Source organism: Trichomycterus rosablanca, chromosome 4 (assembly GCF_030014385.1).
Source record: "Trichomycterus rosablanca isolate fTriRos1 chromosome 4, fTriRos1.hap1, whole genome shotgun sequence".
NCBI lineage: Eukaryota > Metazoa > Chordata > Actinopteri > Siluriformes > Trichomycteridae > Trichomycterus > Trichomycterus rosablanca.
The window spans coordinates 26,439,166-26,499,098 of NC_085991.1; the positions used below are offsets into that span (position 1 = coordinate 26,439,166).

General features: G+C 39.0%; 2 protein-coding genes and 1 non-coding gene across 3 annotated transcripts; all 3 read right to left on the reverse strand.

Moving 5' to 3' along the window:
• Nucleotides 1–2,414: 2,414 nt before the first annotated feature.
• On the reverse strand, nt 2,415–37,002 carry dtx4a (deltex 4, E3 ubiquitin ligase a). Its single transcript, XM_062994083.1, has 9 exons — nt 36,692–37,002; nt 35,957–36,208; nt 27,541–28,465; nt 7,448–7,509; nt 7,203–7,364; nt 6,113–6,174; nt 5,711–6,031; nt 4,668–4,757; nt 2,415–3,626 (listed from the first exon to the last, which is right to left on the reverse strand). Exons 2-9 carry the CDS (start codon nt 36,165–36,167, stop codon nt 3,399–3,401), a joined length of 2,061 nt encoding a protein of 686 aa, XP_062850153.1. The 5' UTR covers nt 36,168–36,208; nt 36,692–37,002; the 3' UTR covers nt 2,415–3,398.
• A 4,618-nt stretch (nt 37,003–41,620) lies between these two features.
• trnaa-cgc (transfer RNA alanine (anticodon CGC)) lies at nt 41,621–41,692 on the reverse strand. Its single transcript has one exon. It is a non-coding gene; the product is annotated as a tRNA-Ala (tRNA).
• Nucleotides 41,693–44,790: 3,098 nt separating this feature from the next.
• On the reverse strand, nt 44,791–52,448 carry si:ch211-119e14.1 (cilia- and flagella-associated protein 251). Its single transcript, XM_062993135.1, has 3 exons — nt 52,385–52,448; nt 51,770–51,826; nt 44,791–45,591 (listed from the first exon to the last, which is right to left on the reverse strand). Exon 3 carries the CDS (start codon nt 45,584–45,586, stop codon nt 44,981–44,983), a length of 606 nt encoding a protein of 201 aa, XP_062849205.1. The 5' UTR covers nt 45,587–45,591; nt 51,770–51,826; nt 52,385–52,448; the 3' UTR covers nt 44,791–44,980.
• Nucleotides 52,449–59,933: the final 7,485 nt, after the last annotated feature.

Below are 59,933 nucleotides of genomic sequence, written 5' to 3' on the forward strand. Positions count from 1 at the left end.
GCTGGTATAACCTGGAACCTTTAACATTAAATACAATACAGACACTGTACTACTGATACTGTAACATATGGGGGAGTTAAGAATATATAATATATTCGTCTGCTAATAAAAAAGTGTCAAACAGATGGTGTTGGAGATGCTGTATGTTTTTCTTACTGCAGTATAGGCAGATCAAAAAAGCTGTGCTGTAAACTGTCACAAACCCATGCAGTGATCAGTCATAATTATTTCTACTGAGAATGCAAGGCCAGTTACATTCAACCATTTTTCATCCAGTTTGACCTACTGCATTGCAGGCATTAAGAGGCTGGACAACACTTAAAAATTTTAAAGAATCAAAAGTTCTGAATGCCTGAATATACACAATATGGACTTCTCTTTTAATAACTGAATTTATGTGTTTCAGCCACAACAGTTGCTAACAGGTGTAATAAATCAGTTATATAAAGAAAATTATAGGCTTCCTACATTGCAGCAACAGTTTAGGAAGGGCCCCTTCCTGTCCCAGCATGACTGTGCCCCTGTGCACAAAGCAAGCTAAAGACATGAATAAAAGTTTAATTTCAAGAAGGCTTATTCCACATTCATGGTGCCATTCAAGTGCCCCACTTCCCAGATTACGTTATTTACCTGTGTCAACCTGGTCTAAGGTCATGGTCTTCACCCTCACCTGCATGGTTAGATATGAGTGAAAGTATAAATCATGTTTTTAACCTACGTTTTAAATAGATTATATCTAGTAGTCAGCATTAATTTAATTAATTTAAATGTACATTTTTTCTGATTACATTTTAACTAAAAAGAAATAGGTGTAGAGATCAGTGTTATGTGTCCATTAAACAATCAGGCTGGGCTAAACATGAATCATTTTCTCTGCATAAGAAGTCTAGTAAAGAAGTGGGTCAGCCACCACCGGAAAACACTATGCGCAAAATGTTTACTGATCAACTGTGCACCCTTAGGTTAAGGTTGCCACACTGATCCTTAAGTTGTTCCATAGCATGTTTCAGACACAGTAAAATCTATGATTCTATGTGTCTTGACGCATGCTTAATAATCCAGGTACACAAATCCACAAAGTTGAATCATTTCATCTGGACACAAAGTCTGGTGTGGAGATACGTTTCATCACCTCCTCAGTGGTGAATACCCCAAACTTATATGCCATCCATTTGCATAACGACCGATACCGATCCATTGCATAACAATAGAACTGGTGATCAGGTCCATATGCAAATCACAATTACCATTAATTACAGTAGCCATTTGTGCTATTCACATATGATTGGGGTATAGCTGCAGTCGACCATTTCCTCTTCACATAGATGGCCTCTCTGACTCCCTGTTCAAACCAGCGTTCCACCTTGTTAAGGACTATGGTTCTATGGTTAATAACTGCTTTCAACAGAAATTAATTATTAGATCAATTTTAGTTAAAATAAATAAGGTCCTTTTCAAGCTTTTAAAACAGCTGTAAAATGCTCAAATTGCATATTCTACATTGGGATACTTACATTTTTAAAAATATGCTTCTTTAAAATCAATTTACCAGTATCTTTGCTTGTGTTACCAGATTTTTATGTTTTTACACACGCAGGCCTTCAGGGCCAGAGTTTTGTTTTGGGTGTGGGGGGGTAGCAATGGTTTATATAACAAAAGTGCTGAATCATCCCTTAAATGCCCTGTCCTATGCACCTTAAGCGGCAAAACGAAACCATTATAGTTGTTCACAGTTATCACGGTTTGTTCTCAGTATTAGTGCTCTACTATTGTATTGCTTCTAAGTTAATACATCTACATAATTTGTAAAATTATGTAATAAAATGTGTAATATTAAAATAAGAACAATGACAAGTGCTTGAGTTACCAAAACCTACACATTGCTTTTTTAATGCTCATTCATTATTCCAACATCCCTTTAATATGCACATTATTCTGTACAGATTTATATAATACAACAACTTTTCTACCTTCATAGTTTTTTTTGTTCGCAGCTTAAACCTGGTAGAACTTTTTTTTACTGTTATAACCATAGCATCTATTATGAAAAAATACAAGTGCAACAGGTGAGTAAAACCCCATAGTAAATAAAATGAACAAATATAGCTTATAAGGCATTACTAAAAATAAAAATGTATAAGAAATACAATTTTAAATGAGTAACAAGTGCTGGCTTTAGTGACTTGCTGCCAGATGTGAACAGAAATGGTTTAGAGTAAAAATGTGTACATGAACCACAAATAGCACACATAATACTATCAATGTAAGCTTACATTTGCATGTACATACATGCATAAATGACTCAACAATACTTTATTTGTAAACTTGTGCATCATGGACCTACCCTGAACTGACTAGAAAAGTAACTGGAAAAAGCTCATCAGCAGGTATATACTTCAAAAATCAGGACCAGGTTTTCCAATGCAAGCAAACTTTATCCAGCTAGGTAGTGAAACACCAGTCCTTACTGACCAGTATGGAGTCACAGGTCACATAGGATTAGTTCAGATCTCTATACACGTCATATATCACATTATAGCCCAGGGGACTTATGATTTACTATACAGATTTGTTATATGTTGGCTAAATTAACAATGATGAATTGTTTGCATTGCATTCAAACTCATCATAGGAACTTAATTTGATTTACTCAATCTTTAACATTATAAAATAAAAATGTAAGAATAATATATTTACTCTTACCCCAATTAGTGCTGTCTGTGGCACCCAGCCATTCTACTGATAAATACTTTAAGTATTTGGAGTTTAATGTATAGGAATTAGATCATAAGTCCTAGACAAAAAAATAGAATAGCTTCAGTATCCACAATCATCCCAATCATGCGATTCTAAATTATTTACTCTATAACCTAAAATAAGAACTAAGAACATGTTGAAAATAATAAGTAATTAATGTGGTGTCATTATAAGAGACTGAAAAACAACCAGTATAAACAACAGTGCCATGACAATGGATGGAATGTGTCATTAAGTGCCAATAGAGGGCAGTAAACATTCACATTCAGTCTGAAACTGCCGCTGACGCTTCTTATCAAAACTTAAAGCCTCAATCGTACAAAAAGATTGAATTTTACTGAATGTTATAATTACATGCACAAAAGTACCTCAGTGAGGAGTACCCTTCACAGAACTACAATACAATACATTTTTAAACAGACACCAGCAATAGTAAATTCATTTGTACCCATTCCCTGTCCGGTCTATGTTTCTCGAGCTAGTCAAAAACTGGTCAGACATAACAGAAAACACTCAAAGTCAGAGACTTTCATTACTCCTTTTTGTTTATCCTACACTGGATTACAACGTCTGGAAAAAGTTCCAGTCGAATCCAGGCTTTAAGATGTGGATTCCGCTTGGCACTTAATTCTCTTATTTTCTCAGTCCCTCAGACAGTCTTCCTCAGTGATGCCTTGTGCCCTAAGCTCCTCCAGGACATTGTCAAGGTGGCCCGAGTCAGGGTAGCCATGACCCGTCAAGTTGGACCCGAACTCTGTCTTGTGATGGACTTCGTTCCAAATGACCGTGTCTGTCTCTCCAGTTGTGCTGGACGTTCCCACAGAAAAGATCAACCTTCGGTCCCAGGCTACCAGCAACAGCTTCAACACCTGACCAAACATTTAAATAGTAAGTCAAAAGACAATAGAAATGAAGAATTAATCTGGTTAAATTTGTATCCTGTGGGTGAGGTATAATCACTACACTATTTAGTTTACTTCCAGACACATAGATCACTACTTTCACGGTACTGCAAAATGAACACCTTCCAGGTTTAGGTGTCCAGTAGCATGCCAAGCTGAAGTTTAATTCTATGCTTAAAAGAACTCAACTGTTAAATATGACATAGCTTTTGGATATGTGTTCATGTTTCTAAAGAATCACAGCCATTGTATGCTCTATGACCAAAAGTATGTGAACACCTGACCATAGCATGTTAAAACATTCCATTCCAATGTTTGTTTCCATTCAGTCAAAAAAAGCATTTGTAAGGTCCAAAACTGATGTTTGGTGAGGTCTGGCTTTCAATAAGCGATTCAAATTGTTATGAAGCTGTTTAGTGGAGTTGAGGTCAGGGCTTTGTGCAGACTAGACATGGCAGGCATATTTTTTTGAGAATGGTCGTAATGTTTTGGCTTATCAAAACATTGTGTGCATAAAGTTATTGAATGGTATTTTCTAAACCAGGACAGCAATGTAGTAAAGCTGATAGAGCAGATTTCAATTGTAAACATGTGCCCATAAGACCTAGGTTAAATTCTCTGCCTTGGTCAATGTCTTTACATTCATTTACTTTTTTGGCAGTTAGTAGATGCTTTATTATCCAAAGCAACTTACAGTACTGTGACAGTTTATATAGTCTTAGCAATTGAGAGTTAAGGGCCTTGCTCAGGGACCTAACAGTGGCAACCTGGCAGTGGTGGGGCTTGAACCAGCAACCTTTGGAGTACTAGTCCACTAACCACTAAGCTACAACTGCCTCCTACTTCAACTGTCTAACTACTCTTAATTGCCCCTAGGTGTAAGTAGGTAAGTAAATAAATGAGTGTTGTACTTTGTTGTTTCAAAGGACACAGAATTTGATGTGTAGAAGATCAAACATGTGACTGTTGACAATAATTTTGGTATAGTGGATAATACTGCACACTTACTAGGCGGCCTTTCTCACTGTCAGGAAGATAGCAGTGCCGGGGAAATCCACGTGCCGTGAAGGGCTTGCCAGGGTTTGGGTGCTCTGGACCCTAAGAAAGAAACAGAAACATTCTGGCTGTGTTAATAACTCAGTATTTTTTAAATGAAGAAGCTTATGTCTTTCAGTAGGTCAGTACAGCTTTTTCTTTTTTTTTTACTGTGGACCGTGTTGTGTCACATGTGTTTGTGTATCTTCTAATCCATGGCAGACCTATTTTTATACGTTCTTGGATAACATCAAGCACAAGGTAACACTCTGGGTTTTCTTTCTAATCCTGGTCTGACTTATATATATGGCCATAGAGAAGTCACCAGTTGAAATCAATCCTAATCTCTAACAACAAATTATAAAGCTGTTTTTATACTGTTATAAGTTTTTTTAACTGTTATTAATCTAAGTTGCAATTTTTAACATTTTTACAACAGTTAAGATTCCTTACCCATTAAGAGTTTTGTTCCCTCTGCCAGCCAAACCAGGCAATGCAGGCCAGGCAATGCATAGGGACATTGAGCGGGCAATCAGGTAGCGCAGTGGTACAATACACACTAGCACATCGCCACATCTCGAACTTGTGTGTTTGAACCTCAGTCCTGCTACCGGCAGGCTGGGCAGCTACACAGACAACCCTGACCAATGATTGGCTTGTTTGTTAGGGTTGGATGCCAGAGGGGATTCTTCATAACTGATTAAATTATGACCACTGCTGGCTGATCGATAGCGCCTGCATCAGAGGCGAGGGATAATGAAGATCACTGCAAGACTGAGCCCCATATAAACTCGTCTCGTACAGGTGAAAAGATGCAGTCGGCTACTGCACACCTGTCGGAGGGGGCGTGTGTTAGTCAGTAGTAGAGGTCACCAGCAATAGAGAGGAAGTAAAATGCAATCAGACAATTGGATATTACTAGATTGCGAGAAAAATTGGGACCAAATGTGGAAGTTTGTTTGTTGATTTAGTCTAAAACAATGGTGGATGTATGTTACAGAATGATGAAATGGTACCTGAATGCCAGGAGGGATGTTGTAGATAATCCGAATGCTTTTGCAATCCGGGTGCCCGGGCAGCGAGTGGGGGATGACGTGATACTCCATCTTGCCAGGCGGTTGGTTGCCAGTCTTTACTCCATAAATGGTCTTGCAGGTGGGGCACTGCAGGCTACCATCTTTGTTGCCATTGTTATACATTGCCACCAGGCACTGCAGGTGGTACTGGTGCCCACACTGAGACAGACGGCCGACTGACTCTGTCCGGGAAATGCCACCCACACCAGGGCCTTTGTAGCCAGAAGGGCCAGAGAGGGCCTCCATACAAATGGTGCAGTCCTGCACAAGAATTAGAAAAAGCAATAAGAAAAGCTGCTAATGTTAATACTGTGGCTAAAGAAAGAAAAAATTCAGATTTACCTCCTCGGTAGGGTTGCGAACCTTCTGCAGGTACCTTCTCACCACTTCCTCCGGAGTTCTACCTGTAGGTGTCAATGAAATATGCAAATGTTTATAAATGTTTTACATTACTGAGGCACTAATGTTTGTTTACCATGCATGTTACCCTCCCCTTTTAACATATTGTTTTTTTTTTGCATTTTCTCCCCCTTTAGCATGTCCAATTGCCCAATTTGCATCGTGCTTCCTCCCTGCCTATGCCGAACCCTGCCCTGACCAAGGAGATCAAAGCTAACCCACATCCCCTCCGACATATGAGCAGCAAGCCGTATGCATCTTGCTACCTACACATTGATGAGTGTTTTGCCACCTAGCGTTGCATGCGGAGAGACACACCCTAAGAGCACTCCCTCCTCATCTCTGTGTAGGCGCCTCTAATCAGCCAGCAGAGGTCGTAATTGCACCATTCTGACAGAGAGAGACCCACATCCGGCTTTTTGTCCCGCCCCCCAACTGAGCAACAGGCCAATCGTTGTTCATATTGCCACCCAGCCTCAAGCCGGTAAGGCAGAGCTGGATTCAATACCATGTATTCGAGATCCAGCTCAGCGTGTGCTTTTTACCGCTGCGCCACCTGAGCGGCTTAACATGTTGTTTGAAAACTACACATAATGTGGTTCTAAAAATGTATTTATTTTAGTAATAATTGCTGCTCAACAGTCTGGGACCTCTGTTGCTGTACACTGCATCATATGTTGCTTCAAAAACAAATATCTTAGTACTAAAAATGCCCAACAGATGTGCAAGTCACCTTTTCCTCTACGACCCAATGAACTTGACGTCCATTATATTGTTAGATCACAGCACACGTGTCCATCTCAAATGAGCTTAAGTCCCGAAAAACAATACAGTCAATAAGGTAAAACATAAAATATCTCTTTGTTGATCTGTTTATAAATATCAGCTTCTTGATTTTTTTGTGTCCTTACTTTTTTTGTGTCAAACTGTGTTTGTCAAATAAGTGCCTATTAAAAAAATAGATACAATCATGTTTTGCAATGCTGTCAGCTAATATTGGGGGTTTCTTTGTCATGGATGTTTGAATTCTTACCCTTGCGTGCTTGTTTCTTTGTGGTTTTGCGGCAGCAGTGGCCGAGGCCTGGCACAGGCTTAATGTCACTCTTGCTGACGGGTGGGGGGTGGAGCACCAGTTTGGGAGGACGGGTCAAGCAGACAGGAAGTCCAGCAGCGCTCATTAAGATACCCGTTATGCCTGCACAAAAAGAGAATATTTATTTCTGCAGGTCATTTTACAACGATCACTGCTTTATTTGGCTACTGGTTTATTTTACTTACCAGCCAATGCTGGGTGAACAGGACTGGATCCATTTAGGTTTTTAACTGGCACTGTTGGAACACTAAAGAACACAACAAATCATTAATACACGTGTTTCAGTCTGTTAACCAACATTGCTTATACAGAGAGTAATTGTAATGATCTTAAATCTGTCAGAAGCTGGCACAGTGACATCTTGTAAACACCTGTTTACCCAACACCATCCTGGCCTGATAAAGCACCACGTCATGCTACTGAAAATAAACCAGGTCAAACCTACAGTCATCTGCTCCTGCTGACACACAGTTTTACAAAGAAGTAATGAATGGATATAGAGGACATAGAAGTTAGCAAACGCTCCTGATAAAATCTAGACAGGTGGCTTGTGGTAAACCAATGCTGCCACATGTCTTGTCGCACTTGTACAATTATTCTAGACTGTGTTTTGCCACACATACTACATATAGTATAAACAAAAAATAAAACTTGCTATAGTTTAAAGCAAATAAAGGGATCATGTTTTTAATCTACTTTCAATATGCATTATGTATGTAAACACATTTTCAATTCACATCATACAACAATACTGCAATCATTTGAATGATCCATAAACTCTGATAAAATACTCTTCTAATAAAAACATATAGGACAGGATCCTGCATCATAAAAAGACCCAGTTTATTTTATTTGTAGTGCAATGACATGATCAGTAGCTTTTTCACAATTACTGAATAGCTGTCTTTACTGGTTAGGCTGATTTAATTCATCATATCAGTTGATAAAACCATGTTACTCTCTGACATGTAAGAAGGTCCTGGGTTCGCGCCCAGGTGGCGCAGCAGGGTATTCCGCTAGCACACCAGCGCTGAGATTCTGAACTCCTCGGTTCAAAACTCGGCGTTGCCACCAGTCGGCTGAAGAGAAGAGCTATGCACGTGTCGTAAGAGGCGTGTGCAGCGACATGCTCTCCTCGGATGCAATCGGGTATCCCTCAGCAGCGGAAGACAAATTGAGTGTGCTAAATCGAGAGGAAAATGTGGAGAAAATGCTTAAAAATAAAACGGTCCTGGGTTCGATCCCCAGGTGGGGCGGTCCAGGTCCTTTCTGTTTGGAGTTTGCATGTTCCCCCCGTGTCTACGTGGGTTTCCTCCGGGAGCTCCGGTTTCCTACCACAGTCCAAAGACATGCAAGTAAGGTAAATTGGAGACAAAAATATTGTCTAGGATTGTGTTGGATATAACCTTGTGAACTGATGAACCTTGTGTAATGAGTAACTACCGTTCCTGTCATGAATGTAACCAAAGTGTAAAACATGACGTTAAAATCCCAATAAACAAACAAACTCTCTCACACACATCTTGGTTTTACAATATACTTACTTCTTTAACAATTTACAAATATAAAGCAATAGATATACTGTATTTACCAGTGCACATTTCAAACATTTCTTATTATCATATGGTTGTACCACATGACTATGCAAATACTATAAAAAAAATTATATCCATTTTAAAAACAACAAATTATTAACCACTCAGAAGACCTAGGAAACCTATCTGAATGTAAAATTATTAGGCCAAAACAGACTAAACATGCAAAAAATTTAACAATGGACAACAGCAACTTTTTAACTACATTAAAATGGACTGAAAACACACCATCTAGTATTATATGTAATTTAAAATACTTACGAGTTAACCTTTATTACAGTCATGTTGACAAATGCCAATAAAAATCCTAATGAGCAAAAATGAAATTGTAATTAATCCTTAAAATTAAACAAGCTGAACAAAAATAAACATAAGAAACAAAAGTTAAACGAGCTATCCAAACTCTGAATCTAACCTTCCATATAGTAAAACCACGGCTAGTTATACAGTGTTGATTCTATTGCTTGACTGTGTCTCCTTTCGTCCTGCATGGTCTCTTATAGACCTAATCCACCTGTTTCCATCTGGTGACGAGCAGCTGGAAGAGGAAAGTCACGTCACTAAGCTTGGGATTACCTTTCAACGTCATGCTTTAACGCTCCACCATAAGGTTCCATCACACTAGCACATATACACACTCCCGTATTGGCTGATTATTTATGTTTATGATTATTAGCAGCTCAGGTGAAAGCATTTATTAAATGAAACATTTTATTCATATATGGTGGCAACGGCTAGTAAAACCAAATACCAGACACATGCAAATGTACTTTATGACATGTAATGGAGTTACAGAAAACCTTCATGGTAAGGTTGAATAGAACAGCATTTTAAAGAACACCCGTTTTAGCTTTACAGCATCCTCAATTACTGGCACTTCTGCATCTGCAGAAGTATTTTTTACAACTTTCCTCTGCTGGAGCAGGAGCAGAAAAATCATATATTTATCAAAATACTAAATCTGTCCTGATAAAAACAACCATAACCCAGGTTTAACGAATTGGTAAAGAACAACATAATTCATAACTCTCTGGTACTTATCATGGAGTCCATGATGCCATGTATCCCAACAGGCTTTACAAGACATGTAACGACAACATAGCCCAAACCAGCAAATACCCTCAATCATGTTTAAAGATGTACACTAAGTATTTTTCAGTATATTCACCCTTCTTTTATGCTAAGCCACCTTTAATGGTTGTCACCAAAAAAATACCTGTCTAGTTCTGTTTCTAGTAAAAGCTCAAAAAGCATTCAGCAAACTACACGTGTGTGCATGTGTGGTGAGATGAAATAAATGACTTTATTCTGGCATGCATTTTAAATAGTTTGTTGGCTTGGAGGCAGCATTTAGGGGACTTGATAATCCTAAAATCATCTACATACCTACAACTGTAATCCTTAAAAAATTGCCTCTTCAATCAAACACTTCATTGTGTGTGTATGGAGGGATCAACAAAGTATTGTCAAATTGTATCTGTTTATTCTTTAATTCTCTTGACATAAATAAAAGACTAAAGAAATATGGCTTCTGTATATCATATTTATACCCTAGTAAATCAGGAAGTCATGGATGATCATTTAAGAGTTTCTATACACTTTAGGCAGTTGTGTGGCATAGTGGACTAATGTTGCTAGACCAACACTTGAGTTCTAGAGTCAGCAACAGACGACTGTGTATGAGAGGGAGTGAATAATAAAAGGCATCTGCACCATTGATGGTAGATGGTAGCGTGTGACTCTCCATACGCGTGCGTTACTGCTCTCAGTGAAATCCGGTCTCTGACAGTAAAAAAAATAAAAATAAATAAAAAGCAGATTATGGCTCTCCTCGGTCAGGGTGGGGGTCTGCAGCGGCAATGGAAGTTATAATTGGGGAATTGAATATGTCTAGGAAAGAACAGGGAAGAGAAAAGTGGCTGAACACTAAATTTTAAAAGTGAACATGCTTTAGTTATATTTTTATATTCTTAGAACAATTTTACTTTAATTATGTCAAGTTAATTAATCTATTTTGTTGACCTTTTAATAATTAATTAATGTATTCAATCATTGTCATGAGGTCAGGGTCATGGTGGGTTCGGCAATGTAGTAACACAACCCGGACAGGACTCCACTCTAAAGCGGTGCCTTCAGCCATCTCACTTCCCAAAATAACCCCCCTCAACCTTCCCACAATGACCACAACACCACCTAAGTGCCTGTGTGTCATCACACTGTTTGTACTTGGTCGATATGTATGCACATAACAGTGGTTGTTCATGTTGTGTGCATGTACATCCCTTTTTCTACACATACCACACTGAGAAAGAGTTAATTTATGTTAGCATGAAGTCGGGTTTTCACCTCCAGTAAAGTTTATCTGTAAGAGGTGGGTTGGTGATTAGAAAATGTGTGAGTGGGACCAACAGTAAACCTTTGGTCACGTTTGCTGTCGGCTAATCTAAACGGCATTAACAGAAAATCCATATGGTCGGCAGGCTTATGCACCAAGTCACCTAACACTACCCAAGCACATGCAGGACCTTACTGACACACTCAGAAGAGAAAAAAATTAAAACAGGTGGAGGAGCAGGAGGGCCAGCAGCATCAGAGGCTTTCCTAGCTAACAACAAATCCAAGTCACACTCACTCGCTCCTAAGATACAGGACCATAATGACCCATAATCCAGTTCACTTCATGACGTGAAAGAATCATGTTTGCATATGGTATCAAGAATCAAGAAGTTGATATTGCATTAAGTAATGATATTACGATTTATAATCTCTCTCAGTAGAAATGTAAGCAACACTTTACTTTAACTCAGGGTTTTTCAAAAAATAGGTCACAGAGAAAAATAATAATAATAATTAAATAAATTAATTTTAACAAGCACATAAACTTGTATGCAAACGCCCCCTTGTGGAGGCTTTGTTACATCTTGTAAAACCAGTGGGACCAGATTGTGGAGTCTAACAGAGAAAGTAAGATGCATTGTTTGTGTTGCCTGGGTCGCTTAAAGGATCATGGACAAAATGTGGGTCGCTTTAACCCCTCGTGATAACACTGACATTAGAATGCCATAAATCCGACCTGCCAGATGGTTAATGTTGATGTCAATTATTTTATTTATTTATTAGGATTTTAACATCATGTTTTACACACCATGGTTACATTCATGACAGAAACGGTAGTTACTCGTTACACAAGATTAATCAGTTCAAGTCTTTAATGTCAAACACAGTCATGGACAATTTTGTATCTCCAATTCACCTCACTTGCATGTTTTTGGACTGTGGGAGGAAACCGGAGCTTCAGGAGGAAATCCACACAGACATGGGAAGAACATGCAAACACCACACAGAAAGGACCTGGACCGCCCCACCTGGGGATCGAACCCAGGACCTTCTTGTTGTGAGCCTTGCCACCCAATACCTGACCCAGCTGTTATGAATACTCATGTCAGCATATAACATCTGGTGTAATAGGTTTATGGTGTTCTCAGCTCAATGTCATAAACGAGGGGTTAAGTGGTACAAATTTGTATTGTCACTTAGTAGAGATTTGGCACACATTGTGATATACATGAATCACTGTTGGGCTTTAAACGTGGTGTACCAGAAACAGAAATGTGCGTCATGTCGTGTGAATATGATTTAGTTTTTAAAAAGCTGAAACCAAGATAAGTAATACAACATGAGCCTAATTTTCTACCATAAAACACACTATATGTATTGATTTACAAAGGGCTTTATCTTGGTCAAGGTCGGGTGCCCAGAAACACTTACAGATTTAAACCTAGAGGCAATTTTAACTGTCTGCATTATTCTGGGAGTTATGGAGCACTGGGCGAAAGCAAATCCAGACACAAAGACAAAAAAAAAAAAATCCTTACAAACAATGACCAGAGGTACTAGATCAACAAGAAATTGCATATGCTAATCAGGGCCGTGGGGGGCTGGAGCCTATCCCAGCTCTTAATGGGCGCAAGGCACACAGAAACACCCTGGACAGGGCGCCAGTCCATTGTAGGGCAGACGTGTGCACGATGGCTTCAGGCTAGTACATGCTTACTACAACACATGTTAGGCCACCAGCTGCTGTTTTACACTGGCAAGCATTAGATTCCTACAGACAGCCTTTATGTATGACATACCATGCTATGCTTACTATATTCCCCTGGTACACATGCTCTCATTAGACAGCATAAATCACAGATGCAGCAGCAAGAGGGTGCTGTTCCCATATCCATGTATCCCTTCCTTAGATACGACCAACTGTGGCTGTAGAGCACCCAGCCAGAAACCAACAACGTTAAGTACCTTTCCCAAGACTGCTTATTCAGCACTTAATTATAATGAAAAAATACAAACAAATGTGCAGAGTAATTGCTTAGTGACATATAAACCTAGGAACTAACTGGCTGCATTAATTCATCATACAAATACTTTTTTTAACATCGACCTTCAACACAGACTTTTTAAAAAGTGCTTCGACAGTATATGAGTCATGTTTCAAACCACAAATGTCACAACTCACTACATGCTGAGTAATAACTCTTCTACAGACTGCAGCTGAATCTGGTGCAACATTCGAACATTAATCAGCTGTGCACAGTGCACACAGAAAATGCAATACAAACCTGTTAGATATTAGAAATAATAAATCTTGCAGCAAGTATAATAACCCAGCAACAGTTTTACAGTGAGAGGAAATAGTTATGATGCATTTTATCTGTAGGTTTACTGCAACTCATTACTGCTACAACTTCAGAATAAGATCATATTAAGTCATTCTTGATTTTCATGAGACAAACAAAACAGTCTTACATGAAGAAATAGTGCAAGTAATTTTTTTTTAATCAAACCTGTGCTAGTACAATCCTGATTAGGGATGTAACGATACACTCTACCCACAGTGCGATGCGATTCACGATACTGGGTTCACGATATATAAAAAATAAGCACAAATACAGTATTTTATTTTATCAAAATAATGAATGCCATTTTATTTCTGAGGTAGGTACAAACTATGCAAAACAATGCTGCACTTTTCCCTTTTTGTGTAAAAAAACTGAAATAAAATAAATCCCACATTAAATAAATACATACATGAATAACACAAATAAAGAAAGTATCCTCATGTAAATAAATTTGGCTGGAAATGTCCGAACCTGGCAACCCTGTAGTGACGTCAACCAGGCAAGGTAAATAGCACCAGTGCCCTCCGCTGTTTAAAGTGAATATCGATTCATTACGCATGTAAACCGATTTGAATCGTTACACATGTGAATCGATTTTTAACTGTGTTGAGGTGTATCGTTACATCCCTAATTCTGATATTTGTTCACATTTAGGTGTATTCCTAGCAAAAAGTCTGTTGTGCTTCTGTTGTGCTTAATATTTACGTGACTATACTGGGTCAAAATTGTACATACAGCAATTTAGTTAAATAACATATAAAACTTTATACATTACCCATTTTTTTAAATCTATGTTGGTTGTGTTGACTTTTCTGTCTTTATTTCAATAGGGCTTGTTTACCTGCAATTATTATCTTGAGCCAAAAACATAACTATGGACTTTAAAGCTTTTATTGATCTTTCAAGACATCGAAAATGTATAAAAAACTTTCTAACACTTCAAACCCAACAACAGGAAAACTCTGGTGGTAGCATTATAGTCTGAATTGCTGTATTGGACAAAATGATTATCAAAAATTATTGATTTAAGAATTTATAACTAAACACATCAAAATTGGCTTTGGAATGGATTCATGAGAAAAAGGGTAAAATTAAGGTTTTTGAATGGCCTGTCCTCAACTCTATTAAGAATTTGTGAGGCGACCAGGTGGCGAAGTGGGATATTCCGTTAGCACACCAGCGCCGAGATTCTGAACTCCTCTGTTTGAAAGTCGGCTGGGCGCATTCTGGCAGGCATAATTTGGCAGTAGCTGCAGCAGACACTAATTGGCCACCGTGTCTGCTAGGGCAGGATGACCGGACTATGTGGGTGGGGTCTTCCAACACTGCAAGAACCCTGATTAGCAGATAGAGGTGCACTGTGTGCATAGAATGCATGGATGATAAAGAAAGGGTCTGCTAAGGACTGCACACGGGTCGGAGGAGCCATGAACAGGAAATATACCTTCCTCTAATGCAATCGGGGATCACCAGCAGCGGAAGACAAACTGACTACGCTAAATCAGGAGAACAATGGAAGAAAATGCACAAATAAATAGGAAAAAATGTGGACTTTAGGTTAGAGTCTTTAGGCTAGAGTCCGAGTCAAGTCACACGTCTTTAGGCTAGAGTCCGGGTCAAGTCACGAGTCAATATAATCTACACAAAACATATATTGGAAATGTAGCGTAGAAATAAACTAATAATAAGTAAGTTCAGATAAACAACAACAGATTAACGACTGTATTTTGCCATTTTAAAGCTTAAACTGATACGTTTTGTTTTCATTGCAAAACAAAAGCGCCCGATAAATCATGGCACAGTGGCCAAAATCTAAAACACAGAAAAAAAATCATAACCACTGCTTACCTTAGCTTATGTTCTTCCAGATGCTATTACATTTATAACCGTGTGTCCCATTAGAAATATAATCCGTTATTTTGTAAATGTGCTTATAATTAAAAACCTCCAAACTTTTCCCAGTTGTGAAGTAAAACATGAACTCGTTAGAAAGCCAAACAAGCGTTCCATTGACAATCATCTGTGTGACGCTGCAAACTAAATACAGTGTATCACAAAAGTGAGTACACCCCTCACATTTCTGCAGATATTTAAGTATATCTTTTCATGGGACAACACTGACAAAATGAGACTTTGACACAATAAATAGTAGTCTGTGTGCAGCTTATATAACAGTGTAAATTTATTCTTCCCTCAAAATAACTCAATATACAGCCATTAATGTCTAAACCACCGGCAACAAAAGTGAGTACACCCCTAAGAGACTACACCCCTAAATGTCCAAATTGAGCACTGCTTGTCATTTTCCCTCCAAAATGTCATGTGATTTGTTAGTGTTACTAGGTCTCAGGTGTGCATAGGGAGCAGGTGTGTTCAATTTAGTAGTACAGCTCTCACACTCTCTCATACTGGTCACTGAAAGTTCCAACATGGCACCTCATGGCAAAGAACTCTCTGAGGATCCTAAAAGACGAATTGTTGCGCTACATGAAGATGGCCAAGGCTACAAGAAGATTGCCAACACCCTGAAAATGAGCTGCAGCACAGTGGCCAAGATCATCCAGCGTTTTAAAAGAGCAGGGTCCACTCAGAACAGACCTCGCGTTGGTCGTCCAAAGAAGCTGAGTGCACGTGCTCAGCGTCACATCCAACTGCTGTCTTTGAAAGATAGGCGCAGGAGTGCTGTCAGCATTGCTGCATAGATTGAAAAGGTGGGGGGTCAGCCTGTCAGTGCTCAGACCATACGCCGCACACTACATCAAATTGGTCTGCATGGCGGTCACCCCAGAAGGAAGCCTCTTCTGAAGTCTCTACACAAGAAAGCCCGCAAACAGTTTGCTGAAGACATGTCAACAAAGGACATGGATTACTGGAACCATGTCCTATGGTCTGATGAGACCAAGATTAATTTGTTTGGTTCAGATGGTCTCAAGCATGTGTGGCGGCAATCAGGTGAGGAGTACAAAGATAAGTGTGTCATGCCTACAGTCAAGCATGGTGGTGGGAATGCCATGGTCTGGGGCTGCATGAGTGCAGCAGGTGTTGGGGAGTTACATTTCATTGAGGGACACATGAACTCCAATATGTACTGTGAAATACTGAAGCAGAGCATGATCCCCTCCCTCCGGAAACTGGGTCGCAGGGCAGTGTTCCAGCATGATAATGACTCCAAACACACCTCTAAGACGACCACTGCTTTATTGAAGAGGCTGAGGGTAAAGGTGATGGACTGGCCAAGCATGTCTCCAGACCTAAACCCAATAGAACATCTTTGGGGCATCCTCAAGCGAAGGTGGAGGAGCGCAAAGTCTCGAATATCCGCCAGCTCCGTGATGTCGTCATGGAGGAGTGGAAAAGCATTCCAGTGCAACCTGTGAAGCTCTGGTAAACTCCATGCCCAGGAGAGTTAAGGCAGTTCTGGGAAATAATGGTGGCCACACAAAATATTGACACTTCAAGAACTTTCACTAAGGGGTGTACTCACTTTTGTTGCCGGTGGTTTAGACATTAATGGCTGTATATTGAGTTATTTTGAGGGAAGAATAAATTTACACTGTTATATAAGCTGCACACAGACTACTTTTCATTGTGTCAAAGTGTCATTTTGTCAGTGTTGTCCCATGAAAAGATATACTTAAATATCTGCAGAAATGTGAGGGGTGTACTCACTTTTGTGATACACTGTACATGCAAATCACAGCATTTCTTACAAAAAATTTAAATCAGAAGGTCTGACTGATTCAGATAGCGGTCTTTCAACCTTTAGTGCCAATTCTTTAGGAGCGTTTCATTCACACCAGCTGTTCCTCTGAAGTGCACTACGTAGGGTATTCCACCATTTAAAGTGAGATTCAAATCCAAAGAAGGAAGTATATATATATATATACAGTATATACTGTATATATACAGGGGTTGGACAAAATAACTGAAACACCTGGTTTTAGACCACAATAATTTATTAGTATGGTGTAGGGCCTCCTTTTGCAGCCAATACAGCATCAATTCGTCTTGGAAATGACATATACAAGTCCTGCACAGTGGTCAGAGGGATTTTAAGCCATTCTTCTTGCAGGATAGTGGCCAGGTCACTACGTGATGCTGGTGGAGGAAAACGTTTCCTGACTCGCTTCTCCAAAACACCCCAAAGTGGCTCAATAATATTTAGATCTGGTGACTGTGCAGGCCATGGGAGATGTTCAACTTCACTTTCATGTTCATCAAACCAATCTTTCACCAGTCTTGCTGTGTGTATTGGTGCATTGTCATCCTGATACACGGCACCGCCATTGGATGCACATGGTCCTCCAGAATGGTTCGGTAGTCCTTGGCAGTGACGCGCCCATCTAGCACAAGTATTGGGCCAAGGGAATGCCATGATATGGCAGCCCAAACCATCACTGATCCACCCCCATGCTTCACTCTGGGCATGCAACAGTCTGGGTGGTACGCTTCTTTGGGGCTTCTCCACACCGTAACTCTCCCGGATGTGGGGAAAACAGTAAAGGTGGACTCATCAGAGAACAATACATGTTTCACATTGTCCACAGCCCAAGATTTGCGCTCCTTGCACCATTGAAACCGACGTTTGGCATTGGCACGAGTGACCAAAGGTTTGGCTATAGCAGCCCGGCCGTGTATATTGACCCTGTGGAGCTCCCGACGGACAGTTCTGGTGGAAACAGGAGAGTTGAGGTGCACATTTAATTCTGCCGTGATTTGGGCAGCCGTGGTTTTATGTTTTTTGGATACAATCCGGGTTAGCACCCGTACATCCCTTTCAGACAGCTTCCTCTTGCATCCACAGTTAATCCTGTTGGATGTGGTTTGTCCTTCTTGGTGGTATGCTGACATTACCCTGGATACCGTGGCTCTTGATACATCACAAAGACTTGCTGTCTTGGTCACAGATGCGCCAGCAAGACGTGCACCAACAATTTGTCCTCTTTTGAACTCTGGTATGTCACCCATAATGTTGTGTGCATTGCAATATTTTGAGCAAAACTGTGCTCTTACCCTGCTAATTGAACCTTCACACTCTGCTCTTACTGGTGCAATGTGCAATTAATGAAGATTGGCCACCAGACTGGTCCAATTTAGCCATGAAACCTCCCACACTAAAATGACAGGTGTTTCAGTTATTTTGTCCAACCCCTGTATATATATACTATATATATATATATATACTGTATATATATATATATATATATATATATATATATATATATACAGTGTATCACAAAAGTGAGTACACCCCTCACATTTCTGCAAATATTTTATTATATCTTTTCATGGGACAACACTATAGACATGAAACTTGGATATAACTTAGAGTAGTCAGTGTACAACTTGTATAGCAGTGTAGATTTACTGTCTTCTGAAAATAACTCAACACACAGCCATTAATGTCTAAATGGCTGGCAACATAAGTGAGTACACCCCACAGTGAACATGTCCAAATTGTGCCCAAAGTGTCAATATTTTGTGTGACCACCATTATTATCCAGCACTGCCTTAACCCTCCTGGGCATGGAATTCACCAGAGCTGCACAGGTTGCTACTGGAATCCTCTTCCACTCCTCCATGATGACATCACGGAGCTGGTGGATGTTAGACACCTTGAACTCCTCCACCTTCCACTTGAGGATGCGCCACAGGTGCTCAATTGGGTTTAGTCCATCACCTTTACCTTCAGCTTCCTCAGCAAGGCAGTTGTCATCTTGGAGGTTGTGTTTGGGGTCGTTATCCTGTTGGAAAACTGCCATGAGGCCCAGTTTTCGAAGGGAGGGGATCATGCTCTGTTTCAGAATGTCACAGTACATGTTGGAATTCATGTTTCCCTCAATGAACTGCAGCTCCACAGTGCCAGCAACACTCATGCAGCCCAAGACCATGATGCTACCACCACCATGCTTGACTGTAGGCAAGATACAGTTGTCTTGGTACTTCTCACCAGGGCGCCGCCACACATGCTGGACACCATCTGAGCCAAACAAGTTTATCTTGGTCTCGTCAGACCACAGGGCATTCCAGTAATCCATGTTCTTGGACTGCTTGTCTTCAGCAAACTGTTTGCGGGCTTTCTTGTGCGTCAGCTTCCTTCTGGGATGACGACCATGCAGACCGAGTTGATGCAGTGTGCGGCGTATGGTCTGAGCACTGACAGGCTGACCTCCCACGTCTTCAACCTCTGCAGCAATGCTGGCAGCACTCATGTGTCTATTTTTTAAAGCCAACCTCTGGATATGACGCCGAACACGTGGACTCAACTTCTTTGGTCGACCCTGGCGAAGCCTGTTCCGAGTGGAACCTGTCCTGGAAAACCGCTGTATGACCTTGGCCACCATGCTGTAGCTCAGTTTCAGGGTGTTAGCAATCTTCTTATAGCCCAGGCCATCTTTTTGGAGAGCAACAATTCTATTTCTTACATCCTCAGAGAGTTCTTTGCCATGAGGTGCCATGTTGAATATCCAGTGGCCAGTATGAGAGAATTGTACCCAAAACACCAAATTTAACAGCCCTGCTCCCCATTTACACCTGGGACCTTGACACATGACACCAGGGAGGGACAACGACACATTTGGGCACAATTTGGACATGTTCACTGTGGGGTGTACTCACTTATGTTGCCAGCTATTTAGGCATTAATGGCTGTGTGTTGAGTTATTTTCAGAAGACAGTAAATCTACACTGCTATACAAGCTGTACACTGACTACTCTAAGTTATATCCAAGTTTCATGTCTATAGTGTTGTCCCATGAAAAGATATAATGAAATATTTGCAGAAATGTGAGGGGTGTACTCACTTTTGTGATACACTGTATATATATATATACAGTGTATCACAAAAGTGAGTACACCCCTCACATTTCTGCAGATATTTAAGTATATCTTTTCATGGGACAACACTGACAAAATGACACTTTGACACAATGAAAAGTAGTCTGTGTGCAGCTTATATAACAGTGTAAATTTATTCTTCCCTCAAAATAACTCAATATACAGCCATTAATGTCTAAACCACCGGCAACAAAAGTGAGTACACCCCTAAGAGACTACACCCCTAAATGTCCAAATTGAGCACTGCTTGTCATTTTCCCTCCAAAATGTCATGTGATTTGTTAGTGTTACTAGGTCTCAGGTGTGCATAGGGAGCAGGTGTGTTCAATTTAGTAGTACAGCTCTCACACTCTCTCATACTGGTCACTGAAAGTTCCAACATGGCACCTCATGGCAAAGAACTCTCTGAGGATCTTAAAAGACGAATTGTTGCGCTAAAGATAGCCAAGGCTACAAGAAGATTGCCAACACCCTGAAACTGAGCTGCAGCACAGTGGCCAAGATCATCCAGTGTTTTAAAAGAGCAGGGTCCACTCAGAACAGACCTCGCGTTGGTCGTCCAAAGAAGCTGAGTGCACGTGCTCAGCGTCACATCCAACTGCTGTCTTTGAAAGATAGGCACAGGAGTGCTGTCAGCATTGCTGCAGAGATTGAAAAGGTGGGGGGTCAGCCTGTCAGTGCTCAGACCATACGCCGCACACTACATCAAATTGGTCTGCATGGCTGTCACCCCAGAAGGAAGCCTCTTCTGAGATCTCTACACAAGAAAGCCCGCAAACAGTTTGCTGAAGACATGTCAACAAAGGACATGGATTACTGGAACCATGTCCTATGGTCTGATGAGACCAAGATTAATTTGTTTGGTTCAGATGGTCTTAAGCATGTGTGGCGGCAATCAGGTGAGGAGTACAAAGATAAGTGTGTCATGCCTACAGTCAAGCATGGTGGTGGGAATGCCATGGTCTGGGGCTGCATGAGTGCAGCAGGTGTTGGGGAGTTACATTTCATTGAGGGACACATGAACTCCAATATGTACTGTGAAATACTGAAGCAGAGCATGATCCCCTCCCTCCGGAAACTGGGTTGCAGGGCAGTGTTCCAGCATGATAATGACCCCAAACACACCTCTAAGACGACCACTGCTTTATTGAAGAGGCTGAGGGTAAAGGTGATGGACTGGCCAAGCATGTCTCCAGACCTAAACCCAATAGAAGATCTTTGGGGCATCCTCAAGCGGAAGGTGGAGGAGCGCAAAGTCTCGAATATCCGCCAGCTCCGTGATGTCGTCATGGAATAGTGGAAAAGCATTCCAGTGGCAACCTGTGAAGCTCTGGTAAACTCCATGCCCAGGAGAGTTAAGGCAGTTCTGGGAAATAATGGTGGCCACACAAAATATTGACACTTCAGGAACTTTCACTAAGGGGTGTACTCACTTTTGTTGCCGGTGGTTTAGACATTAATGGCTGTATATTGAGTTATTTTGAGGGAAGAATAAATTTACACTGTTATATAAGCTGCACACAGACTACTTTTCATTGTGTCAAAGTGTCATTTTGTCAGTGTTGTCCCATGAAAAGTTATACTTAAATATCTGCAGAAATGTGAGGGGTGTACTGACTTTTGTGATACACTGTATATATATAAATAATTGTCACACGTAACTAATGTTAACACATGCTGACTTTTGTTGTCTACAAGTAATTTTTTGCGAGTCACGTGTCGAGTCCGAGTCATTTGAAATGAGTCCGAGTTGAGTATGAAGTTGCTGTGTGTGCGACTTACGTGCGACTCTGCAATGTGATATTAGTAGGCTTACTACTAAAGGAAAGATTTTCGTGGCTTGTTCATGGTTCATGGCTTTAAGGTGGATAATAAGCTTGACTACAAGGGTTGTTATATATCTCATTTGAGATATGGTAAAACAAATATTTGAATATTGAATATAAATATTTACTTATTTATTTATTTCAGGGTTATTTCACAAGGATCATGCATGCCTATGGGTGATTTATATACCATTTGTGGTCCTTGAACCACAGTTTGAGGACTATTAAGCTGTTGGAATGTAAGTTATTGCATATTGTAAAAATAACTACAAAAACACCAAATCTGTTAAAAATAGGTACAATAGTCAGTGTCACTATCAACTAGGCACTGAATTTAGAGACAAATGTCCCAAAGTAGCAAACCTGATTTGAGTTTATATTGCCTAACCGTAGTGGGTGTGTGTGAAAGTACATAGAATAAACTAAACAGGCATTTCCTGACAGTAAACATTACCCTCAGTAAGTCTGATCAGTATTCCAGAGTGAGCGTGTTTGCTTGTTGGCTCATCTACACTTCAATCCTATTCTCTATTTATCACCAACCTCTTCTAAGCTTCAGACTAAAGCTGTGCTGAGTTCCAGAGACTGAGATGAGCTTTTGTTTCTAAAAGACTACGTCTGAGTCTGAGTCTGTGACACACACACACACACACACACACACAACACACAACACACACACACCAACCAAACACTTACTCAACAAACTCCTCCAGCATCCCCAATTTCAAGAAGGACCCTAAACATTCCCTCCCTCTCGTCCCTCCTGTCCCATCCCCCAGCGCTTAACTGTATTGTGTTGCAAATACAAACCAAGCTCCTGCCTGCCAACAAAAGGTTGCTGTGGATACACTCTCAGCACACACATGCATATTCTCACACACTTACACAATGGGGCGCTGGGACCCCGAAGAATGAACCAAGCCTGGGAACCGGGAAAGAAGAGAAGCACAGCCGAGAAAGAGTAGCGGGGAACCTAATGAACAGGACTGACCTGTTGACATTGATGGAGGACTCCCAGCTCCAGACTAGAACACTTCCTTTCATTTCCTGAACTTCATGCTGAATGCACAGAATTAGAGGACGCTGGATTTCGGCACACTTTTAAGTCTTAGGCTTTAACACATCCAAATTTACCAAAAGCAATGTAATCAATGTATTATTAATAACCACTTCATCCCAATTATGCTTGCCTGAGATGATACTTATCAGCATGTTATAGAAGGTAAAAAAAACCTACTAACCACAGAAAACTCTAAATCTAGGTAATTATGCCACCAGCAACACAATATTTTAAATTTAAAGGATTTTAAATCCTCATAACAGTGTATGATTATGTTAGGCTGCATTCTAAACGGCACACTGCTGCACTAAATAGTGTGTTAAATAAACAAACTATCAACGATATATTAGCACACTATGTAGTACATAAGACAGTTTTAAAACTGAACAGAAAACTGTTCATGTGGGCTTGACAGCAAACAAGCCTGCTATTATAGTTACAAGTTTTCATGCCTAACAACTCACCAAAACATGCCAGTCAAGTATGACATTTAAAAATGCAAAAGAATATAATGCGTGTATTTAAAAATACACTGTAAGACATACATTGTTCGATTGAACTGAACTACAGTGTAACTTTGTGAGTAACACCAACATTGTGTGCTGTTCAGATTTAAGAAGCTATAATCAGAGTTAATGTGATGTTAAAAAGAACACAATTAGATTAAGATTTATAGATTTAGATGAGATTTAGATTTGCACCTTAAATAAACAGTGCTGATATTTACAAGAAAGGATGTGAAAAAACAAGCAGCAAAACACCTCTGCATAAACAAATCAATATGTAATCACAATGATGAGCCTAGATCTAATACTTAATACAGTGTTACTTTGTAACTCGACGTTCCCTAAACTTAAAACCTTTAAAACTCGACGCACATGTGGAGAAATTTGTACCCTTAAACTCGACGTTTCCCTAAAACTCCACGTGTGCAGCTTTAAAAAAAAAAAAAGAAATTAATTTCAAATTAACAATGAACAGCCACTTTGTTCAGCGCCTGGCTTGAGCGTTGCGGTCAAACATCATCAAAGTGAGCATTTGATATGAATCTGCATTTGTGTGGAATAACCGTCAAATTCACTCTGAAAGCTCCACATGTATCTGTGTTTAGCTGGATTTTTCTCATGTTTCACTTTTAAACTTGTGTTATAGCTCGGGGTGCTAAGAGATGGTGAGAATCAATTTCTCAAAGAGAGTCTAAAATGCTTATTGTTAAAAAAATAAGCTTGATGTGACTTAATATTTAAAAAAAAAAAAAAAAAAAAAAAAAAAAAAGACACAGAAACACTAAACTTCTCATAAGTATTACTGCTCATAAGTTTTCTCCACTAATGAAATTCCTCGCTCGTGGCTTTAATACAATAAGTCAAGTTAAGCTTTGTGCACCATCACACGGAGTTTTGTCGCTTCTTATGTGAATTACTGAGCTCACTAAGTAATACGGTATTCCAAGATCAAGGATCTTCATGATTAAGAAGCATAAGAAAACAATAAATAAGTAAAAGTAAAGTGCAGGTTTTATTGTATTATTTGTGTTTTTCAATTGTATCTTAGTGTTTTTATATTATACTTTTGTAATTTTCAGTGTATTAGTGTCAAAAACAACCCCATAATTTTACATTAGCTTAATTTATATGCAGTTCCACGGGACCATGGAATGCATTAACAGATTTCCCATACATCCTTATGGAACAAAATACCCCAGAACCAATCGACGTCGAGTTTCAAGGTACCACTGTATTTCACACTAAACTTTAAGCTGTTGGTTGTTAAAGATGAAATCTTAAGTTTTAACAGCGTAAGTTTGAAATGTGTATGGGCTTAGCCATGCTTGATTTTAGCACAGTTTACAACCAAGACTTTTCAACATGTGATTTATAACAAGAATGTGACTCCCCATACAATACTGGTCTGGTCTTTATTTATTTATTTATTTATTTATTTATTTTTAATCATATAATGCATACTTACTTTGGCCACTATTTGACTTAAACTGCATGTTTAGGTCAAATGTTTAAGCATAACACATTGTGCTTTCTTAATTAGCCACCAACCTACTACTTAAACCACCAAATTAGCTTTACAATTTCTGGGTTCTGCTTAAAACTGGCACCAACAGGGCCTAATTCCATTAAGGAGTAGTATTTAGTATTTGCAACACAGTCAATAAAGGCTAGTTAATTATATTCCACTGGAAATAAATAAATAAATACCCACTGAGTGTCTCAAGACTGTTGTCATTATATTGGCTTCATGCTCATTTGAGGGAAACTAGGGCAGTTTAGAAAGAAAACAGGAATGGAAATGTTTAGTGCTTATTTATAATACTATTTGATAGACAATATGCAATTTGGGACATGCCTTTAGTTTCAAGAGTGTCTGGCAAAGATAAAGTAATAAACAGTGGCGGAGCTTATGAACATTTCCTAGTGAAACGGAGGATTTGTTTTTAATTAGTTTGCATGTTAATCTGTTTGAACTATTTTTAGCCGTGACCTGGCATTTTGTTCAAAAACCAAAACAATAAATAAATTTTTTTAATGTATAATGTAACACCAAATCCATTACTAACCCGTCAAAACGGAAAAAAAATTTTTTACTTCATGCCTCCTTTTTGCTTAACAACTAAAAACCTTCTACAGTTCTAATAGACCATGGAAGCTTTATGCTTCCCAAAGTTCATTTAAGGTTTCTCTCAGAAGCACTACATGTGCAATCTGAGAAATCTGAGCTGCTAAAATGTACAGACTCACAAAAATACCACAGTAATTAACCAAATTGGCCAACCAAGAACCATGACATGTTCACCATAATATATACTAACTGCTTTTGAGTCCTTTTAAGTGTCAATTTCTTGGCCAGTTGCTTAGAGAAGGATCTGTGTTTAGAAGCAAACTGATTGCTCTGTCGATGACAATTACTGTTAACTTAGTTAAATCAGGTCTGCTAGGCACAAGTGTGTCTACAGCCTATGTGAAAAACAACAAAATAATAGCTGTCTTCAACAAAATTACTGTGTAAGAAAATGTTGGTGAATAACTGCACTAAAAATGAGTGCAGGCTATGTCCACAGACTTTATCAAACTTGCCTCAAATAAATTGTATTCATAACTCCAACAAATAGTGTCTATTAGTAAACAAAATATGTTTTGAATGTTTAAGAAATATGCTGTTGTACTTGTTTGCATAATTTTCCCATTGCTGAAAGCATATCAGCTAGCAGCAATGCACATCATTGTGTGTCTGACAATTTCTGTACCATGTTCTGTACCATGTGTTACTCAGACTGCATGGTTTTAATAGTGATCTGCCGAGACACACATCAACCTTATACAAATTTATGTTTTTTACTGGATTTTAGCCTTTCAAAAAAACAGACTGGGCGCTCAGGTGGTGCAGCGGTGAAATACGCTAGCACAGCAGAGCTAAGATTTCGAATACATCGTATCTCAGCTCTGCCATCCGGCTGGGCTGGGCGGCCACATGAACAATGATTGGCTGATGTTCACAGGGTGGTAAAAGCCGGACCGGGTTCCCCATAACTGGTGCAATTACTACCTCTGCTGGCTGATTTATGGCGCCTGCGCAGAGTTGGGGAATAATGCTGATCAGGGTGTGGCTCTTTGTGCACAAGGCTGATCCGCATATGAACCCGCCTCGTGCAGGTGAAAAGATGCAGTCGGTACTGATTACGTGTCGAAAGGGGGCGTGTGTCAGTTGCGAGGCTCCTCAGTCAGCAGTGGAGGGTTGTATTAGTACAGGTGAAGCATAACGCACTCAGAGTAATTGGATACGACTAGATTAGGAGAAAATTGGGGGAAAAAATTTGATATGTGCTATATAATGGGTAAGTCTGCTATTTTGCACTTATTAGACAAGGTACTATTTAGTACATTGATGTCCCTTTGTATGCGTGGGGTGAATTGGAGATACAAAATTGCCCATGACTATGTTTGACATTAAAGACTTAAACTGATGAATCTTGTGTGGCCAGTAACTACCGGTCCTGTCATGAATGTGACCAAAGTATGTAAAACATGACGTTAAAATCCTAATAAATAAATAGTATGCTGATGTATGGTTTGAAACACAGCCATGTCTTTATTACTGCTGTTCCTTAAACTCCCACCTTTAGCAGACAGAGGTTGGTATATAATAGTCAAATTGACACCCGCCCTAGTAAAAATTTGTTCTGACCCACTTTTAAGCCAATATCATACACATTTTTTTCTTTAAAGCAAGACACAGAGGGCAGCTGTTGCTTTTGTAAAAACTTACCCAGAGGCAATAAGTGCCCGTGATTGTGCCATGGCAATCCTTTGCAGTGCAGGGCGGCTGAGGCCTGCTAGACTGGAGCGAGGTGGCACCGGGGCAGCACAGGCTGCTGACGATACAGGACCCAGGACCCTTGCAGATGGGGTGGGGGCACAGGTGGCTGCTGTAGAAATGAGGCCACTGGAGGGTGCCTGATTCGGTGGAGAGGTGACATAAGGAGCAGAGGAGGGTGGTGGAGGTGGAGGAACAGCTGGGGGAGGAGGGCGCGTGGAAGTAAGAGACAGAGCGGCTGTAGCTGAGTCCAGGATGGAAAGCGAGTGTGCAAATCCTCCAGCTGTGGTGGAGTTTCGGTGTGGAAGTGTAAGTGAGTACGAATGGTTTCGCGGGGCAGTTTTAGGGCTTCTCTGCCTGGGTACAGGTATAGACCTCCGTCCAAGAGTCTGCGCTATGTTTGGAGTCTTGACACCCAGAACCAGCATGCACTGCTGGCATGAACAGGGCTGACCAAGAGAAGTGATTGCTGAAGCAGGAAGAGCTCCACTAGGGTACGCACTGCCGTTCCCTCCACTAATTCCAGACACGCTTCCACCCAGGTGTGCTGCACTCCCATTGGATGTCCAAGCATGAGGTTTGGGCAGTGGGCCAGAGACAAGGGGATAGGCCAGGTCACAGCGTCTCTGGATGCGCCGCCGACGCTGTGTCTGACGGTTAATCTGTGTCATGCTCTGCAGGTCGATGAGGTAGCAGAAGCCAAGCGGTGTTAGATCCATCCATGGCTGCTGCCGCTCACGTGCTGCCTGGATGGCGATGCCCACCTCAGTGTCATACGGCGTCCACGAACCAGAGTCATTCTCCCACTCCCATACCCAGCCCTGACCAGGAGCTGAGCGTGGGTCGTAGAAGCTCCGCCGCACTGGCCGCAACGTACCTGCATTAGAAATAATGATGTCATCAGAAAGAATTACACAAAATCACAGTTAACACTCATGTTTACACTGATCTTTTTTGCAATTAAATGCTGATCATTGGTCCTCCAAGGAACGTGTTTCCATACAAGAACAAACTACTATCAACATTTAATAATAATAAAGACTTGGTAAACCAGTACCAGACTGCAAAGCATGGTATAAAAAGCTTTCTGATTTCAGATTGTTTGGACCACTAGGCATCTGAGTAAGGGTTGATGAGAGCAAACATTTTAAGGAATGTTTGTAGAGTATTGATTTTCCAGAAGTGACTAATCTTGAAGAGCTTCCATCTTTGTTACATGTGAAATATCTAGGATATAAAATGCTAGCTTTTTATTTTAAGTAATGCACTATGTAGCTAATATATATATATATATATATATATATATATATATATATATATATATATATATATATATATATATATATATATATATACTGTATATATATATATATATATATATATATATATATATATATATATATATATATATATATATATATATATATATATATATATATATATATATATACAGGTCCTTCTCAAAAAATTTGCATATTGTGATAAAGTTCATTATTTTCCAAAATGTAATGATAAAAATTAAACTTTCATATATTTTAGATTCATTGCACACCAACTGAAATATTTCAGGTCTTTAATTGTTTTAATACTGATGATTTTGGCATACAGCTCATGAAAACCCAAAATTCCTATCTCAAAAAATTAGCATATTTCATCCGACCAATAAAAGAAAAGTGTTTTTAATACAAAAAAAGTCAACCTTCAAATAATTATGTTCAGTTATGCACTCAATACTTGGTCGGGAATCCTTTTGCAGAAATGACTGCTTCAATGCGGCGTGGCATGGAGGCAATCAGCCTGTGGCACTGCTGAGGTGTTATGGAGGCCCAGGATGCTTCGATAGCGGCCTTAAGCTCATCCAGAGTGTTGGGTCTTGTGTCTCTCAACTTTCTCTTCACAATATCCCACAGATTCTCTATGGGGTTCAGGTCAGGAGAGTTGGCAGGCCAATTGAGCACAGTAATACCATGGTCAGTAAACCATTCACCAGTGGTTTTGGCACTGTAAGCAGGTGCCAGGTCGTGCTGAAAAATGAAATCTTCATCTCCATAAAGCTTTTCAGCAGATGGAAGCATGAAGTGCTCCAAAATCTCCTGATAGCTAGCTGCATTGACCCTGCCCTTGATAAAACACAGTGGACCAACACCAGCAGCTGACATGGCACCCCAGACCATCACTGACTGTGGGTACTTGACACTGGACTTCAGGCATTTTGGCATTTCCTTCTCCCCAGTCTTCCTCCAGACTCTGGCACCTTGATTTCCGAATGACATGCAAAATTTGCTTTCATCCGAAAACAGTACTTTGGACCACTGAGCAACAGTCCAGTGCTGCTTCTCTGTAGCCCAGGTCAGGCGCTTCTGCCGCTGTTTCTGGTTCAAAAGTGGCTTGACCTGGGGAATGCGGCACCTGTAGCCCATTTCCTGCACACGCCTGTGCACGGTGGCTCTGGATGTTTCTACTCCAGACTCAGTCCACTGCTTCCGCAGGTCCCCCAAGGTCTGGAATCGGCCCTTCTCCACAATCTTCCTCAGGGTCCGGTCACCTCTTCTCGTTGTGCAGCGTTTTCTGCCACACTTTTTCCTTCCCACAGACTTCCCACTGAGGTGCCTTGATACAGCACTCTGGGAACAGCCTATTCGTTCAGAAATTTCTTTCTGTGTCTTACCCTCTTGCTTGAGGGTGTCAATGATGGCCTTCTGGACAGCAGTCAGGTCGGCAGTCTTACCCATGATTGCAGTTTTGAGTAATGAACCAGGCTGGGAGTTTTTAAAAGCCTCAGGAATCTTTTGCAGGTGTTTAGAGTTAATTCGTTGATTCAGATGATTAGGTTAATAGCTCGTTTAGAGAACCTTTTCATGATATGCTAATTTTTTGAGATAGGAATTTTGGGTTTTCATGAGCTGTATGCCAAAATCATCAGTATTAAAACAATAAAAGACCTGAAATATTTCAGTTGGTGTGCAATGAATCTAAAATATATGAAAGTTTAATTTTTATCATTACATTATGGAAAATAATGAACTTTATCACAATATGCAAATTTTTTGAGAAGGACCTGTATATATATATATATATATATTCTTTATGCATTTTCTCCCCTTTTAGCTCGTCCAATTGCCCCATTGCATCATGCTTCTTCTCCACCAATGCCGATCCCTGCTCTGATTGAGGAGAACAAAGCTAACCCACGACCCCTCCGACACGTGGGCAGCATGCCATATGCATCTCATCACCTACACTTTGACAAGTGCAGTGCAGCTTAGCTGCGTGTACGGAGGGACACACCCTAAGAGCACTCTTTTCTTATCTCTGTGCAGGCACCATCAGCCAGCAGAGGTTGTAATTGCATTAGTCATGAGAGAGACCCTATCCGGCTTAGTCCCGCCCATATGAACAACAGGCCAATCGTTGTTCATGTGGCCGCTCAGCCTCAGTCGGCAAGGCAGAGCTGAGATTCGATACGATGTATTCGAGATCCCAGCTCTGGTTCCAGCGTGTGTTTTTACCGCTGCGCCACCTGAGCGGCCTTCTATGTAGCTAATATTAAGTATTATACAGGATTCACTTTGTGAGCTATCTCTAGCTAGTTTTAGTGCTAACCAGTGACATATTTATTGACATATTTACTCGAATTTCCCCCATGGGGATCAATAAAGGAATCTTATTTATTTGGATTTTAATGCCATGTTTAACACGTGTGTGTCATTTTATGACAAGATAGCTATTATGTTTCTGTCTGCTTATTTAATCTTGTCTTTATAATTTGAGCTATTTTATATTTTAATGGCGTTTTTTATGGCGTCAAGGTAGGTTAAAACTGTTCTTGTGTTGTAACTTTCTTTTATGGTTGTCTCTCCTTGGTGTATTTTGGGCATTCTATAATGTATGTGTTTTATTGTTACAGGTCTTTGGCAGATTTCACAGGTCGGTGGGTTTTCTCCATTTAACCAGAGACATTTAATGTGATAATATTCAATATAATATATTATAATGAGACTTACACAAAATATAAATATGACAAGGTGTAATAGTAAATGTGGCAGGTTACAAGAAGTCCCAACCTTTATTTTAAAATGAGACATTTGTTGGGGAAAAAAAACAGGTAAAAAGCTGTCCGACAGTATTCTTTTATTTACATGTATGACATTTAGCAGAGGTTTTAATCCAAAGCTATTTACAATTGTGACCAAATACAATGCAAGCAAGTGAGGGTTAAAGGTTTTGCTCAGGGCAGTTGTAGCCTAGTGGTTAGGCCTAGTAAATGGAAGGTGGCCAGGTTGCCACTGTTGGGACTTTGAGCAAGGCCCTTAACCCTCAATGGCTTAGACTGTATATTATCACAACTGTAAGTCGCTTTGGATAAATGCTGAAAATGTAAATGTAAATGCTCAGGGGCCCAACAAAGGCAACTTGGCTGTAGTGGAGCTTGACCCAGCAACTTTCCATTTACTAGGCCAGTACCTTCACCACTGAACTACCACTGCCTTTTCAGGTAAGCTTAAAATTATATTTTGACTTAAACTTTGAGCAAATATGAACCAAAAATAGCTGGCAGGGTAAATCCTTAACTTCTTGGCTATGCTGAAAAAGTGTATGGTGGAGGCCATTATGTTATACCAAGTATAGTGCACATGTGTAGACAGTAAGAGTCTGTTTAAAGTCTGATTTGGGATTTCTTGTAAGCCATGAACACAGAATCATCTGTACACTTGCACATGTGTATGAGGCAAAACAACAGAAAACCTCAATGTAAACACAGTTTTTGTCAGATTTTAGTGTTAATTTTAAATATGTTGTTTAAACCCCCAATAGACTTACAGTTTCAGCATTAGGTCTCTGTGGCTTATTTAAACTGACAGTAGCCTACTACAATGCATTCCATATACACTCATCAAAGTCTGCAAACATCCCAAATATAATGCTGCACCTGATACACCAGTACAACACACACTATCATAGCGGTGCCTTTGCAGTGCTGATAAATGGGAAATAAATGGGGTACAGGGCAGTGAGTAAGACTACAGAGCAAGATATGGGCTATCTTCAGTAATTGTATACCCAGGTAGCTTATTACCAGTAAATGTACATACCAGATAGGTGTACCAAATAAAGTGCTCTGTGACTGTACTCAATCTATTATTGTAATTTCTCTAGCTTAATAGTTCCTCTGAGTAAATCTGCAAATACATTTTTGCAGTTTGTTTCTATTGGTTCACAAATGCCCATATTGGGTGTAACCTAAAGCAAACTGTGTTGGGCTTTAAGAGAAAATTAAATGACAATGTCTCTATTATAATAATTTTTGTGACGTTAGTATTGAAACAGACAGGACCTTAAATTTGTGCTGGCATCATCAATAAAGAATGCATGCACATAGCATGGGATGGCCAATTCTTTCAAATAAAAGACAAAACATGCATTTCACATGGATTATGAATGTACATGTAGAGCACAAGCTAATTCATTGTTGACATAACAGAAATAAATCAGAAGATTGTTAGAAATTTCTCAAGGATAGCAAAGACAAAGCAATTTCCACATGAGTGCCAAACAACGACTGTCCCCAAAAACCTGAAAGTTTAGGAAATGCAACAGAAAGCATGTGATTATTCTTTTGGCCCCCCACCCCACTTATGACCTCATTTGATTGCTATTTCTCACTCCTCCTTCCTCATGATTTGTGGGAGCAATGGGTTGTTGCCCTTCACTCTATCTCCTCATGTAGGGTAGTCAGCCTTGCACAATAGCTTTTGTCAGTTAAAGAAGGGGGACAAGTTTCCCAAAACTCCTAGCAGCCAACAATAGTCCTCTTTGTTTCAAATGCAAGTTTATCCATGTTACAGATTCAGCCCTCAACTTCACCTTCTTTTTCTCCAGCATTATGTTATTTAAGAAAGTAAACTGGCGAGAAATGTATTTAACAAATGTAGCTAAACTAAGGGTGTAAGCATTACTTTTTATTGTTTACATTGGTTTTCTAACAAGCTGGAGCAGGTCATGCAGAAGTACAGAACTAACCGACACAGACTGCTGTTTACAAGTTCTTTGTAATTGATAACAAATGTTGGTCAGTGTACCAAACACCCGTGACATGCACTCAGCAAAAAATTGATTTATTACAATAATGACAACTATCGGTTTAGAACATACCCCATAACAAAATATTCTGTACATTAACGAAAACATTGATTTAGATAGTCAAAAATACTTGCCAGCAAGAAGTAGTCAATAAAACTAATGTGCCCTGCAGTTCTGTACTTTAAGCCCAATACAGTAATATTATACAGTTTTATATACTGTATAATACTGTATAATAAAGAGCTAAATGCCTTAGAGACAATGACCATGTTTACATGCAAACATTTTCTTCAATCTAATTGAATTCATTTTAATTATAGATAAAGACTAGGGTGTTTGTATGTACACGCTACTTAACAATCTGATGAAAATCTTTGTTTACATGCAGGCTATGAGTAAACCGATCCAAAATGACCCGCACGTGTAGAGTTCCACTTAGTGTACGCTTTACCATTACAACAAGCATCACCAGTCTAGTTAGAGTAAGACATGCATGTTTGTTTTTTTAATTGCTTTAAAAAACATAAACTCCAAAAAACATCCTTAACAAATCCTTAACAAAATCTCATTATTAAGTTTTTTACGTCCGTCCATGTTGCTAACTAACTACTACAAGCAGCATTACCCTCGCTCCAGCCATGCCGAATTTTGTAAACTTTCGCTTCGACGCAAATGCACATGCAGAGAACGTACTTAACGTTTTTGATTAAGAATATAATAGGTAGGGCCCTACTAAATTTACAGGGAAATGTGCTGAATTTTGTTTTTTTTAAATCACAGATTTCATGTATTTTTAAACAAAAGTGCCACATTTCACGACAGTCATTAAATAACACTTATAAATTGAATGATGAAATCAATGCAAGCTACAATAACACAGCATGGCCTACCTTAATAGTTAAATGTAAACCTAAAACAGGCTTTATGTTGGCTCAAAACAAAAACACTATCCATGTTTTGACAAACTATCCCTCCCTGCGTCCACATAATCGATTGGGAGTTTTCCAAACTCAGTTACCTGAGTCATGTTTTTAGCTGCTTCAGACTTCGACATGTTGGACATTTTGTCTAACCAATTTCTAATGTAACAAAGGTCTTTGGAGTTTGCTGAGTTTATAAAGAAATAAATAAACTGTACACAAACAAACTATCACAGCACAGAGATAATCGCGTGTGTAGAGAAACACACTTTTCCTATGAAATCCCCAAAGAGACAAAATGCAGTCAATAAGTAAACACAAACATCAAATATTGTCAGCACATTACAGCACAGAAAACGTAATTACCATATGATTGCCTTATATTGCGCCTCATATTTCATACGCTATGTGAATGAAAAATGTTAAATCACTAAACACAAACCTTAAATTTAGCATATTTCACAGGAAACAACTTAATTCACGGTTCGTGAAGCGATTTTTACAGCCGTGAATTAGGTAGGGCCTTAGTAACAAGATATGGGTGTTTACATGGCTATTAAATGGAAATTGTATTCGGAATGGCCTTAGTTGGACTGGTCTATCCCGATTAAGATGTATACATGGACGTATTATATTCTGATTGAGCTGTTAGATTATTAATGGATTTTTAGGCTACATGTAAATGTGGCTATTGAGAAGATGCATACCCACTATAAGGACACCAGTAACAAGATTGCTCTCTAATTATTAAGTTTAGATGTTTTAGTCATGCTCATTGCTAACAGGTGAATAAAAGTGATAATAAAAAAATAAATGATATACAGTTTGGGGAAGGACCTTAACTCCATTAAACTATATTGGAATTATTAACCTGATTGTCAGTTGCAAGTCTGGCATTTGACATTTAACGTCGATTCCTAACATTACAAATGCACTTTGGACTAAATAGGCACAAATTTCTGCAGACACAAACTTCAAAATTTGGTATAAAGGATTCCCGAAAAGTAGAGCCTGTTATGGCAGCAAAAAGTAAGACCAAGCGAGAATGCCTACAAAATTAGAAATGTACCCAAAGGGCTACACTATATGGCTTCTCATACCATTATACCAAGGCCAGACATACTCTAGTCTGTGTGCAATGGTATGCAATGATTTTGATGCTTTTATAAATGGTGAAAAAAAAACAGTTTCTGGGATAGTTGTTGATGACGCAACAAGTCTCATCCTTAATCACTATAGAAACGGGTTAAAATTCTTGTTACTGGTAATCAGCAATACCTTTCAATAGATAGAAACAATAAATAGAGACTAGGCACAAGAAATTATGCATGAACAGGTGGTAAATCCTAACCCAGTGGTATGCTCACCTGTATCCTGGCGGAACTGGTGCATGGAGTGCAGATCGATAATGTACGGGGAGAGTCTGGAATCGACCTGACCGAGCGCTACACTGCCTGCACCGCGACTCTCTCCCCGGATCACCGCCTCGATGTGATGTGATACCGCCGGGCTGTAGGGCCTCCAGCGGCCGTGTTCGTTCAGCCATTCCCACACCACCACAGCCGAGGCCAACAACATCTCTCTCAGTCACCTACACACTCACATACACACTCACACACCTGGAAAACATTGATCGCATCACTGTTTATACCATAGTACTCTGCAAGCAGCCTTTTTTTTTTTTTTACAGATTTACATAAGATCTGACAAGAAGATACACATGCGCATTTGCAATCATTTTCGATCCTGGCTGCTGTCTGATCCTGCATATGCATATGGATTCACATCCTTATTCTTGCTCCAAATGCTCAATCTGAACCCAAAATGCTATCAGAAGGCTTCTGCAGGCTTGACAGCCATTTAACTACCAGGCTTTGTCAAGGCGTTTTGCAAGTAAATAAATAATCCACTCACGATCATTGTGATTGTGCATTTTCTATGAAGCGATATAAATGATAAATTGATAACAATAGTAAAATCGATTATTGTTACCATGTAGATCTTTAATGCGTGCAGCTTTTTAAGTGTCGTCTTTGAGAATTTCTATCAAGGATGGATGGCTGAGTATAAGGACAGCGTGCAAATACAACCAACACACCTACCGAAATCGATCCTTTGGGTTTAAATACGATCGCATTCCATAACCGAATTAAAGATGATTTCCTCAAGTAGATCCGTGTTTATTTGGGTGTTTGATTGCAGAATCTGGTGTGCATCATTACTGGTCTTACTGGCTGCTAGATTTCCGAATCACAACAGCTTGCAATCAACTCACTGCGATCGTTTTTTCACATCGTTAAGCAACCCTGACAAAGCGATTAATCGCATAATAAATCCGAAATGATGGCACATGTCCGCAGGTAAATACAGCCTTATTATAGCACTACAGCCTCCCTTCCCAGTTTAAAAACCGTTTTTGAGCTGAAGGATGCTAGACACGAATGTTTGCATGTATTTGTCCATGTCCACGCCCAGCACAGACTCCCAGCCAATCACGATCGAAGAGCACTGCTTCCGGCTTTATTAATCCCGCCCCTCAGTCTGAAAGTTTTTGTGCAAATCGCTTGTGTTAATAATTACCCATATATACCCACATATACTCATGTATATATGTACTTATATATAATATAATATATGTACCCACAGGCCCTGTTGTTGTAGTGTGGTGTGATTATGCAGGTACTTGTTTGTATAATGTGAATCTTTATAGTGTGTATTATTACTTTTGATCTATGTAACTTGCTAATCTATCTATCTATCTATCTATCTATCTATCTATCTATCTATCTATCTATCTATCTATCTATCTATCTATCTATCCATCCATCCATCCATCCATCCATCCATCCATCTAATTTCAATGCCTAAACATCCTTCAAGTGTTGTAAAAAGAAATGACACATTTCACAGTGATAAATGCCTTACTGTCCCAACTTTCTGGTAATGTGTTGCAGGCTTGAAATGCAGGAATGGATATTCAGTACTCTATATTTAAAAAAATTAATACAATTTAAGTTGACCAGACAGAGCATGAGATATCTTGGGTTCATACTTTCTGCAATTAAATAAATAATATATAAAATATATATTTTTTTGCATTTTCCATATTGTCCCAACATTTTCTGATTTGGGGTTGTGCAAATGCCATTACCTAGAATGCTGTTAAATGCAAAAAAAAAAAAAAAAATTTAAGCATTAGAAAATTGTCTTAAAATTAGGTATTTAAAGCCGCTCAGGTGGTTCAGCGGTAAAAACACACGCTGGAACCAGAGCTGGGATCCTGAATACATCGTATCGAGTCTCTGCTCTGTCTGCCAGCTGGGCAGAGCAGCCACATAAACAGTCATTGGCCTCAGCCCTGGTTCTGAACTGCATTGATTGGTGGGGCAGTGAGAAAACCTGGGGGGTTTATAATGCACGTTATAATGCTGATATAACGTGCACCAGGCACGTGCACAGATAGACTGTGCCCTCTCTACATTCATCAATATTTAAAAATAATTTAATATAATAAAATCAAACTATTTTTAATATACACATAATAATATTCATTACAACCTACAAACCTTGTTTTATAGATAATGCTTTTATTTTAATTTAATTTTAATTTATAGTTAAAATCAGTGAATCCATAATATTTTTATATTGGAGACAAATAAATCTATTCAACTCCAATATAATTTATTATAATAATGTCAAACTATTTTTAATATACACTTATTAATGTCCCTCACAACTTACAAACTTTGTTTTATAAATACTGCTTTTATTTCAAGTCAAGTAGCTCTCACAGTAAAGTGTTGAAAATAGATACAAACATACAATATTTTATAATTACAGCATCCTGGCCAAAACGCTGTGTAGGAAAAGTCACCTTTAGTCAAGGAGTTATTTTCATGCAAGCATTTATACTTCAACAGTTGAGGTTTATAAATGAGGAATAATCAACATTACAAACTAATATATGTAGAAGGCTAAACATAATGCTCTATGATGTAGAACAGCACACAAAAAAATGATAAATAGGAAAATGTTATTTAGCTGTCCATTGTTAACATTAACTACCCAAAGTGGGTTTCTGATTTGAAATGAAAGGTAGGTCTTAAGTTGAGCTACATGACAGTCTGGTGAGGTAAATTGATATTAGTAATGATATATTATTAGTGTAATGTTTCAATTCTGTCAGAAAATAGTAAAATGATGTATACCCTTTATGGAGATTCAGTACGTCACTCTTGATTATTATGCACAACATTGATTTATCTCATTTACAAATTTTGCAGCATAATGCCAAGAAAAGAAAAGTTACAAAAGCAGAAAGTAAAGGAACTACAGCAAGTAGCTCAGGGTAGCAGCTCTCTTTTATCCTGGATTAGGCCATCTACCAGTAAAGCAAATGAGGGAGATGTATTAGCAGGGGCGTAGCACCAAATTCTGGGCCCTATGCACAAGCAGTGCCCATGGGCCCCCCTCACCCCAGTCCAGACTCCTTCTAGACTCCTCATGGGCCCTCCCCCAACTTGGGGCCCTGGTAACTCAGTCCCACTTTTCACCCCACTACGACGCCCCTGTGTATCAGTATCAGTTGTGTGGTTATTAAAATCGCACACAATATGGTCGTGTTTTTGCCTGTTTTTCATTTATTTATGCAATTTGATAATTTAAGTTATTTGATTAGATGTGTATTGATTGTGTTAACAAAATAAATATGTACAGTGTATCACAAAAGTGAGTACACCCCTCACATTTCTGCAGATATTTAAGTATATCTTTTCATGGGACAACACTGACAAAATGACACTTTGACACAATGAAAAGTAGTCTGTGTGCAGCTTATATAACAGTGTAAATTTATTCTTCCCTCAAAATAACTCAAAATACAGCCATTAATGTCTAAACCACCGGCAACAAAAGTGAGTACACCCCTAAGAGACTACACCCCTAAATGTCCAAATTGAGCACTGCTTGTCATTTTCCCTCCAAAATGTCATGTGATTTGTTAGTGTTACTAGGTCTCAGGTGTGCATAGGGAGCAGGTGTGTTCAATTTAGTAGTACAGCTCTCACACTCTCTCATACTGGTCACTGAAAGTTCCAACATGGCACCTCATGGCAAAGAACTCTCTGAGGATCTTAAAAGACGAATTGTTGCGCTACATGAAGATGGCCAAGGCTACAAGAAGATTGCCAACACCCTGAAACTGAGCTGCAGCACAGTGGCCAAGATCATCCAGCGTTTTAAAAGAGCAGGGTCCACTCAGAACAGACCTCGCGTTGGTCGTCCAAAGAAGCTGAGTGCACGTGCTCAGCGTCACATCCAACTGCTGTCTTTGAAAGATAGGCGCAGGAGTGCTGTCAGCATTGCTGCAGAGATTGAAAAGGTGGGGGGTCAGCCTGTCAGTGCTCAGACCATACGCCGCACACTACATCAAATTGGTCTGCATGGCTGTCACCCCAGAAGGAAGCCTCTTCTGAAGTCTCTACACAAGAAAGCCCGCAAACAGTTTGCTGAAGACATGTCAACAAAGGACATGGATTACTGGAACCATGTCCTATGGTCTGATGAGACCAAGATTAATTTGTTTGGTTCAGATGGTCTCAAGCATGTGTGGCGGCAATCAGGTGAGGAGTACAAAGATAAGTGTGTCATGCCTACAGTCAAGCATGGTGGTGGGAATGCCATGGTCTGGGGCTGCATGAGTGCAGCAGGTGTTGGGGAGTTACATTTCATTGAGAGACACATGAACTCCAATATGTACTGTGAAATACTGAAGCAGAGCATGATCCCATCCCTCCGGAAACTGGGTCGCAGGGCAGTGTTCCAGCATGATAATGACCCCAAACACACCTCTAAGACGACCACTTGCTTTATTGAAGAGGCTTAGGGTAAAGGTGATGGACTGGCCAAGCATGTCTCCAGACCTAAACCCAATAGAACATCTTTGGGGCATCCTCAAGCGGAAGGTGGAGGAGCGCAAAGTCTCGAATATCCGCCAGCTCCGTGATGTCGTCATGGAGGAGTGGAAAAGCCTTCCAGTGGCAACCTGTGAAGCTCTGGTAAACTCCATGCCCAGGAGAGTTAAGGCAGTTCTGGGAAATAATGGTGGCCACACAAAATATTGACACTTCAGGAACTTTCACTAAGGGGTGTACTCACTTTTGTTGCCGGTGGTTTAGACATTAATGGCTGTATATTGAGTTATTTTGAGGGAAGAATAAATTTACACTGTTATATAAGCTGCACACAGACTACTTTTCATTGCGTCAAAGTGTCATTTTGTCAGTGTTGTCCCATGAAAAGATATACTTAAATATCTGCAGAAATGTGAGTGGTGTACTCACTTTTGTGATACACTGTAAGTTAAATATGCTATTGTGTTTTTTTTTATTATTAATAATTTTGGCGATGGGTGCCCCTTTTTTTTTGGCTTGAGCACCTGCCCCCAAAAATGTCTGTGCACGTGCCTGACGTGCACACATGATGTTACTAAGACTAAAAGTGAACACTATTTAAAATAACAACCAAACACTCTCTAATTCCCAGGGTAGCGGCAGAAGCCGCTCGCCCTGTTACAGGTTCAGAGATAATTAAAAAAAATAGCCTTTGCTTGCGTTGTATTTTGGGGGGTGGGGGTTATGCAGTGAGAGACTGTTGAAAATCACTTTAGTAAGTTTCAGTAATCTTTTCCAAAAATATTTAAAATGTTCATGATTCTAAATACTAAAAGTCTAAAGAAAACCATGATAAATAACTTGTGTAATATTTATTAAGTACATGTTACACTGCCAAACTACAGTATTACAGGGCTTGCTAACACGTTTTTTTAAGGGACACAATATGTCAGTCTAATTGTTGGAGTCGACTCTTAAGGCATATGATAAGAGAATCGATACTTAAAGCATCGTTTTGTGTTGGTATTAGTCAATAGAAACGGTGCATAACATCAAAGTGTATGTAGTAAATATACTGGTAGATTACATGACGACTGACAACATAAAAACATACATGTTTGTTGTCGGAAGAAAACACTGTGGAGATGCCGGGGATTGAACCCGGGACCTCATACATGCGAAGCATGCGCTCTACCACTGAGCTACATCCCCATAGCGTCACTCTGCGGCTTTAGTTTAATTGTACTTCACCGATAAGTTCATTTTTTTTTGTGTATCAACTAATTGTAGAGCAATAGTTTAACAAAAACCTGTATTATTTAAAACATTTAAAACAATTTAATATACGCGCTGCACTTAATAGTTGAGCTGGTTACTAGTTTTTTTGTTTATCTATACCTACTTTATACTCGAACACATTGAACTGTAACTGAATTATATGAAACATATTGTAACAATCTTAAAAAGCAATGTAATTAAAAATGTACTGAATACGGTGACCGTTGGAAATTCTATTAATTGTATTTATACACATCACGTCACATATTTCTATGCTGTTGTATTCTGCCGGTTTAGCACAGCGTGGCACTATTCGTAAACACTGTGTAACACCATTTTTATTCTTTTTATTCTATCCGTGCACGTTGTGTGGCACCAAATAATTATATTCTTTTATATTCAAATCATGCACATTCTTTGCATTTCTGTTCCACACTTCTATTCCATTCTATTCTAAATTTACCACAGCATACCTAGGGCCAACTTATGTGACCGATTAATTCAAGTCAGGGTCGTGGTCAGGGTTGCCAGATTGCAACAGTGGTTTCCAGACAAAGACCTTTTTAAAATCCGCCAAAATGCACGAAACCCGCAAAACCGAAAAACGCCCTAAACAACGCAGGATTAGCAGATGATGTTTAGCATTTCAAAATAATAAACCAGTTAAACTACCATGACCTACAAATTAATATCTTAAAATGTACAGATCAGTAATTATTAATTATAATAGTACACACAACTCTTTGCAAGTAAATAAGAATAAACTTGCAAGCAATAAAAGAAGTTTAACCTCTCGCACATATAAAACTTGCTTACCTTCATATTCAACTCAGCATCACCTGTCATTCCAATTTCAAACAGGAGAACTATGTGCATTTACATTTTTGGCATTTAGCAGATGCTTTTATCCAAAGCAACTTACAGAACTGTGAAAGCACACTGTCTAAGCAATTGAGGGTTAAGGGCCTTGCTCAAGGGCCCAACAGCAGCAACCTGGCAGTGGTGGTGCTTAAACCAGCATCCTTCTGATTACTAGTACAGTACCTTAACCACTAGGCTACAGCTTGCCTATGTACAGTTATTATGAAGAACTATGTACACAAGCCAGGTTAACTATAAATGGATATCCAGAAATCCAGAAAAAGTCCAAAAAATTCAGCTGCTTTATAAAGCAATAGTTTTTTTTATATTTATATTTTAAGCCGCCAAAATGATTACAAGCCAGTCCAAAAAGCCAGGAAACCCATTTAGACATGGGAATAACGGCTGTACAACGTCCACCCCCATATTATTAATTTTAGCTACAGTGGGGCCAAAAAGTATTTAGTCAGCCACTGATTGTGCAAGTTCTCCTACTTAGAAAGATGAGAGAGGTCTGTAATTTTAATCATAGGTACACTTCAACTATGAGAGACAAAATGAGAAAAAAAATCCAGAAAATCACATTGTAGGATTGTTAAAGAATTTATTTGTAAATTATGGTGGCAAATAAGTATTTGGTCACCCACAAACAAGCAAGATTTCTGGCTCTCACAGACCTGTAACTTCTTCTTTAAGTAGCTCTTCTGTCCTCCACTCGTTACCTGTATTAATGGCACCTGTTTGACCTCGTTATCTGTATAAAAGACACCTGTCCACAGCCTCAAACAGTCAGACTCCAAACTCAACCATGGCCAAGACCAAAGAGCTGTCAAAGGACACCAGGAAGAAAATTGTAGACCTGCACCAGGCTGGGAAGAGTGAATCTACAATAAGCAAGCAGGTTGGTGTGAATAAATCAACTGTGGGAGCAATTGTAAGAAAATGGAAGACATACAAGACCATTGATAATCTCCCTCGATCTGGGGCCCCACGCAAGATCTCATCCCGTGGGGTCAAAATGATCATGAGAACGGTGAGCAAAAATCCCAGAACTACACGGAGGGACCTGATGAATGACCTGCAGAGAGCTGGGACCAAATTAACAAGGGCTACCATCAGTAACACACTACACCGAGAGGGATTCAAATCCTGCAGTGCCAGGTGTGTCCCCCTGCTTAAGCCAGTACATGTCCAGGCCCGTCTGAAGTTTGCCAGAGAGCATATGGATGATCCAGAAGAGGATTGGGAGAATATCATGTGGTCAGATGAAACCAAAATGGAACTTTTTGGTAAAAACTCAACTCGTCGTGTTTGGAGGAAGAAGAATGCTGAGTTGCATCCCAAGAACACCATACCTACTGTGAAGCATGGGGGTGGAAACATCATGCTTTGGGGCTGTTTTTCTGCAAAGGGGACAGGACGACTGATCCGTGTTAAGGGAAGAATGAACGGGACCATGTATCGTGAGATTTTAAGCCAAAACCTCCTTCCATCAGTGAGAGCATTGAAGATGGAACGTGGCTGGGTCTTCCAGCATGACAATGATCCCAAACACACAGCTCGGGCAACGAAGGAGTGGCTCCGTAAAAAGCATTTCAAGGTCCTGGAGTGGCCTAGCCAGTCTCCAGACCTCAACCCCATAGAAAATTTGTGGAGGGAGTTGAAAATCCGAGTTGCCCAGCGACAGCCCCAAAACATCACTGCTCTAGAGGAGATCTGCATGGAGGAATGGGCCAAAATACCAGCTACAGTGTGTGCAAACCTGGTGAAGACTTACAGGAAACGTTTGACCTCTGTCATTGCCAACAAAGGTTATGTTACAAAGTATTGAGTTGAACTTTTGTTATTGACCAAATACTTATTTTCCACCATAATTTACAAATAAATTCTTTAAAAATCCTACAATGTGATTTCCAGGATTTTCTTTTCTCATTTTGTCTCTCATAGTTGAAGTGTACCTATGATGAAAATTACAGACCTCTCTCATCTTCCTAAGTAGGAGAACTTGCACAATCAGTGGCTGACTAAATACTTTTTGGCCCCACTGTATATGTAATTAGCTATATGATTGCTTTTGTTAAAAATAACAAGAAATAAAAATGTCATTTATTCATTTAAAATCTATTTATTTGAAAGAAATATACATTTTTAAACACATAATTATTGTACATTTACAAAATATAAACAATAAAAAATATAAATTTTACAGACTTTATCAAGGACCTAGGTTTATTTATTTATTTTAATGTAATTATTTCTTTAACATATTAACTCCTAAAAACACTCTAACATCATGCCAAACCACCTCAGCTGTAGACTTTTCCTTTAATTAGACTTGTATTTTGGTTACAACTTGTACATTTACAAAGCTGTCACATCACTCTCCTCCATCTTTTCCTCTGACCAAATGGCACTGCCAGAAAAAGTCTTTATGTCTACAAGTAAGCCCACTCTCTCTTCATTATTTGCATCCCTCTCTTTGCTTCCATCCTCAGTTTCTGACCCCTCTTCTTTGCCTGGCTCATCTTTTTTCTCCTCCTCCTCTTCTTTAATATTTTGCCTGAGTCTTTCCTTTAGGTCGATACTAGAATAGTCATCTGATGAATCCTCTTCATGTTGGTCTTTCTGCTCCTCCTTCTTATTTACACTTTCATTCAATTCTTCCAACACATCTTCCTGATCTTTGTCTTCCTCCACATTGTTGTTTCCCTCTTCAATATTGCCTATATTTTCCTGCTCATCACGGCGGAATAAAAGACGTAGCCTGCTCTCCACCACCCCAATGCCCTGCATCACACGGTCACGAAGGCCTCCTTCTCTAAAGACAAGTCGCTGTATGGTGTATTGATCATTTGTGTCCCGGTTCAGCCGTTTGTACAGGTAAAAAAGGATTAGGAGGAGGAGGACCAGGATGAAGAGGAGAGTCAAGACTATTGGAGTTCTGTCCTGGTGTTCTGTTTCAGACATATTTACTGTGGAAAAAAGAGAGCGAGAGAGAGAGAGAGAGAGAGAGAGAGACTCTGTCAGCAACATGTCAAAAATTGACTTTTTTTTTTTTTTAAGAAATACTTCTTGAATAGTTTTTATTTTAAGGTTATTTTGGGTAACTGACTTAAGAAAATGTATATGAATGATGAAAAGTACTTCAGGAACCAGTAAAAACAGTTTGTTCAGTAATTAGACTAATTTGCTAAAGTTACTTCTCCATGAACTTAGAAGCTACAGCATAATAAGAAAATCCTCTGAGCCTACATAGTTGGAGTTTCTTAGGCACTAAAAAGAAAAGTCAGGGGAATTGAAAAAATTGTGAAAAACCTAGATGACATAATAGAAATGTATTCACCACGTAACTAATTATTTAGATTTCTGTATGAATATTTAAGTCAACCAGACCTTTGATTTCATGAAAAAAAAAAAATATATATATATATATATATATAGATCCTAAAAGACGAATTGTTGCGCTACATGAAGATGGCCAAGGCTACAAGAAGATTGCCAACACCCTGAAACTGAGCTGCAGCACAGTGGCCAAGATCATCCAGCGTTTTAAAAGAGCAGGGTCCACTCAGAACAGACCTCCCGTTGGTCGTCCAAAGAAGCTGAGTGCACGTGCTCAGCGTCACATCCAACTGCTGTCTTTGAAAGATAGGCGCAGGAGTGCTGTCAGCATTGCTGCAGAGATTGAAAAGGTGGGGGGTCAGCCTGTCAGTGCTCAGACCATACGCCGCACACTACATCAAATTGGTCTGCATGGCTGTCACCCCAGAAGGAAGCCTCTTCTGAAGTCTCTACACAAGAAAGCCCGCAAACAGTTTGCTGAAGACATGTCAACAAAGGACATGGATTACTGGAACCATGTCCTATGGTCTGATGAGACCAAGATTAATTTGTTTGGTTCAGATGGTCTCAAGCATGTGTGGCGGCAATCAGGTGAGGAGTACAAAGATAAGTGTGTCATGCCTACAGTCAAGCATGGTGGTGGGAATGCCATGGTCTGGGGCTGCATGAGTGCAGCAGGTGTTGGGGAGTTACATTTCATTGAGGGACACATGAACTCCAATATGTACTGTGAAATACTGAAGCAGAGCATGATCCCCTCCCTCCGGAAACTGGGTCGCAGGGCAGTGTTCCAGCATGATAATGACCCCAAACACACCTCTAAGACGACCACTGCTTTTATGAAGAGGCTGAGGGTAAAGGTGATGGACTGGCCAAGCATGTCTCCAGACCTAAACCCAATAGAACATCTTTGGGGCATCCTCAAGCGGAAGGTGGAGGAGCGCAAAGTCTCGAATATCCGCCAGCTCCGTGATGTCAACTCCATGCCGAGGAGAGTTAAGGCAGTTCTGGGAAATAATGATGGCCACACAAAATATTGACACTTCAGGAACTTTCACTAAGGGGTGTACTCACTTTTGTTGCCGGTGGTTTAGACATTAATGGCTGTATATTGAGTTATTTTGAGGGAAGAATAAATTTACACTGTTATATAAGCTGCACACAGACTACTTTTCATTGTGTCAAAGTGTCATTTTGTCAGTGTTGTCCCATGAAAAGATATACTTAAATATCTGCAGAAATGTGAGGGGTGTACTCACTTTTGTGATACACTGTATATATATATATATATATATACAGTATATATATATATATATATATATATATATATATATAAGAAGAATCTGATTGCCTCTGCCAGGGAGTTTAAACCAGATCATGGTTTGATCCTTGAACAGAATTACATTACATTACAAGGCTTTTGCTATGGTCATCCCACTCTTTGATAAAGGTTTTGATTGTTTTAATTAATAACATTATGACTTGCACTTGCACAAAATGTCCATTCTTACACACACACTGCTTATTTGCATGACAGCTTAGCCCGTTCTTCTGTGCAATTGAATTTAGCACAGAAACGGCATTTATACTTTCTATAAAAATATTAATTTATACACTTCTTATACTCAGCTCCTTAAGTCTATTTCCGTACAAGTAATTATATTGTAATTGTGTTTTGTTTGGTTTTGTATTGTGTGTTGGCTGGAATGTAGCTAAACAAATTCTGGTTGCTAGTGCAATAACAGATCTTACATTTATAGAAGCTATAACTACAGTATCTACACAGGCATTTTGATAACCTTTTTAGGGTGCAAATAATTCTGGAACTTAGTCTATTTTAAAGAGCAGAAACAAGCTGCTTCCTCTGTTTCCTTTTTTACACAAACCTTTTAGTCTTTCAAACAGACCTCCAAAGCTTATTTCCCTTTCTTGTCACAGTCACCCCAGTCTGTATGTATTCTGTATGTTAGAGTACCAATGTGAAAATATATTGCTACTGTATTCTGTACAATTTTGTTGTATTTACACTTTACTCACGCTAAAGTATTTATTACAAGCTTTTTTTGTAAGAAAATTGTTACTTTTACTTTGACAAATGTATTCAGACACTGTTGTAACCTCTTAAAACATTAAACAATAAAATGTAAGGGTTTTTTTCAGTCTAAAAAGTGATTAAAAACAAACTCATTCACACACTCCATTAAACAGTATGCACTAGTGCTGTAATGTATTAACAATGCACCATTAATAGTGATACACACGCTGTAGAAGAGAAAATGCATTTATAAACACGGCCTAAATTTAGTGTCAAATGAGGGATGTGTAACTGTTATTAATTTATTAACTGTTTCACAAGTTATTGTCAGTATTAATGATGCCAAAAAGCATTTTGAGGTATATTATAAATAGTATATATTAAGTTCAAGTCCTAATAGTATTAAATTATTTTGACATAAGTCATGAGCATTGCAGAAAAAAATCTAAATTTATCAGACCTGGAACCTTTTTTTTAATTGAACAAACCAATTTTTGTCTTCCACTCCTTAGTTTTCACTTTTCCCAGACAAGAAGAGATTCCTGTTCTTTTTTCTGACAGTAGTGGAACCTGATGTTTTTTTTTACTGTTTTAGCCCATTTACCTTAAGTTTTTTTTTTTTTGTAATACATTTACTCCCCATTTTCCTCCCGATTTAGCGCACTCAATTTGTCTTCCGCTGCTGAGGGATACCCGATTGCTGTACACGCCTCTTCCGACACGTGCACAGCCCTCTGCACATTCTGCACAGGCGCCTCTTTCGCCAACCAGGATCCTTCCTTACACAGCGTATGAAGATCCCACCACACACATATAGTCTAGCCCCCACCCTGCAGATATGGTGGCCAATTAGTATCTGCTGCAGGCACTGCCAATTGTGCCCGCCAGATGGCGCCCAGCCGACCAAGTTTCAAACCGAGGAGTTCAGAATCTCTGCGTTGGTGTGCTAGCGGAATATCCTGCTGCGCCACTTGGGCGCCTATCTTAAGTTTTAAATGGTTATTTGAAGTTTCTAATTCAATGCCAACAACACATTTCAAAACAGTTAGAACAGGGGCAAATTAGGATCAGGAACACTGTGAAATGTTAAAATCTATAACAGGTTATGGTATAAAGTACAAAACTAAAAACTAATATTAAATGCCTGTGACCTTCAATCCCTTAGTTGACACTGTTTTGGAATATTACATGCTTTTGTAATTAATTTAAAAACATGGGTGTGTGAATACTTTGGAAAACCCTTGTCAGTGAACAAAATTTGCATAAGCCAGATATTAACAACAGTTAGAAACTAGCTACATGAGCTTAAGTTCATTGAGATAAACTGATGCAAATTTGTAAATATGTGCTGTCATCTGACAATGTCACGCTTTAAATGATTTTTTTTTATAATAGAGAGTCAAAGACAAAAAGGACCATCAGGATTATTACCAGTTCAAAGTTTAAAAAAGCCAGTATCCCATACTGTCTGTCAGTGCTAACAGCATTAGTAACTACCCATTAATGCTGAGGGCTGTATATACTTTTTAAAGCAACAAATGTCGCAATCTAAATGACATAATTAGCAGAGACATCCCTGATTCTTTAAGCACTACAATGCCAAGGCACAAATTGTGCATTGCAACAGTAAAAAAGTATAAACGAACTGTAATCTGTTGAATCAGTTGAACTTTTGACTAACTGATAAAACTAGTGTTTTCCCACTGTAAATATAAAAAAGACAATAGAATTTAATGCCTGCAACAGACTTCTCAAACAAACCGTTTGAAAAGAGGCAAAATAAGACAAAAGTTTTGCAAGTAAAACTGTTCTGTGAGGTTTAGGCATTTTTAGGCATTTTAAATTGTGCTAAAAACAGGTAAATTCATCAAGCTTAAGTACAGAAAGAGCATCCCCAAAGGTCAGTCAGGTCAAAGACAATGCTTCTCAGTGCAAGATTGCAAAGCATTTAGGTTTTTCACAATCTGCAGTCCATAATATCATGAAAAGATTTGGGGATTTAGGAGAAATTTTGTTTTGTAAGGGCCAAGGATGGAAACCCTTACTGAAACTGAGTGACCATTATACACTTGAGAAACCGTTATGCTACTGTGATTGACATTGTTACATGGGTTTGGGAGTACTTGTGAAAATCATTGTCACTTACAGTCCACCCCTGCATCAAGAAACGCAACCTGAAACTGTTTTATGCAAAGAGGAAGCCATATATTAATTTTGCACAGAAACACTGCAGAGTTCTCTGGGTCCACTTTCATCTGAGACAGACCAAAACACAGTGGAAATGTGTTCTGTCGTCAAACAAGTCCACATTTTATCTTGTTTATGGGTGAAAACGGATGTTGGATTTTACGTGCCAGTGGTGAAAAAGACCATCCAGACCGTTACCAATAAAAAGCGCAAAAACATCATCTGTGATGTCATGGGCATTAAATACATGTTTGAGTGGATTAACAAACTACAGATTACAAAAATTGGGTTTATATATGTATTTAAAGAAGAGTTTTCCCTTAGAGATACTGGCAGTGGTCCAGCAAGGACCTGGCTCAGCATCTGCCAGCTTCATTGGTATGCCAAGTTGACCCTTTTACAGTCCGAAGAAGCTCGATCAGGAACTGGACTTTTTTAGCAGACAGTTAACTACTTTTACAGAATAGGAACATGGTGGAAATGTTAAAATATGCTAAAGCTCACAGATCAGTGGAAAAGAGTATTACTGAGTGCCAAACAAGTTTTAAATGTTTGGGTCAAATCGTCGACAATATGTAAGAAGAAGAGTTGGTGAGAGATGGAAGAATGAGTGTTTGTGGCCTTCAGTGAAACATGGTGGAGGGTCTGACCTGCTTTAGGGCAGCATTTTTGCAAGTGGTGTTGGTGATATTGTCCAAATTTATGAAATCATGAATGGTAAAAAGTACAGACAGGTTGTATTCATCATGCCATTCCTTCTGGAAAGTGCCTGATTGGGAATGGTTTCATTTTTTAGTATTATAATGATCCCAAGCACACTAATGCAGTAAAATTATATTTGAAGAGAAAAACAGCTGTCATAGACTGGCCTTCACAAAGACAGCCTAAATCTAAAGAAGAACTATGCTGAAGTGCTGACAGAAGCCTGGTATATCATGTTAGAGGATTACATCAAAAAACTTTCTCCAAAGAGTTCAAGATAGGCTTGGTGAAGAAAGGTCAGACTTAATACTGACTTTTGCCAGTAGAACCCATTTTGTTCTGTAAATTGTGTTTTGTTATTTTGAGTACATATTACTGTTTTTTTCTGTTCGTATTTTAATAAAAAAGACCAAAAAATGTGCATGGTCACTAAAACTTTGCTAAAACAACAAAGCTAGTGGTGGCCTAAGACTTACACAAATTGGGCTTAAAAGGTCTATATATAACAGCTAACAAGGTTTGCATTCTTAGTAAAAAGGCCAGTAAGTTTAAACAATATTTCCAAACACCAACAACACTGCTGCATCTGATACACCTGATGCCAGATCAACAAACACTGCCATGTCATTACCATGCTAGTGTCATTGCATTGCTGTGGCTGCTCCTCCACTAAAATAACATTTGGGCAGTGGAGGTTTTATTGGGGTCCCATACGACTGATAAAAAGTGGATGTGTGGTGACAAAGTGGACATTAAATCTATGAGCTACAGAATAATATACAAACAAACAAAATATATAATGATTATATATGTACAAGACAAAAGAAAGAGATGGATGTAACCACATAAAAAAATCTATAAAATATTTGTGCAATTTATTATACCTGACAATGAGGGTTGACGTCATCTAAGTAAATCCAGCTTCTTCTGTATCACAGATTCTGTAAAAAAAAAAAAAAAAGATAATTATACTACTTACTTTTTCTACTTTGGTCCTATGTTGTGTGCAACAGAGCAGCAATCTGCAACACCCTACACAGGAAGCACCTGTGGTGCACGTCTTTGAAATATATATATATTTGTCTGTAAGTTCTGAAATCCATTTCACTATTCTTAAATATCTGTATTCTAAGTAAGAATTGCATTTTTTCACTTGGTACTTTTTTAGTAAAAAAAAATTAGTAATATAACCATTTGGCACAATTGTGTTTATGGTGTGACAGCAGATTTTATCATGAACGTAATATATACGAAACTATATTAAAATAAATACAAATTTAATAATGATTTATCACATTTTGGGCTTGCTAAGTTATAAAAATCAATGTAGCTAAAACACATATAGCACCAATATTAACACAAATATAAAAACAATTGTGTATTATAAATATAATATAATTGTAATTAATTATAACAATATGTCATTTACAATATATTTCATATATTATATTTTATGGAGCCAAAAAAGTTAGTATGATTAAATATGTGCCATTACTCACCAATACTTGTTCCTCTTCAGTCTGTACAAGCTGCGGAGAGAGAACCTAGGCGTGCTGTGGTAAAGGAAACAGAAGGGGGGGAAAAAGGGTGTCAACAGTCAAAATATGACCAAGTGCAAGTGGGTTGACGACAGGATGTGATGGTGTGATTTTGGCCATGTGTTTAAAATTAGACAGAGGCTGTTTGTTTTACTTGTTAAAGCATGTTAAATCTATTAAAGCGATTAAAAGTAGATAAACCTGTTTTATACAGTGGTGTGAACATCTGTAGTTTCAGATTGTTTAAAACCTTGAATAACTGCACAACACATTTTGTAAATGTAATGTCATTTACAAAATGTAAGAAACAAAGTTAGACAACAAATACATCATCCTTGTGAGGTAATTGCCACATTAATTATACAACCTTTAGCAGCAATGACTGCAACTACAAGCTTTCTTTCTTGATATTAATATTGGATATTAGACTTTTTACATTAGTATTTTACATTGCTGTACGGAAATGTTTGCTCACTCTTCTTTGCAGAACAACTTTAAATCAGACACACTGTTGGGTTTTTAGCATTAACAGCTCATTTAAATTCACACCACATCATCTCTACTGGGTTTAAGTCAGACATAGCCACTTCAAAACTTCACTTCTGCTTATTTTCAGACATTTATTGCAAACTTGGTTTTGTATTTTGCATAACTGAGTCATGAGTCAAACTCTACTTTAGCTCTCGGATGATGACCGTCTGAAGAAATTGGAATTCTCTGTTTCTTCAGTAAGATTTGTTTGTTTGTTTATTAGGATTTTAACGTCATGTTTTACACCTTGGTTACATTCATGACAAGAACGGTCATTACACAAGGTTCATCAGTTCACAAGGTTATATCGAACACAGTCATGGACAAGTCAAGGAAACCCACGTGACATGGGGAAAACATACACACAGAAAGGACCTGGACCGCCCTGCCTGGGGATCGAACCCAGGATCTTCTTGCTGTGAGGCGACGGTGCTACCCACTTAGCCACCGTGCCACCCTTCCTTCAATAAGAACAACAATAACAAGTCATCCAGGTCCCAATGTGAAAATGTTTACACTTGCTTTACCTACAAAATCTGTAACTGCTTTTTGCCACATTTAAACTCTTGTTGGCCTAAAAGTTCTAATTTTTATTAGTCATTACAACATTATCTCAAAAAGTACTTTTTGTAGCATTACATTAACACTGATCTTGGTCTAGCGAGAAATGTCTGCAGTCTCTGTGTTGGGAGCTTTTGTGACTTGTTGGATAAGTTGTTGCTGAGCCCCTGGATAGATTTTAGCAGGTCAGTCACTCCTGGGAGGATTATAATGATTATTTCAAAACGGCTGACACAAGACAAGACGATAGAGTTTAAAAATAGCAAACTAGTACTTACACACTTTAATATGATCCTTAAAAATACATATTTAATAGTTGCTATTAAATTGTGAAAATCATTGCTGACTTAAAAGCACCATAAGATAAATATAGTCTGTTTAGGAGATACATGGTCTATAAGTTGTTTACATTAAAAGAAAGTGATGGTGGAAGTTGTCTTTAGTAACTAAGATTGAATTATAATCTATGTCTTACACAGGAAGGATTTGTCAGTATGCAGTGGTGAGTGATAGTGAGCTACTTTGCTCAGATACCACATCCTGTTATGAGCATTTCCAAAAATGCAATCAAAAATTAAAACCTATAATCTGCTTGAGTATGCTGTGTGAGTGCAAATATGTCTAAATGAGTGCATACTGGTATTTGTTGGTAGATATTTTATTTTGGACATTGATGCACCAATATGTTTAACCGTAAATGGATATAGAAGAATAAAAAATTTAGAATGGGTTATATGGGTCATTAACTCTGGTCAGTTATATCAAAGGTCAGTTTCTTTTCAGTAAGGAACAAACAGAAAGATCCATTAACCACATCAACTACACATCCATGTTGAATTATCTAGTAGAAATGTCTTGCCTTTTTCCTTTACATTTATCATTTTACTTGTGGCATTACCTCCTATTTCTCTGTTGAGTATGATTGATTGTAGATGTTAATATAACCATGGCTAGTTCGACTGCAGTTATTATGAAATACAACCACAAATCAAAAAAAGTTGGGACAGTATGGAAAATGCAAATAAAATAAAAATTTAAAAAAACATTTACTTTGACTTTTATTTGATTGCAGACAGGATGAACCTGAAATATTTCATGTTTTGTCTGGTCAACTTCATTTCATTTATTAATAAACAGCCATTACTGCATTTCAGGCCTGCAACACATTCCAAAAAAACTGGAATGGGGCAATTTAGGGCTAGTAATGAGGTAAACAGGTGATGTCAACAGGTGATTGTAATCATGGTTTAGTACAAAAGCAGCATCCAGGAGTCTTTGATGAGCAAAGATGTCAGATAATCTCCAGTTTGTCAACAAATGCGTGAGAAAATTATTGAAATGTTTAAAAACAATGTACCTCAAAGAAAGATTGGAAGGGATTTGCATATTTCTTCCTCTACAGTGCATAATATCATTAAATGATTCAAGGAATCGGGAGGAATTTCAGTGCGTAAAGGTCAAGGGCTCAAGCTTAAGCTGAGTGCCCGTGATCTTCGATCCCTCAGATGGCACTGCATCAATATCCTGACCTGTCCCCAATAGAGAATGTGTGGAGAATTTTAAAACAAAAAATGCGACGACCCCGTACTGTTGCACATTTTAAGACATGTTTGCAGGAAGAACGGGACAAAATAAAAGCTGAAACACTAAATCGCTTGGTATCCTCAGTGCCAAAATGTCTTTTAAGTGTGGTGAAAAGGAATGGCAACATTACAAAGTGGTAAATGCTTTACTGTCCACACTTTTTTTGGAATGTGTTGCAGGCCTGAAATGCAGGAATGGATGTTTATTAATAAATGAAATGAAGTTGGCCCATGTTGGTAATACAACTCAAAATGTCACCTTATGCTAAGAGGAAAATTGTCTGGATGATCAGTTATAATACAAAAACCAGTTGATTAAACATACTTTATGTGACACTGTCCACAATCCAGTCTAAACCCTAAGTCTATAGAGATGTAAATCTGACTGTGGACGAATATTCTATGGCAATCTGGACAAACATTCTATTAAAATAACGTTACAGTTTTGTTTTTCTTCTCGTCCTTTGTAGGAGACCACTGCTCCATATAATGTGTAATAACTGCAATAAACTAGTTTAGTGTCAGTGCTGGAAAAAAAAAGTGCTTGAACTAAAAATATAAGGCCAACAGCTTCCTGTGATAATAACATGTCCACTGACAGGAGACTAGAGGAACATTAACACACTGTACAACAAGATACATCAAATAAATATAGCTCTAGTACAAACAGAGTATGTGTTCCTAAAAAGAGGCCAATTAGCAAAAACATTACTGCACCTGTTACACTCACACCCTAACACACACAATCATGTTATTCCTATAATTTACCATGTCATTGCCGTACTAAAAATAGCCCTTAGAAAATAATATCTTGTTAGTGGGGGTCCTTTTTGATTGATGAATATGGTACAAAGGGTAGTAAAATGTACAGAGCAACATATGGGCTACAGTCAGTAATTGTATGCTCACAAATTGTATCTGTATGGTAGGTGTAACTTAAATGAATAAATATTTATACCAAATTGGATGTATTCAGTACTGCTCAGTGAGTGTAAATTATACATTATTTAACACCTACTGCACCTTATTAGGAACTCCATTGCATTTAGTTCATGTTTACATGAATACATCATGTAGTTTTATTAAATGTGTTAGCAAGAAAGAAAGAAAGAAAGAAAGAAAGAAAGAAAGAAAGAAAGAAAGAAAGAAAGAAAGAAAGAAAGAAAGAAAGAAAGAAAGAAAGAAAGAAAGAAAGAAAGAAAGAAAGAAAGAAAGAAAGAAAGAAAACATAATTTTGTCAATTATGTTTGCTGCAGATACTAAAGTAAGTTAGAAGTCTTTAAACCTAATGCTTGCTGAACCCACTTCCTGTTGGTAAACTGTCTACATCTTTGATTTATTATGAAATGTCAGTGAAAGAGCACTGAAGCAGCTACACTACAGAAACAAACGTGAAACGCTCACAGAGCGACTGATGCTCCACATTCAGGTACTCACAGTTAGTGTTACAGAACGCATGTACAAACTTTGTCGCTACTGCACAAAAAAATCACCAGACTTATGAACAATTCATTTAGATCACTGCACGTTCACTTATATAGATCTAGGGAGCAGCCACTTACCCTGCATGGCATGATTGTGGAGTTGCGAGAGGACCTGGTGCAAACCCACATGGACACTGAGTAAACATACAAAACTGATCTGTGCTGGTTCAAAAGTGCAAATAATGACAGCAGATCTTGGTTGAGGAAAACTGACACCTGAAAGATTTACATGTTGGATTAAATGAGTTAATACTGACAGCCATGCTTAATACGTAAAAATGGTTGAAGCAGTGATAGAAATCATGGTTTACAGCACGTTAACTAAATAATTCAGCCTTAAATGAAGCCAATTTCAAAGCCTCCATACAGATTCCATGCACTGTAATTTATCTGGATCAAGGGACTTAGTTAAAGTGAGGTGATATTGCTCAATAAATGATCAAGTAGAGATAGACAGATGATAGAGAGGTAAACAGTACACACAATACACACACACAACCAGGGGCGATTTAATGCACGGGCTTACCTGGGCTTCAGCCCAAGGGCCCCGAATAATTGAGGGCCCCGGATTGGCTGTTTTATTTTTTATTTAGTTATTTTGGTTAATAAGAATGGGGAAGCTTACAAACCAATGATTTTGTAAATAATTTACACGTTATTCATGTTTCTGACTGTTGATTGGCCAGATAAACTCTGTAATTCTGATTGGTGGTTTCAGTTAAGCAACGTGAGCGTTAGAGCTAGTATGTGAGCGACATTCAGCTCAGCCAATCAGAATGCAGCATCAGGTTTATACATGTGTGTTCGGACGTTCTGCAGTTAGTTTTGTATATGAGGCTCGCATTATGGTCCCAGCATTGAAGTTCGGGTTCTGGAACTAGGCGGTCTAAAGTGCTGTAACGCTCATTGAAGTCCTGACTAAACAGTTAAAGTGACTCTACCCTGTCGTGTGTCTTTATTTCCACACCTCCACCACCGCACAGCAAAAGACCCGCAGCATCCCCACCGGACAGCGGCTAGGTGAGCCGACCCTCTACGGTAGCAAGTGGCTAATGCTAGCGGTAAAGATAGCGAAAGACAATGAAATATCAGAATACATGTAATCACAATACACAGTGGGTGCACAGCAAGGGATTTTGGGAATCTGTGTAGCCTGCTTAACGTTACTAGACCTATATATAGAGGAGGGCCCAAAATTATATTTTGCACTGGGGCCCACGAGCCCAAAGTTACGCCACTGAACTCTGTTGTCTTGCGTTTTGTACTGATTTTATGAAAACTATACGTGGGGGCCCACAACCAGCCGTAGCCCCTGGGCCCACAGGCAGGTTAAATCGCCTCTGCACACAACACACACACAATATAGATTGGCTTGTTGTTTAAACAGGGTGGGAAGCCGGATAGGGACCCCATAACTGATGCAATTATGACCTCTGCAGGCTGACTGAGGCACCTGCGCAGAGTCAGGGAATAATGTTGATCAGGGTGTGGCTCTCCATACACAAAGCTGATCTGCATATGAAGTCGCCTCATGCAGGTGAAAAGATGCAGTCGGCTATTGCACATGTGTCGGAGGGGGCGTGTGTGTCTCGCTCTCCTCAATCAGAAGTGGGGATCAGCATCAGTTGAGAGGAAGCGTAATGCAATCGGGTAATTGGATACGACTAGATTGGACGGAAAAACATAAAATCTAATAAATAAAATAATCACTGCAACATAATATACACATGACTACATTCATAAATACTTCACAATTATACACAATACAAAGAAAATTTACAAAACCAATGGTTATTGATCAATATGATTAATTCCTAACACTTAGTGATTATCGATTAAAAGACGTAATAATTAATTTATGATTATTTTGGACCCCCAAAAAGAAATATAAAATTGAAAGCTATAAAATGGAAAGCATATAACTCATCTTATATACTGAAACACCTGAACTTAATAGTTTAAAGAAGTGTCCTTATATTTTTGTCATATAGGTTAAAGTAGAGACAGCAGCAGTGGTGACATACTTATTTTAAATCATTTTGCATGGCATATCTGGTTTAGATCACAGCATGTGAGGGGTATTTGTTCGAACACAATTCAAGTCTGTCACATTTGCCTGCAAAGTGTTTGAATGTCTAAATCACTCCTGCAATTCGACACCACTCTCAACCCTGACACCACCAATTCTGACACCACCAAGTGCTTGTAACTTCCATTGTGTTCATTTGTATTCCTGAGTAAGGTAAGACTCTGGTTGAAGTATATTCTTGGCTGTAACTTGTTTTAGAATCTATCTTTGTAACTTTGACTATTAACTTGCTTAAGTGTGCTAGAATTTAACTATTTGTAGAAACTATAGCTAGTCTGTTGCTGCATTAATCTGTGTTTTGCTGATTGGTTAAAGTGGCTTCAGGTGCCTATTGTTAGAGGCCTAGATGTGAATTGAGGGGCATGGCTAAGCTTAGTATAAAATAAAATCTCCAGTCTGAACTGTTTAATCTATCTAACTTTTACTACTAATCTAAACTAACTTTGGGTAAGTACTATCAGTCTCTGACATTGTTTCATTTACCAAACTTTTCTCAGCATGTGCTACTCAATCATTCCTGTGCTCATATCTCACAGACCCTGCAGACATCTGAAGTCACATTACAGGAGCAGCAACGCCAGCAACCTCATCTACCCCCAACTGTTGCAACAGTTTCAAACAGTGGTGGTAGGTGGGGTCTGGAACTGTCAATCAGCCGTCCAAAAAGCTGACTTCATCTCAGCTTTTGCACTTTCTCACAGCCTCGACTTCCTGGCACTGACTGACTTCCTCATTCTTCTTGACCTCTCTGCAGCCTTCGACACAGTGAATCACGGCATTCTCCTGTCCACTCTCTCCAACCTTGGAGTAACAGGTTCAGCATGGCAATGGATGGCCTCCTACCTGGAAGGGCACTCCTACCAAGTGTCATGGAGGGGATCCATAACTCCCCCATGCACTCTCTCAACCAGTGTTCCTCAGGGCTCTGTACTTGGCCCACTTCTTTTCTCTATCTACACCCGCTCTCTGGGTAAGGTCATAGCCTCCCATGGCTTCTCCTACCACTCCTATGCAGATGACACTCAGCTCGTTCTGTCATTTCCTCCTTCAGACACACGTCTCAGCTCGCATCTCAGCATGTCTGCGAGATATCTCACAATGGATGTCAGCTCATCATCTGAAACTTAATCCCAGCAAGACAGAGATGTTGCTCATTCCCGGAGATCAGTCTCCAACCCAGGACCTTCTCATTTCTCTTGATGACTCCAGATCAGACCATCTGATAAGGTAAGAAGCCTTGGTATTGTCCTGGATAACCAGCT

What these genes read in the sequence shown, in the direction of transcription:
- dtx4a (XM_062994083.1), bottom strand. Translation starts at nt 36,167, where the DNA reads ATGTTGTTGGCCTCGGCTGTGGTGGTGTGGGAATGGCTGAACGAACAC. An exon ending in TGTTCACCCAGCATTGGCTG is followed by an intron (nt 7,365 to 7,447) that starts GTAAGTAAAATA and finishes CTTTTTGTGCAG; the next exon opens with GCATAACGGGTATCTTAATG. An exon ending in ACATCCCTCCTGGCATTCAG is followed by an intron (nt 4,758 to 5,710) that starts GTACCATTTCAT and finishes TTTCTTTCTTAG; the next exon opens with GGTCCAGAGCACCCAAACCC.
- si:ch211-119e14.1 (XM_062993135.1), bottom strand. Translation starts at nt 45,586, where the DNA reads ATGTCTGAAACAGAACACCAGGACAGAACTCCAATAGTCTTGACTCTC.